Below are 72,089 nucleotides of genomic sequence, written 5' to 3' on the forward strand. Positions count from 1 at the left end.
GGAAGACGGCCTAACGGTGTGCGGGACCGTAGCCCAGCTTCATGGTCCTCGCCGATACCCCAGGAGCAACAGTGTCCCTAATTTGCTGGGAAGTGGCGGTGCGGTCCCCTACGGCACTGCGTAGGATCCTACGGTCTTGGCGTGCATCCGTGCGTCGCTGCGGTCCGGTCCCAGGTCGACGGGCACGTGCACCTTCCGCCGACCACTGGCGACAACATCGATGTACTGTGGAGACCTCACGCCCCACGTGTTGAGCAATTCGGCGGTACGTCCACCCGGCCTCCCGCATGCCCACTATACGCCCTCGCTCAAAGTCCGTCAACTGCACATACGGTTCACGTCCACGCTGTCGCGGCATGCTACCAGTGTTAAAGACTGCGATGGAGCTCCGTATGCCACGGCAAACTGGCTGACACTGACGGCGGCGGTGCACAAATGCTGCGTAGCTAGCGCCATTCGACGGCCAACACCACGGTTCCTGGTGTGTCCGCTGTGCCGTGCGTGTGATCATTGCTTGTACAGCCCTCTCGCAGTGTCCGGAGCAAGTATGGTGGGTCTGACACACCGGTGTCAATGTGTTCTTTTTCCCATTTCCAGGAGTGTATTTATTTAATAAAACCCCACTAGGCATCTGCTGTGCATTAATGTTTTTATGCCTGTACAAACCTGAATGTACTACACTCATGCGCTGGCAGTAATTTCAGTGTCATGTAATAGTGCTACATGTAACTGTATACTAAGACAGGCTGCTGCTTGTGGATGTTATGAAAGTAATTTCAACTATTTTCTGTGTGTTTCAGGGTAACCACGCAAGTGATCAGCAACTCCACGGTTGGATTAAGGACATGGAACGTGTGAAAGACATGCTGCGCACGAAATTAACCGGATGTGTACAGGACTTGCAATTAGCCAGCAAACAGGCGGAGCACTACGAGGTGGAAGAAGACAAGGACAGGCCAGGGCACGTGATAATCAGGTATAGACCAGTGTACACTCAAATGTCTGTCGTACTCACTTTTATCCATGGAAGTATTCATTAAAGTTATAGAAAACACAGGGGTCATTTATTTCAGAATCGAGTAAAGAACTAGCACTAAGAGACAGTAGTGAAGGACATGGTTAAAGATACTCGTGATTTACAAAGGTTTTCGACTTCCTTAAGCCCTCGATTTTTTGATTCGTATTGTGTCTTAAAATGTGCCACGTATTACGTAACAGACCAGCGGAGAAAACTGACACAATAAACGGTGTTACTGCATTTACTAGAGAAAGTATTGATGGTTACAGACACTTCCGAAGTTTTCATAATTTGTGCAAACAATGATATGGAACCTAACACGAAAAGTGAGCGTGTCCTCGTCTTATTCGGGACATAAAAAAAAAAAACACTTCGGGAGAAATTACGGTAATACCGTGTAGTAGCGACTCTAGTCCAGATACTGGCATCCAGTCGGTGAGGAAAAGAGGCCACAAGTCATGTTCATCTCAATACATGGAGGAAAAATCTAAGCAGCGATGAGGGAAGGAAGCGGATAGCCATCGTTCTTATATTTTGTCCTGTGGTTGGTGTGTTTAAATCAGTCCATAATATAGAGCGTAAATAGTGGAGGTTATGAGCGGGAGGAAAGCGGAATAGTCTCTCGAGTGGTTGACATATGGGGCCGTGGAATGGAGTGTTGTAGGAGATATGTTGGCACTATGGAGGGTGGCCAGGTGGCTTCCTGTGTGGGAATGGGCAAGCTCCCAGCAGGCACCCCAGGTCTTGTGGCGGTGTTGTTGGACTCTTTCAGGTGGCTTATTGTGGGATAGCATGGATTACGATGGACAATTAGACTCAGTCGTGATTGCTATCAATTGGATGAAAGACTTTTGCAGTTATATCTGAAGATGTCGGTAGGGGAGCTACATTGCGATGAGTGTGTCTGGGAAATGGACTAGGTCTTTTGGCACGAAGGTGATCATCTGACATCTACAGTTACGTTCATCATGGGAATTGATGTGGGTAAACAGCTGTGGAGAGGCAGTGGTCAGTGTGAGGAACGAAATTATGTGCTATAGGATTTCTCGGACAGAGACAGGCAGTAGGACAGATCACGGCCAGGGTGGTAAAATACACACTCAGGATAAAGTATTATGCAGGATGATTGAACATGACTTGTAGCCAACTGGAGCTGTTTTTGAGGAACGGTATTGTTACTCCACAATGTTTATTGTGTGGGGATTTTTGCTTTGCTACTCCACATCTGTCATCAGAACTGTGAGTGGGTTACCGGTTCACTGTGTACGGACACATGCAGATAGTGTGACAGGATAAAACTATCGACATTGTGTCAGGCAGTGGGAATGAAGGTAACAGTGGTTGGGAAGTGAACTGAAAATCGGAGATGGGTAGATTTGAAGACAGGGGTGCGCTACACAAAGGAAGCAGCTGATCGGATAGCAGAGTACTTGTGGAGTGCACGTGGGGGGTTTCAGGCTGGCCAGTAGTTTGAGGTACTCTCATGAACACTCGCCAGTTGGTACACATTTAGGGAAATCAGATAGCTTTCAGAGTAAAGTCAGTTCGACTCTGAAACTTTTATCAGTCAACTGTCGAAGTATTTGTAACATTGTTCCCAAATTTGCTCTCCTCCATGAACGCTCTCAGTCTCAAATTATTCTTGAATTGAGAGCTGGCTAAGACCCAAAGTAAAAAAACTCTGAGATATTTAGCGAGTCTTGGAATGTTTATCGGAAAGACATATTCGACGCCGTAGGAGGGGAAGTGTTTATTGCAGTTGACAAAAAATATTCTCTTTACTGAGGTTGAATTTGAGTGCAATAGTCAAGTTACGTGGTCGCACATAACAGGACTAGGTGAAACCATATCAGTTGTTGGATGTTTTTACCACCCACCCGACTCCGCTGGGACAAATGTGAAGCCATTCAATGAAGGTAAATAGTCAGCATTGCATAAATATCCAGATCACGCGACACTAGCTGGCGGTGACCTTAACCTACCGAGTATAGGCTGGGACGTCTATGGATTCACTGCAGGTCGTGCAGACAGACAGTCTTGTGAAGGACTTTTGAACACGTTTTCCGAAAATTGTGTTGAGCAGCTAGTTCGTCAGCCAGCACAAACAGGCAGGACCTTATCGATGGCGTCAGCATAGAGATGGGGATTAGTGATCATGATGTCATCATAGCGACTATGGTTACGAAAGTCAGTAAATCAGTCAAGAACGCTAGGAGAGTTGTTATGCAGTTGTCAGCGTCTCACTTAGACAGTAAAATACAATCATTTAATTCCAGAATTATGGTCATAGAGGAATTATGGCTAAAGTTTAAAGAGATTGTAAATCGTGATCCGGAAAAGTATGCACCTACTAAGTGGATCAAGGGCGGAAAAGACTCATCGTGCTTTAATAACAAAATTCGGAAAAGGCTGAGGAACGAAAGGCTGTTACATTCTCGGTTCAAAAGAGAACGCGCAAATGAGGACAGCAAGGTTTGTAGATATTCGTGCGTCTGTGAAAAGATCAGTGCGCGAATCATGCAACAGCTACCACCGGAGAACCGGAAAAAGTTTTGGTCCTCTGCAAAATCGTTAAGCGGATCTAACGCTTCTATTCAGTCACACATTGACCAGTCTGCTTTGGCCCTAGAATGTTCCAAAAGGAAGGCCGAAGTTAAAAATTCCTCGTTTAAGGAATCGTTCACGCAGGAGAATGGTACAAACGTGCCGTCGTTTGACCATCGCACAGAGTCCCGTATGGAAATCATAGTAATGAGTACCGCTGGCGTAGAGAAACAGCTGAAACAGCTGAAAATAAATAAGTGGCAATGCCTAGGTGGAATGCCAGTTTGGTTTTACAAAGAGTTGTGTACGGCACTGGCCCCTTACTTAGCTTGCATTTACCGCGAATCTTGCGATCAGCGCTAAGAACCAAGCGAATGGAAAAAAGTGCAAGTGAAGAAAGGTAAAAGAACGGACTCACAAAATTACAGACCAATATCCCTAACACATGTTTGCTGCAGAATCCTTGAACATATTCTCAGTTCGAACATAATCAACTTTCTTCAGACTAAGAAGCTTATGTGCACAAATCAACACGGTTTTGGTAAGCATCGCTTCTGTGAAACTCACCTTTTCCTTTTCTCGCATGATGCACTGAAAGCTATGGATGAAGGGCAACAGGCAGATTCCATATTTCTAGATTTCTCGAAAGCATTTGTCACGGTGTCCCATTGCGGGGTGATAACGGAAGAACGAGCACATGGAATAAGTTGAGAGACTGCAGGTTGACACAAGATGACAAAATTTCTAGTTGGTGTGATGAATGGCAGGTGGCTCTTGCTGTAGAAGAAAGCGGATGAGTAGAAAAAACGAACCCGTAATATCCGGATACGGCATTCCAAGTGTCCTGCTTACCACAGTCACTCCGTTTAAATATCTGGGCGTAATGTTGCGAAGCGAGATGAAATGGAATAAACATGTGAGGATTCTGGTAGGAAAGGCGAACGGTCGACTTGGGTTTATTGGGAGAGTTTTGTGAAAGTGTGGTTCGTATGTAAGGGAGACGCCGTGTAGGACGCCAGAGCGACTTCTTGTTCAGCATTGCTCGAGTGTTTGGGATCTGCTCCAGGTCGGATAGAGAGAAGACATCGAAACAATTCAGGGGGAGCAGGTAGATTTCTTACCGGAGTTTCGATCAGCATGCAAGTGTTACGTATATGTTTCAGGAGCTCAGCAGGGAATTGTTGGAGGGAAGAAGACACTCATTTCGAAGAAAACAACTGAGGAAGTGCAGAGAACCGGCACTTGAACCTGGCTGCAGAACGATCCTAATAATGCCAGCATACATTTCTGGTAGGGACCACGAAGACAAGATACGAGGAATTACGGCTCCTAAGGAGGCATATAGACAGGCGTCTGTCCCTCGCTCTGTCAGCGAGCGGAACAGGAAAGGAAACGACTAGTTGTGGAACAGGGTACCCTCCGCCACGCACCGCACGGTGGCTTGCGGATTATGTATGTAGATGTAGATACAAAGGACGATAGTTGAGAGGAATTATTGGTTTCATGTCCGTAAATTTAGTGAAATCATTTTTGGCTTGGTTTCATTTGGAATCGTGAGGTTTTATCTATTCTATTTCATCTGTTTGGTCTTGTGACTGAATGCATGAGGGTTGTGGTGTAATAGGTGGCCCCAGTTGTGTGTAGGTAAGGACATTGACAGGAGTTTATGACGGCGGTGACGAAGCTACGGTGGTGGTGGATGTGGTTGGAACTTCTGGCTCCGGCAGTGGTGGGGGCGATGGGGCGGGCCGCGGTTTGGGGCTGGCGACGGTGTTGGCGACAGAGCCAGCGGCAGAGGCTGCTGGAGAGGGAGTCGACGGTGGCGCAGGTGGCGGCGACGGTGGTGGAGCGTTTGACGGAGGCAGTGGCGATGGAGCTGCCGGACTACGGCTCTCTGTGAGTGGTGGAGCAATGAAGACGACGACGAAGGGTGGGAGATGATCGGCGAAGAACCACTGGGAGAGTCCAGGTGAGAGCTGAGGTGCTGGCGAAGTATAGTGGGGCGTGTCAGTAAAACGGAGGATATACTTCGTACTGGAAATTTTGGGAGGACATTTTGAGGTGTACATGAGTAAAGCGAGTCAGAGAATATACTCCAGCCGAGAATGTGTTCATCGCGAGTAAAAGGGTGAGGGATGTTGCTCAAAACAGAGAACGTTCTCCGATTTCGTGTTAACAAAACTAGAGGAGCTTCTCACAACCGGAAAATATTGAAGCGAGATCTGTAGCAGTCTTCGGGCTGAGGGGCCACAGCGGCAGTGGTGCAGCTTAGGTACCGCCCTCCTAGTCCAGGCAGCGCGCCATTTCGTGTCTCTTCTGTAGTTCACGTATCGCCATTTACAGTCCGTCATTTCTAAATTCCGTCAATCCACTTCGTTACTGGACTCGCATGGTACGTTCAGTAATGGCTCCAGCACTACAGGCCAAAGCCGCCTATATATAGCACACAGACCCCTGCCTCTGCACGCAAATTGTCGACGATTGACTTCCGTGGCAGCGGTCTGCCCCGCTTGTCGACACTCCAGCTCCATGTGGCGAGTATTTATTGCGACCTCTCCTGATTTTCCACTTTGTGTTGCAACGCACTTGCTCCTAAACTGAATATGGCAGTCAGTGTTGTATCATTATAGCTGTGTAGTACATTCCCAACTGTCCAGAAGTTTCGAGATTTTCTTTAGAGCTTGTTTCAGTGGATATTGTTTGTTCACTTCCTCGCTTCATTTAAATCCGTTCTTTCGTTGCCTTATGGAATGAACGGCTCCATTATGTTAAAAACAGCCCTTTCCCGAAATTCTTCCACAACCAAATCTCCGTATAATGTTTATTCAGATCATAGTTAGTGTGCACGTACATCCTCCATCTGGGGCGTAGAAATGATGATTTTCATCACGGCACGGGTTCTGAGTCCCAGCTTGTCAGTGGAGTAGGTGTGGTACTGTAACTCCAAGCAGAACAGCGTGCTGCTGTACGTGGCGTGATAATGATTTGCGAGCCTTAGCACCATGGCACCACATGTCTTATGGGAGGGGCAGCTTTCCGGTCAAACTGGGGACCCAGACATCACACGGAACTCATTATGATGCAGCTTCATGCTTTAATTGGCAACGTCGTTGTCAATTAAAAGTGATAACCAAGGACCATACTACAAGGAGTACAGGGAGTACTGATTGTTCTGCATTGTATCTGGCAGTATGGAAACTTTCCATCGTTGATGGGCTATAGGGAATGTAGTCGTAGATTAATCAGGAAAAAATTGTCTCATACCCGATTCTGAGGGCTCCATTCTCATCATAATATGTACCTGACACATATGCATCGAATCGATGTACCGAACACTGACCTTAGGACAGAGTTTTACGGCCAATATTTTCTATATGATAATTTTCACTGCCAAACGAGAGACCCGCACCAACCAATCACGAAGCGAGACGGAGCGAATGCTTCAGAGCCAAGTAAACAAACATTTTTATGCAATAGTGAAGCGTCATTTTGTCAAGTTTTACGTCAGCAGACATGTACTTCTGCACGTCAAGCATAGCAGTGTGAGATGGTGGGATGCACACTGCCGGATGTAAGCGGAAACATTGTAAAAATGCCACAGCTGATAAGGGTATAATGAGTAAAACGAAAGACCTATTGTGAAATAAAAACACATGTTTGGTATTTGCAAAGACGGATTTGAAATAGCTTAAGTCATCGTATGGCGCTGTCCTTAGCTGTTGGATTGGCTGAAAGGGACTGAGTAAGTGGACCTGCTTGACGGTACACTCACGATTGTCCATAGAGCTCTTCTTCCTGTGGGAGTTCCGCTTTCAGCTGTCATACAGTCTTTACGGAAAATTATCGCAGATGTCACATCACCTAAAGCAGGTAGGAAACTCCCTGGCCGGTTAGAGTCGTGTGTCGGATCCACGACGTTTCAAGTGACTGCACTCTCCACTGCAGAGTGAGGATTCGCCCAGGAAGCAACTCGCGAGGCCTCTGGTCACTGCAGTGCCCATCCTTCCGGGAGCGCTGGTCCCGCCAGCCGTGCAGGGGAGCTTCTGTGACGGCTGGAAGGCAGCGGCTGAGCTACTGGAGGAAGTAAGGCTGCGACGCCGGCTCTCGGTTCCTGCCTGCCCAGCTCTAAGTCTATTTTTTTAAGGACGTCCTATTCGCCATTGACTTTAGAAATTGTTTTACAATTGCAGTTTCGACCTTATGAGCAATTTTCAAGTGGTAATGTGGAAGATTTTGCTTCAGCTGATGACAGACATGTGTACATGTCAGCGTCTAAAATCATCTATAACAAATTCGAACAAGTCATTCATATCCTTAACATAAATATCACATGTTCACTCTCTTGCAATGCATACGAAATTCTTCTTTAAAGAAAAGAGGTATTCTGCAGGAAGCGCTGCAGTTCTGCTGTTTGATGTGCCTGAAACCAGTTAAAACGATATAGCAGCGCAGAACGGAGTGGATGATCTGCAAGAAATAGTTACAATCGGTGTCTCACTCAAGTGCTCCGAAATCTAAAGATGAAATCTCGATGCGCTAAAATGCTAAGAAAACCAACGGATTTGCGATTGTTTGCTGTGTTACTATGCATCCTTTAAAGAATGAAAAAGTTCCAGGTTTGTGTCCCAGTCTGGCACACAGTACTCATCTGCCAGGAAGTTTGTAATGCACTGCTGAGTCGAAATCCGTTCTGGATACTTTTAGCCGCGCGGGATTAGCCGATCGGTCTCAGGCGCTGCAGTCATGGGGTGCGCGGCTGGTCCCGGCGGAGGTTCGAGTCCTCCCTCGGCCATGGGTGTGTGTGTTTGTCCTTAGGATAATTTAGGTTAAGTAGTGTGCAAGCTTACGGACTGATGACCTTAGCAGTTAAGTCCCATAAAATTTCACACACATTTTTGGATACTTGTACGTTCTTGCATAAACTATACATGCTAGGTTTTCAACTTTTAACCTGGCAGCTTGTGTGCTACAGGCGGCCGCTGTTGAGTGAACGCCTGCTGCGCTATCAGCCGTGGAACCCCTCCTTTGACGACGACTTCAGTGCGCTGTGCAAGGAGCGGCAGCCAGAGGCGTTGCAAATGTTCAGCCTCGCTGACGGACTGTACGCCTTCCATCGTCTCTACTGGTACACTGCAGTTGACTACATCGATTCATTGTACGAAGATGTCTTCAAGATTGTAGGTAAGTTTAATACTGGGACCCGGCCACTTCATGGTTATGCGCTGACAAGTGTTCAAGTTGTTCGAGGAATGAAATTCAAATATCCTTCTGAATATGTAGTTTTAGCTCTTGCGTGATTTTGCATGCCACGCAAGGTAATCTCTGGTGCTCTTTCCAAAGTCAGTGTTCAGATTCCTCGGCAACTCTCCGTCTGGATCTATGACAAGTTTATGTGACACAAAGGTCAAAGGTGTACCCCCAGCTGCTCGTGGCCCGTGAAGGTTTCGATGCCGGCGATGTACAGAGGCTGTGTGATGTTCTGGAGACGTTACTCAAGTGCCAGCTGGCTGCTAATGATTGTGCAACACACTCGAAACAAGTGGGTGTCTCACAAATAATGTTTGCAGCCTCAGGCTAACAGGCGACCACGTCACCTGGGGTGTCCGCCAGTGTCTGGTACACTGAACAACTCGTCTCCCTCCCGTAGGAGGCACGCAACACCTCTAAAACAGGGCCCATCCCACAGCACTTTGAACTCCGTCTCTGAACGCCAGTGCAGATAAGACCTTCATACATGTGCGACACGTGCCTCATATAAAAAAGTGTTCCTTCTTATCTTCTATAAACGCTCTAAAATTCCGTACATGTAGTTTTTTTTTTCTTTTCAGACCTAGTCTAAGGCTTGTTTTGAAAATGGCGAATGGTTTCTACAACTTAACGGCTTCAGACAAGCTAATGTTTAGTCAATACTGTAACGTGTAGTGTTCTACATTTCTCGTCTATGATCCTGGCATGATACTGTTCGTATTTACTAATTTTCTTTGACGAACAATATTTCGATTTGTAACAGAACAGTTAATTGTATGAGGTACACTGTTAATATTATCCTTTGAAGTGTCAGTACTATGAACTGTAGTAGGACTGAGGAAACACTGTATTTTCAGCTATCAAACCTGTCTGGTAATCAACTCTATTTGTTCGAATCACTATATTCTTTAAATTTATTATTTTGCTCTCGTTGCTGGACTTTATCTCTTACTCGATCATCTATCTATCGTTGCACCAGACATGAAACGAGCTGTAATCGTCCATTCATTTCTTTCTTTGTAACTGTCTGATAGCTTCTTGTTCGGTAGGGGGTAACTCCACTTAAATGAGAGGAAGGGGGGACAGTGGGCTTGTGCTCCCTCAGCGGAATAATTATTTATGCCCGCCGTTGTCACTCTTGACCGCTTCAGGCAATCGAACTTGCAGGGTTCTAATTGGTAGTAAACCGACTAATTAAAAAACTAAGGTGGTCGAAAAGGGTTACAACACATAAAGAAGTAAGTTATCATAAGAATATGCGTATATTAGAACCAGGGACTGTAATACTGCGAAGAACGGTGTTTACAAAATTTCTGCTGCAGCCGATAATTTACTGCAGACACTCATAAGAATAATAGTGGCACATAAACGGAAATACGCATTGTTAGCAAGTTACTAAACAGGCAGACTTTTACCCCATCTGTTTCTAGACTCAGCTGCGCTCGGCAGCAAGTCTATAAGTATGACTGAAATTGTTATGGACACCGAGAACAAACGTGTGAGCTGTAGTTGATGTTTCTATTCCACGCGAGTAGCGACAAGATATTAAAGAATGAGCAGCGACAAGAGCTTACAGAGTTGTCGACAACTAGCCGTTTGTCTGGAAGCTAACTTTAAGCCCGACATTGAAGATATCTTCAGGGGAAAGTTGTCATGATAATCCCGAGAGATCGGAGAGGACGTGGCAGTTCGGTCGAGATAGGGATGGGGGGAGAGAGGGGGGGGGGGAGGGAGGGAAAGTAGAAACTGGTGCGAATCTCTTCTGAGCACGTGGCGATGTTGGAGATGGCTTGCGACATCCAGCAGGCTGCTACAACGGCCCTGTCTGAAAGAGTTGCCCTCGCCACTATTAAAACCGTGGTGCTTTACTGTCGGCTGTTTTACGCATCACTGTCCAGCAGAACTAGATGCTTGCCCACAACAGACCAACGTATCAGGAACTGAGCCCTGATTTGCTGTCGCTGCCATTGTGTAAAATCAACTAAATCGCAAATCCAAGCCTACAGATGTCAAAAATACTTCCTGTGTGACGACTATCTGACCCAGTATCGCAGAACCACCTGGCCTACCCCAATTACAAACAAGACCAGTCCAAGTTGCAAATTTTTATTTTTTATTCATCCGATGATTTGTTTCGGACCGAGATCCATTTTCAAATCACCATAACATAGTCGAAAATGGCATTTCCGAAGATGTCAAAAACGTGCAAAGAACATTTACAGTGCATGCAGATAACTCATCGAATGAACAAAACCTCGGAACGGTTTTTCGTTCACTGATTACGAGAAGTTGCTGACCCAAACTACAGCAGCATACTGGAAGTTCGTAAAACCACCCATGTTAACTGGGCCCAAATGTACAATCCTTGCACAACTACATCATCTACACAGCCTCAACTCGAATGATCTAATAAATATAAACGCATTATTCACGACACTAAACTTACATTCCGCATCCCAACAACTACATGCATTGCATCCTCACCATCAAATATATTGAGTTCAGATCCACAGTGTTCTACACCATCAGTCGAGCTCACCGTCATCATCTCAACAGTTTTTTGTGTCGCATCCCTAACATGAAAGACATCCAGTTTTTCCACAACACTCACTCGCCTTCTACTCTCGTCCAACAGATGACGACAACACCAACAGTCACCTTCCACTTTTAACATCCAAGTCACCTGTTCCAAAAAGCAATCCAACTTTATCTTCAGCCACACCAAAACATCAGCTTAAAACCTATACCTAACCTTGTTTCGCCACATAAAACATCAAGACAAAGCAGCAGCATAGCATTCCATCCACATGTCTGTTCCCTCAGCTCCAACGAGATCTTCATCACTCACATGTTATCTCAATGCTACAACTATACTTTAATGAAAATTGTTACAGTCTCGTAACACAGTCCCAGTCACTATACACTCTACAAAGCACAGATAATTTCTACAACACAGAATCAGATGGTACTGCCAATGGGTGCTTGTGAGATATCCTGATACCAGCACCTCATTCTGCAGATCAGAAACCCTGGGATTGGTGATACACATGAACAAAAACACTGCCACATTTTCCATAAACTGAACAATCTATTGAAAAAGGATTCATTCTCCTCTCATCCATAACAACCACACGTTACCAAACAACCTCAACAAGCCAGGCTCAGTGCTTCATATCTTATAGATATACTCACTGTATCTAATGACTGCTCGACAATTCGGTACATACAACTTCACACAAATACGACCACCATATCTCTTGGTCTCTGTTTAAAATTCCTGTATATAACACAACAAAACGAATTAAATATAGCATTTACAACACAAGACTATAAAGCCACACATTTTGTGAGCGTGTGGGTTGGTGCTATTCTGTCATTCTGCGCAACAGATTAATCTGAGATGTACCCTTTACCCTTTGGCCCCTGCAAGATGCAATTTCCACCCCCACACTACTACAGAAGTCAGACGGACACTCCTAACGTTCTAAAGAGAAATGCCTGAAAAACTTTCGGCAATAAATACCTTCTGGAGTCGTCCACTGTAAGGAAATGACACACAAATTCACAAAATGTCTTACGTAACTAGTGGGATACTTGGGTACTGGAGTAATGCTAGTTAGTGTAAGATAAACATGAAAGTAACGAAAATTATTATTTATTTTGCAAAAATTCTGATAAATCACAATAGCACTTTTAGTTATGAATTGAACACGTTATTTGCGGGTTCTTTTCAGAATGTGAAGTTACCTCTTAAGGATAGGATTCGGTAATGAAATTTCTATACAAAGTTTAAGATTGTTATTGACCTGGCAGAATGGCTGAGAGCTTCACCTACTAGACTTGAATATTTATCGGTTAGAATGTTGCTAGGTACAGTGGAGGCTGTCACGTGTGATATGGAGTGAAGGGTACTGTTGTGGAGGAAATGTGGGGGTCGCAAGAGCTGTAGCTGCGATGACTGCTGTCTGCGCCGCTCGCAGCCGACAAATAAGATAACTCTCGTCCTATCTGACCTTCGCCAATCAAACTCTCCCTACGCCTTGATGAAGTCAAGGACTCCTATTCGCCCCTAGTCTATTGGTGTGCGACAGAGGTTCTCTCCCAGTGAAGTACTGAGGAGAGACTTGTACCTCGCTCTTTGAGTACACGTACGAGCGCGCACGCTCTCGTTACGTGTTCTCGCTCCAAGAGCGACAACAGAACGGCCCCTCTGCACGCCAGACGTGAAGGGGTATATCTTTCGGTCTCTTCCATCACTCCTTCAGCTCAAGGCGTCAGAAATATCGTCTGCCAACCAGCATTGCTCTTCTAAAATGGGAGAATGACGTTTCGCTTAAGGTGACCAATCCGGAAATCTGTAGTATCGGTGTTTGGCGTTTGCTGTCTCCCTATGAAAATCTCTGAAACTGCATTCTATGTGTAAAGAATGTGTAGGCTAACCGCTCCCACACAATGTAGCGGAATTTGCTTTTAAGCCGAACACAGGGTCGTCCTTTGACTCGGGCTAACGCTGTCTGCTCTACAGGCGGTCACAGGCCGACGTAGATAGCTTGTGACCGGCCTCCTGGGGTGCAGTTGCCTCTCTCCAGCTAGAAGCTCCTGTGACCGTCGAGTCTGGAATGTGTGTGTGTACGCCAGCCTCGGGTATTTCAACCACGGTGCGCACTTGCGATTTATTAGTTATCTGCGTATCGTTTACATGAATTCATACAATACTGACTTTATCTTATCGAGTTTGGGCTCGAATGAAGCGTCTTGACGTGCAGAATATGATTGTGAGGGCGGAATATGTAAGCAGTGAAGGAGACCACGACGTCTTACAATTTCAGGAAATTCTTATGAAAGGCTGCTCATGACTCCATTACTTTCGACCTCAACAAAAAAAAATAAAATAAAATAAAATAAAAAACATCTTATTTCCTACTAGCTCTAGTCAAGTTGTGTGATATCATACTGTATGCAAGTTTATATCCCACGGCTCACCTATGATTTAAGGGTAGTGTCTTTGTATACTAATCAAAACGTCATGGGACCCAGGATCAAACCTCGCTACTGCTTAAATTTAGAATAAAAATCATCAGTAATGATGGATGGGCGGATAGAGCTTCAAGGCACTTTCTTCCCCTGCTCCTAAAACCCTGAAGAGTCAGCAGTGCTCAAAGGCATGAGAATGCAGAAGGTAATCGGAATCACTGGTATCTGTCCACAGGACATGTGGCCTATAATTGCAAAGTGGTATGATGACTGCTCCATCGGCGAAATATTCCGCAATAGTCGCACATTCGGATCTCTGGGAGCAAACTGCCAAGGGCCAGGTGTCCCAATGAATAATGTTCGCTGTATAGTTCCTTGTCTGACACATCACGCTTCTTTTGTCACTGTAAATATTACTCAACAGCATATCTTCATCTGCCTCGATAACTTCACCTCTTGGTGTAACCTCTACTACCTCAAAATCAATTATGTTGAAAACCCAAGGAATTATTACAATAAATACCACCAATCATTTCTCTCTCCCTAACTTCCACCATGGCACACATAAACATGACTGTGTGGTGGTACTCTCTTCAAAGGTAAGCTGGTTCGAATCCAGGTGATGGAAGAAATTTGCATTGCTGGTATTTCCCCAGTAATGGGAGGGGGAATTGAAGCATAAAGTTTCTCATCACCAGACCTCGTGTCAGTGTTCTACATTACATTACCTCTCCTCAGTGTATCATGATACACTGATGACGCTTGTGACACTGTTGAAGGTGACACATGTGATGTCGACGATAATCGCCTGCAGCAAATCGACAATCGACCGCCGGTGAGATGCTGTACACCTAAGCAGCGTCGCCACCGCCTATGAGAAAGAAGTAGTAAGCCACTCCTCCTGTAGCTTCGAGGCGCCACACACGACAAGTATTTCCAGCTCTGCCAGTGCCTGGTACGAGTTCTGCCAGAGTCCAGCCTGAGTTCTGTTCTGTCTACGAGGGTATCAACAGTTCCATGACGACTGCAGAGAAGCGACGAATTTCTGCCTTCAGAGTGCAGTGTCGGCGTAACGTCACTCAGTCAAGCCTAGGCCAAGCATGCACGTACAGAGAGTCGAGGGCCAACAACAGACACATATTTGGCACAGTTGTAGTAAACGTTCAGTGCTCATCATCTGCAGACCTGCACTGTAATGCCGCTCAGTGTTTTCAGCAGCTCCTGCGTATTTGAACCCCAATTAATACCACACGTGCTCCCGCAGTCACAGCCGCGAGGAGTTAAAAATAAGTTTATCGCTTTCAAAACAACAAGGCGTTCTTTTCATTGACTGTTTCATTTATGTACTTGTAAATTTATTAAAACCATGACACAACAACATGTGTGTCGGAAGTGGATGTTAAGCTCTTAACGCATCCATTATAGTCATGTACACTCAACAGATAACTCCGAGTCACAGTTCTCTCACAATGCAAGGACAGTGCCCAATTACGTGGAGGAAGATAAGCGCTTGCAGTAAGGCGGTGGGCTTGCTGCTCCATTCCTCTCTGCTCACATGGGCAGAGGACTCTCACTTTCTCATATCTTGGAATAATCACGCGTCCCCAGCTTACAACAAACTCAAATTAAGAAGACAGGAAACTCGACAATGTGGGGATTCCATCATTCAGCCATCCTCTGTACTTGGGTAAAACCCACTGAACGAGGCGATGCTGTGGTAAGCTGTTGGCTCCAAACTTGATTTTCGACCATATTTAGTTTCTCTGCGATGTCCCTACACAGCTTAAGGTGAATGACACGACGGTTCCTATTGATGGACGCAGCTGTCCTGCTTGCCCGTTCTTCCCAATTCTGGGTTATGCTCTAATAGCTGTTTCACCAACAGGACGTTAACCCCTGATCTTGTTTCTTCCTTCGTCTTTCCAAAAGCCTTAGTGGCCCCAGTGTTACTTTCGCCAATATAACTTGGATCTCAGCACTCTCAAAAATTTACCATTCCTTACAGTCTTAGAACACCTTGCATTCTGTATCATATTTGCCGTCTCAGACGCAACCTCTGCCAGCTGATTACATTGCTCTCTCTTCTGAAGTTCCTCAGACTTTGTCACAAATTGTAAACGTTCCATAAACGTGGGAAACAAAAGCAATTTTTCTCGCCTATCCTCTGGATACCTAGGCTCCTGGTGCTCCTATACCAACATGTCATACCCATCCTCCACTTGCCCGCCCCTTCTGTATCCTATTCCAGCGGAACTTCAGCTGGCTGGTTCTTCCTGTTCCAGAATAGTATGTAGACACTTACTCCTCCAACCAGCTATAATCCTAGCGTCTACGCCTCTTCAATATGTAGATGATCCCGCTTCCAGCCTCCTGACCACTGTCATCCCTCCCTCACACCTCTCTCTACCCACATCAACTTGTCAATCATACTTCCCAGCCCACTCCAACACCTTGAATACATACACCCTTTCTGGCCGGCACCTGCATCATACTGTATTACCCTCGTAGTAGATATTGGGAACTGACTGCCAGTGACTTGCCAGAAGCAAGAGCCTTATCTTCCCCATAGCACCATCATCAGCTTCAATGTACATGTTTTTATGTAGAGACGCTATGGCTTTTATTTTTTTGAAACCTATCATTTTATTCATTCTCCCCAAAAAGCAGCAAAGTGTCCGAACCTTGCGCACCACACGATAATGTGGTGGGAGTGGAATGAATAACAAAGAAAATGGAGTGTTTACGACAAAGTCGTGCATTCGGCTTTTCACAGACTGTGCCTGTGTATAAGAATCTTTCAGAACTTATTCGTCTTACTGGGTATACATTTGCGCTCAACACGCCAATGAGGTATACATTGGATGACGTGTAGCATATCAGTATCACTCTCCTTTGATTTGTACTCTGAACAGGAATAGTGCTCGAGGACAACGACCATCAGGACTTCTCAGAATGCAGTAGGTAAAGCCGTCATCAAGCTGAAGCCTGGTTTGGTCACCACAGTGCTTCGCGAGCCACTGTCCTACTGCAGGTTGTCGTCACTCGCCGTCTTCCTACTTCTGAACTAACTTACCCAGTTAATAATTGCGGGACACAGTTAATTATTGGGTCTCCGAACAATTCTACAGTTCCAACATTTTCGATTTCCATAAATCAATGTCAGAGGTGAGAGAAGAGATAAGTGACAGAAGGAATCTCGGGAGCAATGTCTGAATCCCAAAACTCTGGAGTTGTAATCCCACATTCATCCACTAAGCAGCTGAGGCATATATGTCCCAATTGCATTTATTGCTACATTATTATCATTACACTAGGTACGAGTGAGACGAAGTAATTACATTTTTCTGCGTGTTTTTGAATGTATGCAAACAGAGTATTAACAGTAAATCGTTCATTGTGGTAAAGGAACTCCCAAAATCGTCAGTTAATGTATTTTGTTGTGCTTTTTCTCGACAATCTCGTGCTAACGAAACAAACTGGTGACAAATATGCTCCATCACTTTTTTTTACGCTGCGTGATGGGGTCACTAAGTTCACGGAGGAAAGTGAAATATCACAAAGACGAGAATTCAGCCTGCATCCTATTTCTTTGTACAGGACGCCTATGGAGTTATGTCAAAAGAGTATATTCTATATGGACGTAGTTAGATATAAAAAAAAATACGTATCCAACGGATCAGTGTATGGACGATCACACCTTCCTCAGATATCTATGTGTCTCGCTGTCCCCCTTGCTTTATTGCGGATCGTTCTAGTAATTCTGCTTAGAAAGACTTCTTCAACACTTGTCTCAATTTTCCATTAATCTTTCAACGTTGAGCCACATGAGGCTTTATTATTCTTCATATTCAGTTATTTGCGTGGTAAGATCAAAAGTTTGTCATGACGATTTCAAAAGGTTGTTGAGGTGGTAATGTTGGGATTTCGTGGTAACCACTTTAATGTGGCTTTAAATGCTGCAGAACCAAATAATCCGAGAATAAGTTGTTCATTAAGAAACATACACATCTGAACAACAAAACGAGACTTCTACAACCACACAAGATCCGTGATTGCCTTGTCATGGAGCTGAGATACTGAAAACTTCTGTTGTACAGAGAAATGGAAGTTCCCATTCATGTAAGCTTCGAAAGAATGTGGTCCTAACAGGTATTCTGATCACACAATGGCCCACATAAGGTGCGGTAGGTTCCTTTCCAACTCTTGGTAATATCGGTACTTTCCTTAGACAAGAAAACAATTTTTTCCTGATCAAACTGTGGTATATGGCACATTTATTCGTAAACAACACTCTTGAGCGAGACATGGCAGAAGTCACCACAACAAAGTACGGTAGGTTACAAATCGTTGCTCCACACCATTGTCAGATAATTCAGTAACAAACATGGGCCTAAATCCTTTCGTATTCATATTTTTTCAGTGTGGTCGTGCATTGTTAAAGAAGATGCTTGAAGTCCAACTACTCTTTTGCAAATGATTTTCATTGGAGACTGCTCATCTGATTAAGAGTGGGTGACACACGTTTCCTGTCACTTTTTATTGCTTCCAATACGTGGCCTGTCTTTGAGACAGCCTGAAAATACAGGACATTTATCTCAATCAGGCATGGCTACTTTACGAGGGGGACTGAGGCAAATGGTCTCATCATGCGTTACATAGGTTTTCCTATCTGCGGACGTTCATGAACCCACGAATCCTCCACTAATCCCTCCTTTACAAGATGGATTCGGAACTCAAAGACTGCAGTGCTGAAACAAAAATATAATTCTGATAACGTTGTTTTTTTCCATGCAGGACTATCAATAAAACCTATTTACTTCCTTATTTTTACTATGTCAAGAGCGATGCAGGGACTTCTTGGGCACCCTGTAGATGAAATAGACGTGCATAGTAACAATGATACCTGTCTTTGTTAATACTCTTACTTTGTGTTGACATGCCGCCTTACATAGTTCTGGGTAACTGAACCAGGGTAATGCGGGTAAACGACGCCCAGGCTCGTCACCCAGAGAAGACTTTGGATTCAGCTGCCTGCAGTGTACGGCCACCACCTACTTGCTGTCGTTTTCTTGCAGACGAGGAGTGGCAGCTGGAGGACAGAAGCCACGCTACGCTCTCCGTGGACACTGACTGCGTGCAGCTGTTGGTGAACGCCCTGGACCACCCCACGTGTCCGCTGGAAGACCTGCCACTGGAAGCCGTGAAGCAGCGCGAGCGGTGCCGCGTGCAGCTGTGGGACGACGTGGTGCAGAGGTCGCCCCACATACCCGTCACCAGCTACCTGGCCTACACGCAGAGGATAAACGTCAACCTCTGTCTGCTGGCCTGGATGGCTGTCAACTCGTACGGCATTTGTCAGGACGTCCCGTTCAGTGTGATACAGTGCGTGCACGATGCTCGCTGCTATTTCGATAGTCCTGATGATCAATCATGTCTGCAGTCGAACGCTACAGAAGCAATCTGCTCTGTTTCCAGAGCTATTCTGTTGCTAAAGTGTCGCGACTTTTCCTCCATTAAGACTTCCCATAATTGTACGTACAGTACGTTGGGATCTCTATGGGTCTATAGTACGAGTAGTATACTGGATCAAAAGCTAACAGAACAAACACTGAACTACAAAAACAGTTTAACCAACGCCACCTTGAAATACAAGGATTTTAAAATCGACAGCTTGAAGCCTTTAGAAATCTCATTTATAATGATAAATATCATTTTCCGTTTTTCGACTGCCGGAGTATACATGTACCTTCCCCAGTTACGCAACTTGCCTGGAAAGATACTCTTGTCCTTTCAGATCACGTGCATAGTCCAGATCCTGTGTTCTGAGGTCGTGTATCGTATGGCAGGCGTCCCTGACTTACCTACAGCAGTGCTGATAGACAGCGCCCTCACACTTCTCAGTTGTTTCTGGCTGAACTCATTCTGCTACCACATGTATGCTTGTGTTCGCCATCTCAGGCTTCCTAACCAGCTACTACCTGCTGAAGTAAGCCAGTTATTCCGTCGTGAGGTGCTGTGTGTGCTTATACCGTGGAGTATAGTATGTGTGGCAGCTGTTGCTTTGGAAAAGACGAGTAAATATTACCTGATCTACAGTCGCATGGTAGTCCTTGCAGGGATTTCAGTGTCTGTGGCATTCAATTTGGTTTGTCTCGGACTGCTTGGATACATGTACCTACGTAATCGGTGCTCCATGCGGCGACTCGAAATTGTTGATAACAAGAAATTTGCCTCAAAGAAGGAATGTCTTTTTATGTCAGTTAAGGCCATTATATTAAGTGGAACAGGAATTATTATTAGAATTGGGTTCCACCAGGCTCAGGGAATAGCGCAGGTAGTGTACTATATGCATCTAGTTACGATGGTGCAAGGACCAGTGCTCTTCGTCTGTTTCGTTTGCAATGGAACGACGCTCCCCATACTGAAGAACAGGATACTTCTTTGGTGGAACCCAACCAACATCCCTGCAGGTCTAGAGCTGTGTTCGGCAGCCGAGAGGAATCTGGCCAGGAGAAACAATGAACAGTCTCCCTTTTCAGAATCCTCGCTGTAGCCTCCTTCAGTATTTTTCGCAAATAACTGTCTCCACACTACACTGCATTAAACCCAGCAATAAAATGGACTCTACCTGGTATGACAATATTAAATGTCATTAAATCTGATATCGTACAGCCAGTACTTCTCTTTCCTAACGTCTCCTTCATTTATAACTGTGTGCTTATTTGTGAGTGGTAGCCTCTGTCTACCTATTCCAATGCACTGAGACTACTCACTAAAATTGTTGGGAAATGCTTTGTGCATACAACAGGCTGCGTCAATCACACGGCCTGTTATATACAAGTAAAACGCAGCACGTTGTCGGAGGAATTCCTGTTCGTCAGTGTCATCTACCGTGGCGATGGTGCATTTCTGGACACATGTTCGTATGACGTCTTTTCTCCGTTTTCCGTCGAGGATCTGTCTTTGCAGTTTGTCGATTTTATTAATGTATAATGTATGATATTAGTATATATCATATTATGTCTGAAACAAAGAAATTTTCCATATGTGTGTGAAAGATGTACTTTTACATGATTTGTAATTCAAGTACCATGACAAGAGACATTCAGATACTTATAAAATCAAAAGAGAGGGGCCAATGAATGAAGTGGTGTGTGCATGAAAGTGTAAATGGGTTTGTTGAGCTTATTAGTGGTTTGATTACATAGAGTGGCTCAAACAGGTATAGTAAGAAAGTAACACATGACTTGTTGTGCGCAATGTGGCTTGAAGTGAACGCAAAATGTCGAATGGCAGAGTTATATGAGATTAGCATTATTGGGTTTGTGAGACAAGACGGTGATTTGTTAAGCTAGAGGTTTGTAAGGGTACTATGGCAGATGTTAAAAGTTAATGTTCCACGTGCCACTCTTGGGCAAGGAAGAACATTACTTAAAGGCGTATTTACAGAAACAGTACTGTGGAAGGATAAACTTGTGCTAGTACTGTGAGTCCTGGAAAACATGTGCCATAGTAGCTTCACTAGAAGCGCACAGTACGCCGAAATTGTTGTGATTCGTAATCAATAGACGATCTCCCATTTGTTCAAATAAAACCTGAGTGAGCAAAGTAAAGGAGTGTCTGTGTGAATTTAGTATCCAGCCCAACTGAAAATCCTGTGATAAATAGTACTACCTGGAGTGATTTTCGTGAATTTCGCACTTAGCAGGCACCCGCAGTGTTAACCGCGATTTCCGTTTGGACGCAGTGGAACCAGAGGGAGGCAGGTGCCGGGTGCAGCCCGGCTGGCCGCAGGGGGGCGCCGGCAGCTCAACACATTCTGTAAAACCGTTTGACGAAGATTTGCAGGCCGTGCGCCTCGATTCTGTCAGCGCAGCGCCAAGCCAACCCTGGCCCGCTCTGCGTGACGTCACAAGAGCGCGCCGCGGTCTTCTCTTTAGGTGGTGGCGGCCAGAGCCGACACGGGGCGCACTGGGGGCGCTTAGCGGCAGACAAGCGTCCTGCACCACCGGGACACGTGTAAAGTCGGTCCGACACAGTGGTCGCCAGCCGAGCCTCGACCCGCTGGAAAGTATCGAACCTCATCGCTCGAAAGCCAGTAGGTAACGGCCCTCGTGCTACCTACTTACCCCCAGGCAACATCCCGAGTTACGACCGCAGTACTGGGAACATTCACAGCCGAGTCCAGGAAATTACTTTGGACTGGCTGTACGAAATACACAGTTCAAACTCAACAGGAACACGGTCACTCAAAAAACATTACTCCCAGATTTGGATAACAAACTGAGATTATCGCTATCCAATTATTCCAGCCAAGTCAGTCATTTGAGTCGGAGCACCACTGCCACTTCGCTAACATCACCGAGTTTTCCCTGAGCTACAATTCGCCGTAAACGCCCACACTAATTACTATTTCAACATTCGCAGATAACAACTGCCGCCACAAACACGATACTACAATTACAAAAACTTTACACTCATCCAAATACATCTCACGAAGAACAAGGTTTACAACTGGTTGGATGCAGATTGAATTAAAGCACATCTAACACAACTTATGGCACTTTAGCAAACCCTGCAATAAACTATAAACTAAGAAGGTGGCAAAGAAACCGCCAAATCGTTGTAACCTGCACTAAAACAGTTGCCTGGGCCACCAAGTCGTTCACAAAAAAATCCGAAAAAATTTACCAACATCACAACACACCCATAAGATATCGAAACCCGAGAGAACAGTTTGAGTTACTTACCGATCTGAAGCAACAGTAACAGAAATCACATCGCACGCCAAACAGTAAGCAAAAGAGAAACCACACAGACTCACGCTCGCCTTTGTGATAACCAATTTTGACCGTGATACAACAAACGAAAAAACTGAAGGGGACCTAAAGGTACCGGGAAACTAAATCAAAATTCCCCGCTGTTGCTTCCAGTCATCTATAGTTACAAAGAACCAACTAACAAGCTACTTGTTCACCAGTTCAGAATGCACTGTGTACCTCACAAGGTTGGACTATTTAAACACTACCTCCTCAATAACAGCTACGTCCATATTGCAACGCTTTCCAATAAGCTGCGATGTAAAGAGAAATGTGAAGAACGGAGTTGAGCACATCGAATTTTTAATGGCAAAATAGACCCGAAACAAGAAGCACCAAAATACAGGAGCTGCAACACTGATAACGTTAATAGTGATGAGAGTCGCAAAGAAAGACCAAAACAGCCTGTCTCAGCAAACAAAACTGAAAACATTAAGCGCATTGATGAAACTATCACGGTCTTCGTCCAAGAATGTCACGAAAACAATCAAACGGAAAACATACTCTGAGTCCTCACTACAGCCCTTCACAACCTGATATTTGTAAGAAGGGAAATAATAACAGCAGCTTCTAAAAAGCTCCTACTACGTTCTTTGGCGAACACGGATCCACGTCTATATCGCCATATTGATAGACAAGGAGGCCAATGCCCAACCTGGCATGAGACACCAGGAAACAAGAGTTAACCTTCACATTCAAGCCTAAGACAGATATTGCCACTATCTGCATTGTCAACACACTGGGTTTCTGCTCTAAAAACAAACTCCCTAAAGGTATAGTAAGAGAAAAAGAAGTTGGTATTATAGTCGCAGCACGTACCCCATGAGCAGGTAGAGAAATCAATCTAGATAACTGTATCTGTCACGCAAACCAGACCGTAGTACAGGCTGAGATAGATGCTTCAGAGTCTTTCATATAAAACACCACAACGATGTATCCTGCCGCGGTACTGCCAACTGATCTCGTTAATTATATACCCTCATTGTGCCCAGCTAAAGGAACAGGAGACTCAGTACTAGATCTGCGATATCTGCTGAAAAATTGAACAAGAAAGATATTAAACTTGTTGTACCCATTTTGAATCACGCAAGACTCAGAAATGACTCGCCGCCTTTTATCAATCACTATGGCACTTCTATCTTAGAACATATACCACGTACAACATAGCTACCTAGATTCTGAAGCTATACTGAATTTGGCGACTGCATAGCTAAGGAATTCCTCACATTTATTATGCTGTGAACCACAAAAACTAGGAAAAAACTTAAAACGATCATAAACTCACGAAATCGGATAGTCGAAAAATTCAGATTGATAAGTTTTAACACAAAAACTAACGAATCAACTATTCAAACCACTCCTTATAACGTACTGTAATTACCAAATACAAGTGGAAGCAATACAACCTGCTATACAGAAAACTACCCTAAGAAGAAAATAACATAACAAAGAGGAAGACTCCTGACGTACATAAGAAACAAAATTAAACAGTAGGGAAATTCTGTAGACCATACGGCACTAACCAAATGGATATGCTACGATTGGCTTGAACGTTTTCAATGACCTAATAAGAAGAGAAACCCACCAAAGGATGCGCGAGGTAATCACAAGAATTAGGTCCCACAATAGCAGTAGTTTTTGGAAAAAAGTTCCAACAGGTCATAGCACACCATTTGCTAACAGCCATCCTTAATAGCAGATGAGAATGTCATTCATTACTGACGACCTCAAAAAAGTTCCTCAAAGTGCTACAAAAACATTCACGGTCATCCACGGTATCCAAAATTCGATGAAACCGACGAAGAAATAATACTCGAAAATCCGAACGCAACCGCTTAACATCCGCTACTTTATAAGATTGACGAATATGAAATGGAAAGAAAGCAGCTCAGAGACTGGACGCACTGGAAGATAACAAAATAAATCACTCCTTTCACAAGACACCTGCCTCAAACACATCAGACGTTTCTTCATCGCGGCCATGAAACTGAAAATAGTCTCTCTAAAATAGAAGCAAGCTAAAATCAAGATGATTTCCCAACCCGAAAGACCAAAAAACAACACCAAATCATATGTTACCGTGCTCACAGTGACAGGGAAAGCTTTCGAGACAGACTAAAATTAATCAAGGAATAGAGCAACATAATGGCACAAGAACAAGCCGGGTTCAGCGGCAACCACAGCACAGGTGACCCGGTCCCAGGACTGAGCAGCAGAGCGACGCAGGCTGAACGCAACACGGCAGGCGCGACGCCGGCACGCTTTCTCGTGGACGGCGAACGCGCCTTCCATTGGTTGTGGCATGCTGGGCTGCTCTTTGAAACGTTACTTTTGAACTTCGCATACCAAAGTGTGCAGTTTACTAAAAACGTTGCTGGAAACAGGTAAGTACAAGCGCTGCTTGGCGATCACCATTGGACAAGTATTATGCCAGCCGCAGAGTCGCCACGTGGGACAGTCACGTCTCCACTGCTACACACCAACAACACGGCTGACATCGCTAAAGGTCGAGGATCGAAACAACAGCCCTGTACACAGACGACACTGCGGACTGTTGTCAGGGCCCGACATGCGGCAGAATTAACGAGCAGGTCAGCCCCTTCACAAACAAGCAGGAATCATCGCTAAGCAAGTCGAGTAGATTAAAATACAGTGGATCCACGAAATCTATTCTTCAGCACCAACCTCTGATCTTCAAAAACCCCTACTTTTAATAAATACGTATTCCTCACGTCATCTTCAGAGGTACTCTGACAGTCAGTTATCAACAATGCAGAAATACACCAACTGGAAAATAAGATGTTATAACACAGAGAGATGTTGTTCCGCCCCTCAGTGTGAAGACTAGTTTTAAAAATAGCTCTCCATTCTAGTGTATAACTTGCAGGCCTCTTCATCTCCAAGTACATACTGCAGCCCACATCCATCCCAATCCCCTTGCTGTATTCACCACCTGGTCTTCCTCTACGATTTTTACCCTCCACACTTCACTTCAAAACTAAATTGGTTACCTGTCGACGTCTCAGAACGTGTCCTACCAACCGCCCCTCCATTTGGTCAAGTTGCGCCTCGCATGTTCCCACGTTTCTCGGTAATCCAAACTTATCTTCCCTGAGGTCAGCGTCTACCAGTTTTTTCATTCTTCTGTAAAGAATTTGTGTTAGTATTTTACAACGACGAGTTATTAAACCGATAGTTCAGTAATTTTCACACCTACCAGCAACCGCTTTCTTTGGAATTGATAACATTACATTCTTCGCCTGTCTCATACGCCTGGCACAATAGGTGGAAGAGCTCCGCCGTGGCCGAGGCTGCCTGTAATCCTGCCAGAAGACTGTTTACTCCCTGGGCCTCGTTTCGACTTAGATATTTCAGAACACTGTCAAATTTGATCTCGCACAGTTACATCTTCCACCTCATTTACATCCATGACCACTTCCCTATCTGTAATATTGCCTTCAGTAAGATATATATCTGACATAACTACATTTTACAGATACGAGTTAGGGGGAGCATTGTTTGCCGATGAAGCACACTGAGAAGTTGATGACAACAGACTACGATCCTTTTCAACTTCCTCTTCACATGAACATCTGTAGCAATAAGGCAACCATCATCGACCTGTACAAAAGTGTCGTGAAGTTGTATTGGTTATGCAGTGCGCTACGGATTGCAACAGACAATACGGTGGCAAGTATATGTGAAAGCGTTGCTAAACGATGTTGTATGTTACGTAAGTGAATGTTGCATACAAGATGATTTAGAACAATATGTAAACATATGTATGGTTGCAGCACCAAGGGCTGCTACTATAATCCTATAAACATTGAAACTGTACAGCCTGGTTTACAGACAGACGACGGAGATACGACGTTGCTCCTGTTGCATTGAACACAATGGAAGCAGAATTTATAGCATAAAAAAACCAGTTATTTAAAGAATAATACAGAGATATAAGACAGAGCGAATATTAAGAAATGAGTCAACAATTGTTTTTTTTTATTTTGTGAATGTAAAAAAGTTAATAAACGAAGTTATTTAAAATGTGTATTTGTCTTTCATTGAAAGAGCACCAGTGCAAAACAAATATTATGCAAGATATTTACAGATATGATAAACACGTCATACTATTCTGCAAACCCTCAATCATACATACAGCAAATATATTCACTCATTGAGTGAATAGGGGCAGTATGGTACAGTGTGAAAAAATTTTGACGATATAAACATACATTTAAAACAGCTTAAGAAGGGTTCAAGTTACTTGCAAATACCCACATACTTAAAACAGAGATATGAGCAATTGAAGACGGTATTGACTTTGTAAGTGGAGGTCCAATAGTACTACCTTCAGGCTTTCTGTTAGGACAATGCTTAGCATTTGATGCTAAAAAGGTTTGCAAATCCTATCTGCCTGTAGAAACACACATCAAAATGTATTACATCACATCGGTTCCGAGAGATCCAGAACCGGTACAGAAACCTGGAATAGAATCAAGGTAAACATCATTTCCGCTCTTTTTATTGGTCATGAAAACCACACATTGCATATTGTTCCACCATACAGCGAGACCTTCAGAGGTGGTGGTCTAGATTGCTGTGCACAACGGTATCTCTAATACGCAGTAGCACGTCCTCTTGCAATGATGCATACCTGTATTCATCGTGGCATGCTATCCACAAGTTCATCAAGGCGCTGTTGGTCCAGATTGTCCCACTCCTCAACAGCGATTCGGCGTAGATCCCTCAGAGTGGTTGGTGGGTCACGTCGCACATTAACAGCCCTTTTCAATCTGTCCCAGCCATGTTCGATAGGGCTTATGTCTGGAGAACATGCTGGCCGTGAGATACAGGAGGATTCCAGTTACATTACGTTATAGTCAGGCAGAGGTTCCGAAATCAGGTATTGGATTGTAACGCATACCCAGGAGCAGTTATAGACTCAGCTCACAATTTAATAGTGGTGAAGAGTAGACTGAGTTTGAAACATTAGTCAGGAAGAAACGATACGGAAAAAAGTGGAATACGTAAGTACTAAGTAATGGAGAGGCAAGCTTAAATGTCTCCGAAGCTACTGATACTGCAATATAGCGCATTATCCAGTTCAGTAGATTAAGAAGGACACTTCTATAAAGGGCGATCAGAGAGAAACGGTCCAGTAAACGAAGTTCTAAAATGCATACCTTATGAGCTATGAGCACTTTTTCACGTTCGATACTGTGGAACGAGCACTAAATAGTTTACCTCTCACTCTTTTTGACGTGTCAGTCCTTTTGTATTTCGTTCTTTGTATCTTACGAATATGTCTATAGTAGTGGAAAAGGCCAGTCACTTGTGTGCTGATAGCAAAATTTAATCATCCTCCACTCGACCGTCATTTCAGCCTCGTCAGAGTTCTGAGGTGCAGCGATCATGGTTCATTAAGTTACTTCCTCAGTTTGCACACATACCTGCAAATCCATCGCTATCCTCCGGTGGAAATGATGAAAGTAACTGTGACTGTTCACATGTATGAGCTACGTGTGGGCATTATCGAGGCATTTCGAGCCATGGAACAGAGAATAATTTTAGGAACTGGAAAATATATTTTAGAAAATGCTGCTTGTTCCAGATATAGGCACAGAAGCTCAGGACGACTCGCGAGAAATATGCACAGACAGTCCAGTTACGCTGGATTCCCTGAAAAATTACAGCAATCTTAGATAAATAAGGGCATAAATGAGAACTGCGCAAGGGGAAGTGGCACCTCATCTTGTGCAGTCCTGCGAATGAATGAGGATACAAGCCGGCCAAAGAGCGAGCCCGAGAAACTGCAACAGGAAACTAAAGCGGAAATTTTGCGTCAGTGAGGAAATGACACATGCAGCGCGAAAGAGAAGTGAGAAACGGTGGTCTGAAACCATGAAAGAGACTATGGCAAAAAAAAATTTTTCAGCTGTTCAACATCGCCATTCTCCCATTTACCACTGTCGCCTAGTCTTACAGCTGTGTCGGCTGTGCAGGGGAGATTAAAGGCTCTGTCCAGCCTGGAAACCGAGGCGTCACTCGACGAATTCTCCTCGGGTTATCAGCCGAGTGGCGGCGTCGTCTCGTCCCAACACTCTCTTATACAATGGCTAGCAACTCGCGATCGCGTAAAAGCAGTGGAACTTGGGGTTTCTTCGCCGATTTAGGTGATGGGGAAGCAAAGTGCAGCTGTCGTTCTAAGTGTGTTTCATATAAAGGAGGAAATACGTGTAATCTAGCGCGTCATGTTCGAGTGCTGCATCCGAGTGTCATTGTCAGTCAGGCGCTTAGCGCCCCCTGCTCCTGAATCTTCCGATATTTCTTGCACAAATAACGCGGACAATCCGGAACCAACACCAGCAATTGTCAGAAGCGAACAGCAGTCGGTGCCAGAAAATAACAGTATCACTTCATTATCAGACAGCAGGCATCAATAACACAGGACATTACCGACGTATTTTTCGAAACCTCTTTCGAACAGAAGAAATCAAGAGATAGATTTCACACTTCAGGAGATTGTTGCAAAGGATTATTTGCCCTTCAACATAGTGGAAAGCAAACATTTCCAAAGTTTTGTAGGCAAACTAAATGGTGCGTACAGAATGCCAGCTCGGAGGACAATTTCCAATACACTACTAAAACAACAGTACGCCATGATGAAAGAAATTGTAAGAGTCAAAATAAATTCTGCGGTAGCGGTTGTGCTGACAATGGATGGGTGGACCTCAACCACAAATGAGAGTTATTTGTTGGTGACAGCACTCTACGTTAAAGACCTGGAGCTGGCATCTACCCTCCTAGAGTGCTTTAAATACGACGAAAGGCACACGTCAGGAAAACTCTCCGAAGAACTGCGACATGTCACAAGGGAATGGGGCATTCCAGAAAAAGTCGTGTGTGTTGTTAGCGACAATGCTGCTAATATTGTGGCAGCTATAAGACTCACAGCCTGGAAACACATCCCCTGCTTTGCGCACACACTCAATTTAATTGTTCAGAATGGGCTTCTGCACATTCAACCCATTCTGAATAAAGTAAAAAAAAAAAAAAATGTTCAATTTTTTAAAAGAATTTCATAGGCCTGCACGAAACTGAAAATGATGCAGGAATTTTAAACATAAAACGTGTTATGCTATAGTTGCCCTCTTTTATGCTACCTTTTTGTATTTTAGATCTGAAGAAGTCTGGCCAATGATCTGAAACTAGTAATCAGTAGAGGAGCTTTAGCGATCTTGAAATACGACTTTTATCCACACATTTTAACATAACAGATCGCCCATCATCCCTTTTGAAAATGGGAAATAATAACGAAAAAAAACTTTAACTTTTGTGCCCAAGGGCATATTTTGCACTGGGTTGACGCCACCTGCGACCGCAATTCTAATTCGGTCTAAATTTATTTTGGCAACCCAGAATGCAAGTTTGATGGCGCATTGTTGAATGTCTAGTTGCTTAGTTTCATTTTCATGGTTGATTTATAGACTAACCATTACTATTAGCAGTTTGTCACAGTTGAGCAAACGTGTTTCTTTTGAGGAAGATTTTCTACAATGAGTCATAGAGACGTGAACGAGGCGGAAATTTTCGCTTAACATCTAATAGACGAACAAGTATCAGAGTTAAGGGATTTCGAGTCGAATTATATAGACATTGAAGAGAATAAAAATAAAGAAGATACGGGGAGGGGTGGGGGCAATGAAGAAACAATGCACACGACAACACTCCCAATATGCTACGAGTTCTGGTAGAGTGTATCCAGAAGCAGCTCCAAGAATACGTAAAAGTGGTTCTGCGAACTTGGCCCATAAACCTCAGAGAAGAAGTCCAGCTGGGAAAGAAGTATCTGAATCAATCAAAAAAATTTTCGCTCCTGAAATGGTTAGGAAAGTAACTGACGATACAATTGTGTCATGTGAATGCAAAAAATGGATCTCTTGTTAGCGATTCTGAACTACACGCTGTACAGTAACACATACTACAATATACTGCCCTATTTAACGTACTCTGTTATATTAGTTTGCTTTTAGCATCTAAGGTGTACGTACTCACTTTGCATTTGACGATGTATTCGTTGTGACGCCTGATTTGAAACCAACAATCTGCAGAAATCGAATGTTTGAAAATAAGAGTTACCTCCCCAAATAAGCGACAAAAAAAACTAACATTGGATCTTACATCCGATACAATTGCCCGAAAATGGAATAAAAATACGTAGTTTTTATGGGTAAGTCGCAAGAAGAGACGTCGTAAGGGACTTAATAAATACAGCGTTCATATAGGGTTTAGATGGGACCATTAGATTCCTGTGTTATAGCCTAAATGCAGCATTGATGTAAGGTTTAGATAGAACCATTAGATTTCGATGTTGTAGCCAATAAGTCGTTAAAAGTGATGTCGCTACGAACGGTCTCGACTGAATGTATCCACAGGACGTGTGGCGTGTAATTGAAAAAGTGGCGTGCCAACGCGTCTCCTCGAGGCTTTCAGGCTTGCAGCGAAATGGCCACGACGAGAAAAAATGAGGAATTGCAGCCAATATAAGAGGCCCTGCCGACGATCGCCCCAGCCACGCGACATTCGCGAGCGGAACAGGAGTAGGCGGCTGACAGTGTGAGGAGAAATGTTGCTGAGAATAGGTTCTGGGTTCGACCCCAGTCCAACACAAAGCTTCACGTCACGGCATTTCAAATAAGTTACATGTGAAGAAGCAATATTTAACATCTCTCGTAGTTCCTTAACAAGGACAACAGATGCTGGGTAGGAATCCGCGTCCGTTAAAAATGTTTACGTTATGTAATTTATAGTTGATATTTGCTAACTGATACTGTCTAAAATCGAGGTATATCACTCTCTGTACGCCTAGTCAGGAATGACTGTAGGTTTCCGTCAGTCACGAAATCTTTGCTTAGTCTAGATGAGCTGGGTTTGAATCCATATGCAGAACGAGACAGTTCGTCGTGTCATTTGAAGTCCATAGATATTCTCAACTAGCTGCTCGTGAATAACTTAAATTTTTAATGGCATTTTGCGTTAAATAATAAGTACGGTATGTTACTTTCAAGAAAAAATCATGAATATGACGAACTTACTACGTGCATTACCTATCCGACGTAACAATGAGAGTGGTAACATTTGAGGTATGTCATTTATTGTAATAAATGTGAGCTTACAAGCGTTAAGGACAGTTTATATGTGATAAGGGGTTTCCTGATATTTGTAGTGTCGTGGTATTACTTTACATCTTGAGTTACTGCGATACAGAGCAGTGTTTCCTAGTGATGACTTGTTGGAACCATTTTAAATAGTCAAAGGACTGTACTGAGGGGCGATTAGAGGACCTGCTAAACAGCTGCGTTATGTGGGTTGCATGCGATTCAGGCAAAATGCAATTCGATTCGTTCGGATACTTTTGAGCATGACTGTACGTACATAAGTTGTGTACCAAAAAGGAGTATTGTGGGTCCGATACAAGTAGACTATTCTCACCATTTACGTACGTAATCGTTCATTGCTTACGGAAAGATTCCGGACAGTAACGTACACAGTGTAAGTACTGGCATCAGAGGCGGTACCTTCAGTGTCGGCGCTGTGTGGTCAGGAAGGGGCAAAGTGCCAGCACGTTCTGTGAAAGAAATATTAGGCGCTGCAGTCATTAATAGTAAGGGCACAGAAGTATTTTGTTTGTAAACATTTTCGGGGGTGTTGTTGGAGGCAGATTATCTGTAAAAATATTCCTACGTTACTAAAAGAATTCGTAAATACAATATTGTCAACCGATCTGACTAAAAATTGAACTAACTTTGGGCATAACATAAAACCAGCAAGCGGATCGAAAGCATGAGTTGAGTCGCTCATTGACCATACTGTTACAGAAACGGAAGATGACAGACAGAACGCGAAATACAGAGCTGCCATGAATCATTCACTCGTTTCCAGAATTCTAAATTTTCGGAAATATTGCTTGTACAAATATGATTGGAGCATGAATATAACAGCAACCTCAGCGAGTTTAAACTGTGCTGACCACCTCACATTAACAATGCAGCGCCTTGCCAAAATGCCGACAAAGCGAGATAACACTTTTCTCGTGTTGTAATATGCGGCATATTTGAACAAATGTGGCAGCTGCAACCGTGTAGGGGGGTGAACGAGATTTCTGTACGCGGTCCACAGAAGTCAACAGCAGATACCGGAGCAAAGTGTGTGGAACACCGTGCGTCGGTGCTCACACTTCGAACCGCGCCGTCTGCATTTCTCACAACTATTAAAAGCAGAAGGTTGCGGCCGGCTCCTTCAGATTCGCGCCACAATGCACGGACCGGTTGATGGACATTTTGTGCCCATGCTCATACTTAGCAACGAAGCAACTTTGCATTTATCCGAAAATGTTTATCTCCGCCATGTGAGAGTGTGGCGTACTGAGGATCGTCCTAGTTCCTTCACAGAGTAACAACGGCCCATTCAAGCTTTGTCTGTGACACTGGACAGAAAACATTAACCATCTGCGAATCTGGTTCGTGCGCCGCAATTTCATGAGGAGTTTCAGTAGCCCACACTCATATTGCGGAGATTAAGTTTTTCAGATAAATTCTAGGTTGCTTCGTCGCTGAAGATCAGGATGGAGGTTCAGCATGGAGGTTCACCCTCCAGTGATCCCTCCGTTGTGGCGCGAATCTGAAGGCGCCGGCCGAAACCTTCCGGGCTGCAGACGGCACGGTTCGAAGTGTAACAGCCGACGCACAGTCTTCCACACACCTTGCTGCGGTATTCAGAGTTCGCGGCTTGTCGCCGCTGTTGACTTCTTTGTACAAAAATCTCGCTCACCCTCCTCCACGGCCGCAGCTGCCACATTTGGTCAAACATCCCGCACATTCCAACACACGAAAACTCTTCTCTCGCCTTGTCGGCATTTTCGCAAGGCGCTACATTGTTAATATGAGGTGGTCGGCACAGTCTAAACTCGCCGAGGTGAAAAATATTTCGAAAAATGTAGAATTCTGGAAACCAGTGAATGATTTATTGGTAGCCCTGTATTTCGCCTCCTGTGTCGTCTTGCGTTGCTGTGACGGTATGGTCACTGAGCGACTCAACTCATGATTTCGATCCCATTGTTATTTTCACGTGAGGCCAAAAGTTCTCTTAATTATTAGTCGGAAAGGTTGACAATGTTGTATTTACAAATTCTTTTAATAATATAGATAATATTTGCACACAAAACCTGCCTCCAAGGATTCTCCTGATAATGTTAGGAATCAAAGTACTTCTGTGCATCTCCAATTAATCACCGCAGCGCCTAATACTTCATTCACAGAATGTACTAGCACTTCTGTACTAACTAATCACATACTGCCAAAACTATGTAGTGACTTCAATGCTACTATTTATACTGCGTACATTAGTATCTGCCATCTTGCCGTAAGCAGTCAACGATGAGGTACGTAAATGGTGAGTATATGCCTACTTGTACCCGAGTTTAATTACTCCTTTCCAGTACACTATTCATTAAGTACGATCATGCAACCCAACGCAATTTCGCACCTGACTGACGAACTCATAGACCAAGACACAGGTATCGTTAATAGGTATCGTGTGTTTGAATTCCGTAATTAAGTCTAGACCTTCTTTCTGTGCAGTCTCAAGAATGAAAAATTAATACCCCAATGGCTTTATTCTTCCCGCAAAACAATGATGAGAAATTTATGTATGATAGTGTTTTCTAACAGGTATGGTGAGCTATCAGTGCTGCTATTCATTAACTTTTAATTCACGTCTTGCTGACAATTTACTTATAGAATCAGTGACGAGTGGCTGCTTTCCTTACCTGAAATAGCGATTACAAGATACGAAGTGCCACAGTACCTGACCTAACGTTCTTTAAAGGGCAGATAGACCTGTACTGTATCACTGGCTTGTACAGATAATGTACATCATTTTCGTTACCACTCACGAATGATCCTGCTTCCTGTTTATTTTTCATTTAAGGCATACTGAATTTGTAGCTGGGTTCACTGTTGCCTTTCATCTAGTAATGTAGTGTCCGAACACAAAGCTCCGACGTCATTTGCATGGGAAAATTTAGTCAATAATTTCACATCTCCAGACAAAAACCGATCGTGAAGGTTTGATATTTTGCACAGAAACGAATATTCTTTTAAATGGCGGTTAAAGGAAGTACTGATCAGCTTTTGAAAGCCACCTAACAACTTTTTTTTGAAAATCGGCAACCGGCAATGGTTTTGTGTAAATAAACTTTGCTTATCATATTCGTCGTTGACTGCTCTAATAAAGTTGTAACCTTTATAATTTTACTACAGCCTAGTTTCTCATGCTGTTTTCGAGAATGCAGCGATAGATAGCAGGCACGATATAGTGTGTCTCAAATCAACATGAATATTATTCAAAAGGCCATTAGTAAACGATACGCGTTACCACTGCATTGGAAAGCACGTTTCCTCATAACATTATCACTAAAAAGTTCAACTCGGTTATCCATTATACCATTCAGAAGACACACCATATGTTACCGATAACTCGCGCCATAAGTATGCACGATAATATTCTTCAGATCCGTTTCTTCCTTTTTAGGCCACTCGGCCAATGGGTTAACAAAAATTTGAAAGCACACGAAAGACTGGAACTTAATAGTGCGACGCAGCAAAACGGAGCAAACGAAACAAAACCGTGGACGGGACAGCAAGGCCTGTATTCGCCTGGGACGTGTTGACTGCCCGCGCCCACGAGTCAACAGGCGTACGAGGCTGGCTGCACCGATGCCTCTTTGTGCGAAGGCTGCGTCCGTCTTGTGCACACACAAATTTACACAGGTGTAAACGTACGTTTGTTTACACTAGCTACGAACTGTGCCCAATGCTGAAAAATACTGAACCTGCCGTTCCAACTGTGTTTCGATCCATGACGACATCAAAACGGACAAAAAACACTCGTCGAAATCTAACATGCATAAAATATCTGACACAGCAATAATTATCGTTACTGTAACACTCCATTTCTTTGGCTCCGCTAACTGAACCGTACTGTAACCTGTCAACCCAGCCTGGACCTCGGGCTAAGCAACACATCACTTTTCCACCACAACCTATATTAGAAAAAACACGTAATATAGCAGCCATGTAAACATCACCGCGTTCTGTTGTATCCGTAAGTATATATGACGTCACAGAGTACGTGATTACGCCACGGGGCAATGTCGACGCCCCCTATTGGTAGCTGCGACCTGCTCCAGTTTAGACAGTCGCCTGTACTGGGAAGACGGGTATTTGCAGAAGGAGTGTTGATGCTTCAAAAAGGTGAAACAAGAGGGAAGTCCGACAACTGCAGACTTTTTTTAACTGGCTAACTACTAAATGGTTTATGAACAAATGGGCCAGAAATGCGACAGCGAAATCTTCGCGAATCGCTTTTTTCTTCAGCAGAGCCATAGAAGTACCGGGTGGTCGTAAGTAAAATGTAGCCACTCACCGAGGTCCATTGTGATCTGTAATTACCGTATGGCAACGAAACTTGGCACGTATGCTAAGGGGTTAATGCGAAATCAGTTTGCGCCGGAGGAAATCAGTTCCGATTTTAGTTAGCAGGTGCGAATCTGTCGCTGTGCAACGTCTCGCCGAAGTCTTCGGTGCTCATACTGAACAAATTGTTCAACTAACAAGATCTACATTCTGCCTTTCTCACTTGTTTGACCCTTCCTGTCCACGTTCCGTTGCCAATCCATTACATATGGAAACATTTCTATACGTCTTTCTTCCGTTGATAGAGCCATTTGGTGGCCAAAATCGAAAATAATTCCTTTCCAGTGTAAATCGGTTCCGCAAGGGGGCTTTAGTATACCAAGTTTCGCTGCCATACAATAGTTGCAGTCCACACTGGACCCCTGTGAGTGGCTCAACTTCAGATTATGAGCACCCAGTGGACCAGTACCGTTACTGCCAGCCCAAGTATCGTGTGAGACACCACACTGTCAAAGATTCTGCTGGTGGACAGAACACGTGAAGAATTAAAAGCACCCAGAAACATTGTACACATTCGTAAGTCACCAGCGATCTTACTCCGTTATTATGGGCAATCGATGTGTGCCTCAGAGAGCGAATTCCACACATTCTCGATTAAATGGCGGCCTTCTTCTGAAACTGTTTTGGCTCCGGCCACTCTTCATCCGTCAACGTCACATTTCCCGACAATTCAGCCAACTGATCTCGCTACCCACGAGACGTTTTGGACAGGTCTTCATTACGGTGCTCCAATTGCGTTGCATATTTTGTCATAGACGAGTATAAAAACGGTAACCACCACACAGACACACACTTCAGTGTCACGAAAGTAAGAGCCATTTGGAGCTCAGATTTCGGGTTACGCATTATTCATAAAATTCGTGGAACTTTTATTTAATCATCCCGTCCCTCACGTGTGAAGACAGTCACTTTTATGTGACATCACGCGTCCTGTGCTGCGATTGGATGCGGGGAGCAAACTGGACAGTTGCCGTGCTGATCTACCTGTTTGCGAAGTTAAAGTTAGCAATTTCATAGTTTTGGTACTCAAATTTGCGTTTTATGACGATATGTAGTCTAAATGATACACGACATTTCAGAAGTCTTCAAGATTTTCAGTACTTTATCATGCTAAAATGTCGGTAAATCTGACGTCAGTGGCTACCGATAATTCCCAAACAGTGACTTACCATCAGTAAAGGGTAAGGCTTCTGTAGCAGTATTTGCCTAAACGAAATAATATTTGCTACAGGTTTCAGTCAAATATAATTAGCAAATGCCGCCACAAATGTAATTCCGACGTGATTCAGTGCTCTGACGGAAACTAATAGCAAATCTACCTCGATTCTCGCAAATATTGCACTGGAAATGGCACAAATTAAATCTAGATGCTGCCGTCGTTATAGGCCGCATATAAAAATTTACACTGCACTTTAATTGTGTCATTTGAACGTCAGATAAAGAAGTTGGCAAGTGACAGTCAATCAGCATCATTCATTCTTTGGTCACGTAAGATACGACTAATGCGCAAGCACGATTGCGACATCTTTTCTGCACAACAAGCCGCAGAGAACACGACGCGTCTCAAAGACCTCTCATGCGTTGCTTTGTCTCTTATCAGGCAAATAATAACACGTGACAGCCAGACAAAGCACTGCAGAGTTGGATTCAAATGGCTCTGAGCACTATGGGATTTAACTTCTGTGGTCTTCAGTCCCCTGGAACTTAGAACTACTCAAACCTAGCTAACCTAAGGACATCACACACATCCATGGCCGAGGGAGGATTCGAACCTGCGACCGCAGCGGTCGCGCGGTTCCAGACTGTAGCACCTAGAACCGCTCGGCCACTCCGGCCGGCGCTGCAGACTTGTACAGAGCAAAAAAATTGTGGTGTGTGATCGCTTCTCTTTGATCAGCAAATCATAAACGAAAGGTGACGTCACAGAACGATAAAAAAGAATAAGGAAGTTTTGTTTCATGAAACGCAAACATTACGATAAATTTTCAAGAATTCGCCAACAAGCAACCAAATCTTCGCCTCAGTCTAACGTAGGTTGGGGAAAGCAACAGATCGCTCGTGCATCACAACCTAAATTCCAGAAAACTGTAAAAATACTGAAATAAACACAAGTGCTGCGTTTCATCGTCAGAAACATGTCGGCATGACGCCACGAGTTCTGATTCGCGAGTGCAGTACAGGATTCGGAATGCATATGCACTAAACAACTTCGGAAGTCTGATTACTTTGCAGATGAGTTAACGCCTGTAATATCTGACGTTAAGCATGTAAGCGAGCAAAAGTTTAGGACCTGTTTGAAATTATTCTTAGAGTGTGTTCGAAGTTACCAAGTGCTCAAATGGTGGGTGAATAACGTTCGCGTATTTCAGCGCCGTGCGTTACGTTCCCTCACGACACGCCAAGTTTACAACTGTGATACTTTTGTTACTGTGTGAAAGCCGTAACGTCTGGTTATATCTCTGAATGAGTAGCTTACAACATTTTGGATGTTTAAATCCGGCCAAATTAAGCGAAATATTAAGAAATAAACTTCTGTCAGCCCTGCAAGCCGCTAGATAGGCAACCTGCAGTCCTTCTCGGCTGGCGGTTCAGAATTACAGACAGCCACGGCTGCTGGAATCAGTGGCAGAAGACGTCGTGTCGCCATAAAACTCACTCAGCCCGAAGTGCTGACTGTTTGGTGGTTTTCGCATACTTGCGTCCTCTACGAACAATGGTTATTTCGTTGCAGTGACGTAACCAGGAAGGCGTGGTTTACGTTTCCAACAACTGTGGTGCGAGAAATCTGCAGGAATCGACACTGATACATCGAAACACCGCCCGACTGCATGTGGCACTATTTTCCGTTCGTTGCACGCTATTGTCGCTCAAGGTATCAGCGGTTAAACCACTGTAACAAGGTGATAAATAACGAGTAATAAATTATTAAACACTCGACGCGCTAATTTAACAAACTATTCGCCATCCCTTTGTTCGTATCGATCCTAATTTTTAAAGTAAGACAATGTATTAAACAAGAGCAGTTCCGTCGTGAGTTACGCGACAAGCCACACAAAAGCGAGCAAAACGACAGCCGCAGCTTCCAAGTACCCCAGTGGAGGCCGGCTGCCCGCCTCACCTGTCTCTGGTGTTCTCGCCGAGAGGCGGGACTGCGCCGCACACCGCCACACGCCTGGCCCCTCCGCCACAGCTGGGCCGCACAGACAGCCGGGGCGCGCGGCTGCCCCATTCCTCCCCCCCTCCCCCCCCCCCCCCCAAACAACTCGCTGACGTCATGGGGCTGAGTTGCTAGCTCGGCCCGCGGCATGCGAGGGAACGGCTGCAGCAGAGAGAGCGAGGCGTCTACGTCCGTGTCGGCACTGCCGGACCGCCTGCGTCCACCCACGCCACAGTCCGTTCATCTCGTTCCGTGCTATGCAGCTAGTAACAAAGGCCCCGCCCCCCCTCCTACATGCGGCTCCCAAAACCGGATTTCGTAAACCGATTTCCCAGTACCACTTCTGGTGAACGCAACGATGGAACTAAGACGCTGTATTTTGGTCACGGGACCAGGAGAGGTGTGAACAGAAGATTGTATCCGTACTTACGCAGTAGCTATTCACTATCGTATGACCGATTTGTAGTAGATGCAACCGAGGTGGTGGTGTTAAGTCCCAAACTGCTGAGGTCATCAGTCCCTAGGCTTACACACAACTGAATCTAACTGAAACTAAATTACGCCAAGGACAACAGACACACCCATGCCTGAGGGAGGACTCGAAACTCAGACGGCGTGGGGGGGGGGGGGGGGGGGGGGGGAGCAGCGCAGATGCAACCGACGCGATGTCTTCGGACTGGGCAGATGCCACACAGGTTTCGGCGAGCTCGCTTTAGCGCGCCCCATTGTCTGTTGGCTGCTCTGTGTAAAACTAACTCGTGCCCCTTAATACGAGGAGGAGAAAGTGTTATTCCTCCAAAACGATGAGACAAGAGTTCCCTTTCTCGAAGTAAACCACAATCATACACTGTGTCGTTCGGTGTTTTTCATTGAACATGCCGTACATGTCGAAAAAAACACAACTCACAAAGAAAAACAAGCACCTGTTGACAGTTTTTGCATTAATTTCTAGCAGCGTGTATGTATCAATAAACTACTAAAAGAAAAACAGAGGAAGACTTTGGCGTATCAGGTTGAAAAGTATGTCACATTCTAGCTTCGATGGCGCGATGGCAGCGGAAACGTTTTGTGCTTGTAGCTGAAGCCAGGGAAAAGTTACGGCCACGTATGTGACACGCTTGAACAGTCGAAACGACAAGCGGTCAAGAACGTCTTTTAGATCTGACGACCAACATGTATCCATACTTTCAACGCATGCAAGGATTTTTAAACAGGTTTGTACAGTCGTTTGGGTTAAAATTGTTTCTTTTGAAACAGAGTGTTCAAGCATTCCTCATTGCTTCCTGACTGGGCAAACTATAACGACTTTTGTTCCACGTGTCAGTCTGCAATCACTTGCATATTAAGCACTGCCGATAATTCACTGCCGTCCATCCAGCCCAGGAAACGCATAATGTGGAGATGTACACATATTCTGTACTGATCGCGGCCGGCCACGTTCCATGATACACAGCTGTGACGTCACAACATGGACACACTCGTGTCGGACTCTGCAGCACCACGTATACAGCCCCTACCATCGACAGAGCTCGGCCTTACAGTCTTCTTACTCACGATGATACGCTTAGTATTGCAAAAGATTTGTCCTATTATTAAGTTTTAGCATTTGAATCGTGTAATTTTTGTCCTGCTACAGCTTTAATATACTCTCAGTACATGCAAATGGCGTACATCTTATCGATCGTTACGAAAACGATGATCACAAGTGCCAAACGCACAAATTTACATTTTCTTTTCTGCATCGACAATAGAATCGTACAACCTTTGTTGTCAGAGGGTTTTTGTTGGAGTTTGCTTCCTCCTCCGCCAAGTAGTGCTGTGATTTCTTACACATTCCAGCCACGTATCAAATCAGCATGAAAGTTGCCTGATGAGAATAGAGAAGAAATTTATCATTACTAGGTGCTCGTACGAAGTTTGCTGTCCGCTCTCCGACGTGTCCGAAAAGTCCATGGCGGGAAACTGCACTACAAAATGGCACTCATCGTACATGTACCTAATCTTTGAAAACCATGTCCCAATTACGGCAAACACAGTTGCTAAGCTAAAACCACTGTGTACTACTAGAATCTTTAATTAGTTTTTAATACACTGACTTTGCATAAGCAAGCGTGTCAGGTGCTCAGCACATTTCTGAGAATGACGCATACTGCTTTTGTTTCGTTCAACCCGATGCTTCGAAGTAAATGTCGAAACTAGCAGTTACTGTTTTGGAGTTTATCCACATATGGTTCAAGAGGCAATATTAGCAGCTTTCAGTCTAATCAAGATTTCTAACAACTGAAGCTATGTTGTCTTCTCATCTTAAGAAACTGATAGCACCTCTTAGTTCCGACAGATTATGTTTAACCGTTCCTCTACGTGGACCACAACGTCACACACGCTATGAAAGTGTTGTGCCGCAGGTATATATTGAGACCAGAAAGAAAAAAATACGATGAAATCATTATAAATAAGTTCCTCCCATTGATTACTGTGTATGTTATTCAGCTTTCTGTGTATGCAATGCTTTATTTGAGAAGTAAGGATGCGTCTCTAGTTAGTAACGGTAGCAAACTTTTACCCACAGCTGAAACTCCGGTTGCAAACCAGAGACGCCATGAAATGACGACGCCCTTACTAACGAGGCGATGAGGCGAGTTGATAAATTCTGGGTTAATTTTCTGTTTTTCAGTTTCATCGCTTGCGGGAATAGACTGAAAGAGCATAGTGTTCTCTCCCTTAACCCACAGAAAACGCGATAAGAAATTTTACGCTCTCCCGATTAAACTACAACTAAGAAAAGCCTTCACCTCATCTTCGTAATCGCATTTCTTTCCAGTTCGCCGCTCGGTAGTTCCTCAGTTCATATAAACGAACGTTTAAAACGGCACGGCGTTTATAATAAACTGCCCCGACACCTGCTGTGGCCAGAAAATTCCGTCACAGCTGGGAACGGAGTTGCTCGCTACGGCATTCTTGCGTCAGACGCCGTCCGTGTTCTTACCGAGTTAAAACTTTAGTAGCAGTTCGACAATATTTTAAAATATTTTGCCCCACGTAGGGACGTAAATGATTCGACGAACTGTTCTGGAGAAACGCCGCTGTCTCGATTCAAATTACTGTTGCGAAATGAGGCACTGAGAGCACAAGCGGACTAACCCCGGAGAAGTCAATATGGAGGAAACAGGTCTCATAATACGGGCCCACAAATAATGTATGTTTGTGATACATTGCAGCCTTGTAACATGCATATGATGTAACTGTGGTTTTATTGAACAATATTTTGACATAGATAAATTACAAAAGTACTATATAGTAGAATATTAGCAGTTTTGTTGTGGCTTAGTCCATTTTCGCTCCAAGTAGTTGAACATTCTCAATGACAGGTCCGTTAGTACGCTTATGCATGTGACAATAGTATTCATTACTAGTATACATTGTACACATTACATGTACCATTTTACATTGGTTTCTGTAATGTTACGCATTGTGTTACATTTCAAAATCATCCACAGGCAATGTTTCTACAGCATTTGATGACGTTTGTAAAGTTTTGTAGAAATCATGATGAAGTGGAGGTACATACGGAAGCAAACTTAGCAGATCCTTCTTTTTTGCCTCTGTAATTACATTTCCATTAGGATAAAGCAGTTCGAGATTGCTGATGCATGTGGATGTTCGTTTGGCCACATCAATTTCCTGAAATGGCTCTTGGTTTTGGTTCGAGTATTTATACAATATTTTGAATCTGTTGGTTGCTTCATACCGCAGCCACTGTATGTTCAACCATTGTACTTTACAATTGCCAGAAGACATTTTTCGATTCGTGATGTTTCTTTCGAGTTGTTTTGTTGAAAAGAAACATTCCGCATTCATATTAATTACCTTGAATGGATTCCTTTTTCTGGCACTCACTACCACATCATTCCAGTGTTTAGGACGGTAAATATTAGGAAAATACTTTTTTCGTTTCTGAACTAAGCCAAAATCCTGATCACAGGGCAGGTACGAGTGTCCGCTAACTAAAAATTTATGGTCTATTTCCTTCACAGAGAACTCTGAGCTGTTGACAATGTATTGGCACAGTACAGCAACCTTTATGTTTCTATTCTGGCCTCCGCACTGATCAGAGTACAGTCCTGACAAAATTGCGTATGAAGTACAGCAAACAAGAACCAATTTCTTGTGGCCCTCTCGACGCAATGGATTCATGCCACAGAAACATGTATACATCATCATTGTGCATATTGTGGATGCCAAAGCAATATGTCCACAACTGACGTTTGTAATAGCAAACTCCAGTTGAGATGATCGGTGTAGGCAAAGTTTTCATCAAATCAAATGTTATCACTGTAACGTTACCATCTGATTTGCTAAGCAATGTATCACTATGTAAACCTGCCCGTGCATACTCAGCTTTTTGCTGATGGAATTCACGTTCTGCAATTAACTCCGTCCTCTCCTTATCATTATCGGCAGCTGTTATTTTTACCTGCAAAGCATCACATGTTCGACAAGAGTCGGACAATGGTGGATGAAATGACAAATTGAAGTTTTCGTAAAAAATTTTGCGGAAAATAAAATGAGAAACGGGCATTTGCTCCTCTGCACAGTACAGTGAATACATGACTGATAAATTTAAATCTGGTCCTAAATACTTTCAACCGTTATTTTTATGATACGCATAATGGCTTTCATACGCCGGGAATTTTTCTATGAAACGTTTTACTACATCAACTTTGTGGCGAGGTGTTTTATTACCAGGTTCACCTTTACCTCTACCATCACGAGGAGGGGTGGCTTTTTCCCCTTTATTCTTGAGTACCCTATCGATTCTTCCAGCAGATACGGCTAAAGTATTCTGAAAGAATCTTTTGCACACCCTCGTTTCAGACCCATTTGAATTGAGCAAGTAATACAATCTCGTCTTCTCCCTACGTGAATGTTGCTGACCTACGTAAGACCGTGCTTTATCAACGACTTTAATCATGGTAAACAGGAAAGCCGACTGCAGATCGTGGCTGCCTAAATTATAAAACTCATTGAACACTTGTTCCTGCTGTTCTTCGTTGATGTGTTTGTGGCACTCATACCGGCACGTACACTCGCTGATTTTCCGCAATTCCTTTCGAGGTACAAGGTTACCCTTACGGTTTACATACTCTTGACCTAGAGCTCTCCGTTCTTTCCTAACGTTACGAAGCCATTTATCTTCGTTTCTAAGGCGCTTCTTTCCTCGGCTCCGTACCACGGCATCGTCGTTCGTCTCTGGCACGTCCTCTGGAACAGTTGTTGCTGCAGCCGTGCTCGCTCTCGCGTCTCCCGGCACTTCCCCATCGGACGCAAACATCTCTGTAATAACAATATCCATCCCTCAATGTAATATTAACTACACTACAGTAATGGTCAACGTGTGCATTGGTATCCACAGGCGAAGCAATTGCTCAACACAACTCGGCGGGCGGTAAAACATTGTTGTACACATAACATTACAAGTGATCGTTACTTGATTACACAAAATAGCAATACATAAAGTATTGTTTGTATGTCATTCTGTTTTCGTATGGAAAACAACCTGCATTTTCTGAACAAAGTCACCATTCGAGATACGGTACATCTAGACGTGTTTGCAAATGAACGCGTTAGTGTACAATCGACAATGTTATCCGCAAAAAAGGAATGGAACACAATACAAACTAACCTTCCAATTGCTCCTCCACGCTTTTCGCAGGGGCTGCCATGCTGATCAACTGAAATACACGTCCACGTGGTCACTGGTCCAATACGTTGTTCCACACTAAATACACAAGTCTTTCGTTCGCCGGCGTCACGCGCAATGGCAGTGGACGGAGAGCATAGAGCACAAATGGACTATGACGCATAGTCCACTCCTGCTCTCAACGGTATCTATCGGCGGTTGAGTGCAACAGCAATGTTTACGTTGCTACATTAGACAAACCTTCAGATAAACAAACAGATCAACATGCATTGCATAATACTCGTATACTGTTATCACAACATGTCAATACCTCAAATTCACAAAAAGTGTGGGTTAGTCCGCTTGTGCTCTCAGTGCCTCAAATCTGATCTATGTGGCCTTTCTGATAACAGATAACGTTAAGCAATGTTATGATTTAAAAAAGTTTGTACCTCCGGTTTTGCGTTGATAACAGTACTGCAAATATTTTGGTCTGAAACGAAAGTGCGAAACATTATACACAGATAAATGGAATTTATTTTTTCGTTAATTTTCCGTCTCTTGCAACCGAAAGAGCTTTGCCACTGCCTCAGCGACTGATTGTTGCTGTTAGCATCGCGGACTGTTGCCACTTCTAACTCTCCCGCGAGTAATGGCTGTTATATGAAGTAAACGAGAACGACAAAGAAATTTGCATGCATGAGTTTATCACTGAAATGAGAGTGAATCTATATTTGACGCAGAGACTACAGTTTTAAAATGTACCCACAGCACAACCAAGCGTGTCCCTCCAGTTGCGAGACGCGTGTCCACTCCCACATATGAGCCACACTGACAGCCGCTGGCCAGTTTCACCATCTTAACGCATCCGCACAGTTCCTGTTTCGCACTCGACACGTTCATGGATGGCCTTGTGTCTCAGCTGCCTGCAGCTGATGTTACTCTACATTCCTGGGAAGGAGGCGATTGTGTGAGAAAATCTTCCGGAAAACGTGTAAAAATCGTCAAAAAATACCTTCTAAACGTTTTTATCCAAAGCAATTAGCGCATGTGATACGTTTATTATACTCAACTGGATGACATGCGTAGTGAGGAATAGGAATAGCAGTAAGGGGTGGAACGCATTTACAGTCCATGGTTTTGAAGACGTGTAACTGCCTAGCAAAATTCCTCTAGAGTCAAGGCGAATTCAACTGCACAGCAGCAAGGAGAGCTCCATCTACCAACCCAAGGGAGCCAATGGGTCTGATGATGGTTTTATAGAAAAAACCGAAACCGGTTACTCATTAAAACAGACATAACGTGATCAAGACTGAACTTTAATTTAAATATAACAATTAATTGATCACTGTATTCCAAAAATGTTTACCAAAATTGTGTCAAGTGTGAGAACTTGTTTTACTTCGTGGCAATGTATCCAGCTGTTCACCTTCTGTTTGTGCAAATTGCATTCGTTAATCGGTAACAGATAAAAAAAGATAAAAAACGATTCGTCGAGGGTCTTTACACACTCCACATGAGAGGAGGATGGGCCACATTCGAGCCAACAATTAATTTCTCTGAAAAGGCGATGAACAGCGAAAAACTTGTTTCAGTGGCATTATTTTGTCGTGTCGCAGGGCTGCGCCGATCGATAGAACGAAGATCACCATAGGTTTATTTTACGGCCCCTGATTGAGTTATAGGCCGCTCGTTGGCGCATGTGGACTCACACCAAGTTTCATGCGTTCGGCCACAGAGGTACACATACACACGGCGGGTGCATCTATCCTTGCTGTGAGGTTCGGAACCAAATGGATTAGACAGTTATATTATCTACACCTGGAATCAATTACTGATTTCAAAACTGATCTTGTTGTGTTAGTGTCACACATGTAGTAAGTCAATTAACCTACTTTCTCCAACAGTCGCAATGTTAATGCGACAACTGTCCTTGTTACGTTTGGCCAGGTAGAGCGACAGCAAACCTTTCAAACACTGTCCTGACAATTCTTTATTTACACAAACGACAGAATTGCAGTAATTTGAGAATTCCTGTTCTTGTTGGACTGTGGCTCATTTAGCTGGCCGCTTCCACGGAAGACTAAATGTCAGTTTCACGGGAAGCACATATTTTTCTGGCCCCCTTCCTTCCTCAGGACTGCGTGTCGTTATGCTTTAAGAAGAAACATCCGTAGTGTCCTGTTTTTATAGCGAATGAAACGCTATGGCTTCTGCTTAATCCAGTACAGATGCCGACACAGTATCGAGATAACGTTACTTGAAGAGTAAATTCATAATAGTGGGTTAGAGAGAAACATTCTGTCGTGTCAAAAATTTTCGCCATTCGTAGAGTTTTCGATGTGACGACCGACATAGCCGGCATCCCTACTTTCATCCAACGCAAGGATTTTGGAAAGTGTTTGCTGCGTAGCTTGTGCTGCCATATGGCTTGAGATTCCTCCTTTTGAAAGAGAGTGTCCAGACATCTCCCAGTGTTACGTCAATCAGCAAACTGTAACGACCTTCGTTTCACGTGTGTTTGTGACGGTCTGCAAGCACATGTATGATAAGCCATAGCGGGAACTCACCGCTGTCAGCCCAGCCCTTGAAACGCATATGCAGATGTATAGACGTACTTTGGAAAGTTTACCTATGTTCTACACACATCGCGTTCCGTGGTACATAACAGTCACCTTATAACACCTGCACTCGTGTCCTGTTATTACGACCGTCTTTCAAACGCTACATACGCACCCCCTAACTTATGCTCTGTTCACTAAGATGATACATTTAGTGTTCCAAATGATTCCTCCTATTATCAAGTTTGAGCATTTAAAATGGTCACTCTTTGTTCAGTTAAGATTTTATTTACTCTTTCAAGATATAAATGGCGTATAGTTAAAAGTTGTTTGGAACATTGCGGGTTACAAGGGCCAAACGCACGAATTTCCATCGCTTTGATTTTTGCCTCGACAATCGACTCGAGCAAATTCTGTTGCCAAAGTGTTAACGTTGTAGTTGCATCTTCCTCCACAAAGTATTTCTGTGACATCTTATACATTCCGGGTACATATCAAATTATATGATAGTTGCCTAGATGGCGACACAGAAGAAATTTATTATTAATATCTGCTTCTAACAAATGTATTGTGCACTCTCCATCGTGTTTAAATAGTCTTTACTACGAAACTGTAGTAGAAATTGGTGTCAGTCGTACATGTGTGTAATCTTGGTGATGTGTTGGCAAATGTGCCAACATCTTGTAGATAGAGGAGGCCGAAATGCACGCTATCCAACGCAGACGGGCGTGAATTCTGGAACAGGATAAGTAGTGAATGGTAGCAAGAAAAGTACGTTGCTTTGGGAATACTTAACTTTTATATAGTCCTTTGGTTTACAACGTTCTTGATGAGACATTTCATACGATAACTATCAAACTATGTAAGGCTAATGGCGCCTTGCTAGGTCGTAGCCATGGACTTAGCTGAAGGCTATTCTAACTGTCTCTCGGCAAATGAGAGAAAGGCTTCGTCAGTGTAGTCGCTAGCAAAGTCGTCGTACAACTGGGGCGAGTGCTATTCCGTATCTCGAGACCTGCCTTGTGGTGGCGCTCGGTCTGCGATCACACAGTGGCGACACGCGGGTCCGACATGTACTTAATGGACCGCGGCCGATTTAAGCTACCACCTAGCAAGTGTGGTGTCTGGCGGTGACACCATACTTGCAACACCGTCACCCAATTACAGGAAGCACGGATGCTGTACTACAATCACTGTGTACTACTAGAATTTTTAATTTGTAGTTGATACACTGATTTTTACGTAACAAAGCGTCTCTAGCACTCAGATTTCCATGAATAATGCATACTACGACTCTTTTGTTTTTATGAAATCTGATCTGTGCGGCCTCTCTGATGACAGACACATGTAAAGCCCTTTTATTATGTAAATGAATGTCTATATTCCTCGAATTTTCGTTGATAGCTGCACTCTAAATATTCTTGCGTTAAGCGGTCGGCGAAGTGTTGCACTTAGATGAGGGAAGTAGAAGACGGCGGAAAATATTTGAAATATTGCTCACTTCCCAGAATTAGCTATTCCCTTCGCTTCAGTTGTTACATATATTCAAGTCTCGGGAGGGTGTCTATTGGTGACACACTACGGCGACGTCGCAACATCGACACGCGCGACTCATACATTACGAACGATCTTGCACTGCCTAACATGCTACCCCTGTAGTCGAATGACCCTGGCCTCATATTCTTCTTATTAAAGTACTGAAGAAATAATTTTTTTTTTCATTTTAATGTGTCTCATTGTTGCTCTAGTATACGTCTGATACACCTTGAAATCGCGAACACCTTGAATACATACACCCTTTCTGGCCGGCACCTGCATCATACTGTATTACCCTCGTAGTAGTTATTGGGAACTGACTGCCAGTGACTTGCCAGAACCACGAGTGTTATCTTCACCATAGCACCATCATCAACTTCAATGTACATGTGTTTATGTAGAGACGCTATGGCTTTTATTTTTTTGAAACCTATCATTTTATTCTTTCTCCCAAAAAGCTAAACTGGCCTAACTTCGATAGGCTGAAGAGCAGCAAAGTGTCCGAAGCTTGCGCACCACACGATAATGTGGTGGGAGTGGAATGAATAACAAAGAAAGTGGAGTGTTTACGACAAAGTCGTGCATTCGGCCTTCCACAGGATGTGCCTGTGTATAAGAATCTTTCGGAACTTATTCTTCTTACTGGGTATACATTTGCGCTCAACACGCCAATGAACCTTACAGGGTGAGTCACCTAACATTACCGCTGGATATATTTCGTAAACCACATCAAATACTGACGAATCGATTCCACAGACCGAACGTGAGGAGAGGGGCTAGTGTAATTGGTTAATACAAACCATAAAAAAATGCACGGAAGTATGTTTTTAACACAAACCTACGTTTTTTTAAATGGAACCCCGTTAGTTTTGTTAGCACATCTGAACATATAAACAAATACGTAATCAGTGCCGTTTGTTGCATTGTAAAATGATAATTGCATCCGGAGATATTGTAACCTAAAGTTGACGCTTGAGTACCACTCCTCCGCTGTTCGATCGTGTGTATCGGAGAGCACCGAATTACGTAGGGATCCAAAGGCAACGGTGATGGACCTTAGGTACAAAAGAGACTGGAACAGCACATTACGTCCACATGCTAACACCTTTTTATTGGTCTTTTTCACTGACGCACATGTACATTACCATGAGGGGTGAGGTACACGTACATATATGGTTTCCGTTTTCAATTACGGAGTGGAATAGAGTGTCCCACATGTCAGGCCAATAGATGTTCAATGTGGTGGCCATCATTTGCTGCACACAATTACAATCTCTGGTGTAACGAACGTCGTATACGCCGCAGTACATCGGGTGTAATGTCGCCGCAAGCTTCCACAATACGTTGTTTCATATCCACTGGGGTTGCAGGCACATCACGGTACACATTCTCCTTTAACGTACCCCACAGAAAGTAGTCCAGAGGTGTAAGATCAGGAGAACGGGCTGGCCAATTTATGCGTCCACCAAGTCCTATGAAACGCCCGTCGGAAATCCTGTCAAGGGTCAGCTTAGTGTTAATTGCGGAATGTGCAGGTGCACCATCATGCTGATACCACATACGTCGACGCGTTTCCAGTGGGACATTTTCGAACAACGTTGGCAGATCATTCTGTAGAAACGCGATGTATGTTGCAGCTGTTTGGGCCCCTGCAATGAAGTGAGGGCCAATAAGGTGGTCGCCAATGATTCCGCACCATACATTTACAGTCCACAGTCGCTGTCGCTCTACCTGTCTGAGCCAGCGAGGGTTGTCCACGGACCAGTAATGCATGTTCCGTAGATTCACTGCCCCGTGGTTTGTGAAACCCGCTTCATCGGTAAACAGGTAGAACTGCAACGCATTCTCTGTTAATGCCCATTGACAGAATTACACTCGATGATTACAGTCATCACCATGTAATTGCTGATGTAGCGACACATGAAACGGGTGAAAGCGGTGACGATGCAGTATGCGCATGACACTACTTTGACTCAGTCCACCGGCTCTCGCAATGTCCCATGTACTCATGTGTGGGTTCATGGCAACAGCAGCTAACACACCAACTTCGCCCGCTTCTCCTGTGATGGGCCTGTTACGGACCCGTTTGCGTGCTACGACCATACCTGTTGCATACAGTTGGCGGTAGATGTTTTGCAATGTACGGCACGTTGGATGCTCTCTGTCCGGGTACCGTTCTGCATACACCCTGCAGGCTTCAGCTGCATTTCGTCGACACTCGCCATAGATGAGTATCATCTCCGCCTTTTCAGAGTTCGAATACACCACGGTCACAGTTCCTACAACACTACACTATCACAGACGTCTCGTAACACGGTGTACTACAGTTGGTCTGCGTGCGGAGACGAATGCAGAATAAGAATAGCAACAAGCGCTACATGCGGACACTGCGACAGCTTGACCAAACCGCAACAGTGCACTACAGCCACACTCGTAAACACGGTCGTCATCGTAAACATGTCCCTGCAGATGCTGCTCGCCGACCGTGGCCCGTGTTCGTTACAACACGCAACTGAACGTCGGAGGTTTCAAGCGTCAACTTTAGGTTACTATATCTCCGGATGTAATTAACATTTTACAATGCAACCAACGGCACTGATTACGTGTTTGTTTATATGTTCAGATGTGCTAACAAAACTAACGTGGTTCCATTTAAAAAAACGTAGATTTGTGTTAAGAAACATACTTCTGTGCATTTTTGTATGGTTTGTATTAAACAATTACACTAGCCCCTCTCCTCACGTTCGGTCTGTGGAATCGATTCGTCAGTATTTGATGTGGTTTACGAAATATATCCAGCGGTAACGTTAGGTGACTCACCCTGTATATCTACACCTAATTGACAACCGTGTACCAGTAATCGTAGCTTTGGCCACTCAATATAGGACCTCGGAACGCGTTAACGGACGTGGATAACACTTTTGAACGTCCCTTTACGTACAGTCTCCTCCTCCTCCTCCTCCTCCCCCTCCTACTCATGATTTCATTTGTTAATGTCTCCTTTCGATATTAGGAAAACACCGGTAAATTCGCTGTACGAAGGACAGTCGCATTGCAGAGACGATGCGCGTTTAAATTATGGAACTGGCAACATGCACGTTTCTTCGGACTATAGTGCGCGTCATTTACGACGGTGGCCACGTTTAGGTTCGTTCTGCGCATCTGATGCCACAAAACACAGTCAGCCAATGAACAGAGAATGACGTTGCCAGAGCTCGACTGCAGTGCAGAGCACGGACGAGTGTCTTCAGGTTTAGAAATGGTCAGTCGTAGATAAAGTAATTGAACAAAAGCAATATCTTGATAGCAGACTTTCTTCTATAGAAAGTTTGGAAAAAGCATTCTTTATGCCAATTGCTTCATATTCCATTAATTAATTAAACCAAACAAGCAATAAGCCTCCTAATTCAGGTGATAGCAAGGAAAGGTGTTTGTATCATTCTCACGAACTGCTTTATCGCAATAAAGAACAGCGGTAATAGTTTATTTCCTATTGTACTTCGGTGAAACGTGATAAATTCAAAGTCATACCAACAGTGTTTGTCGGTATTTTGCGTGACATTTTAGAGTCCTCCAGGAGCTCTGTTGAATGACGAGCTGCTTTAGCACAATGGTTAAGGTATTAAACTTTCAAGTGAAAGTTTCTGAGTGCAAACTTTGATGAGTGCTGAATATTGTTTTATTTAAGAACAATATCGAAGTGTCTTACTTGATGAGTTTTATTCGTTTGAATGTAATTTTTTGAAATTTATAGTGCTTTGTGTCTTCATTATAATCACAATAAGCTTTTATAATTTTGTCCTCCAATATTCCTTTTCACAGCAATCAAAAACAATGGAAAGGCACACATACAATATTCATGTTATCTGTTTAATTTGTATACCTTCTCTTCCGCAGTCGCTGTTTTACTATTCATATTGAGATATATTCTTTTTCGACAGTATTAAAAGTATTATTTAGAGCAGAATTTTGGCTTGTACGTTGCCGAGCTGCTTGACTGTCTGACGCAATTCTTTGCTTCGCTGCTTTGGCAACATCATATTCAATGTTTTCGTCGACTGATCTATGTTTTGGCAAGTACACCTAGAAAAAGTGTTCGACATTATATAACTCTTCAAGATCTTCGAAAGTCTTATATAAATATGATTAAGTTACAGGGAAGGACAGGTAGGTTACAACATGTACAAGAACCAAGAGGGAACAGTAAGACTGGAAGATAAAGAACAAAGTGCTCAGATTAAGTGTGTAAGACAGGAGCAGTCTTTTGCCCCTGCTATTCCATCTACGCATTCAAGAAGCCGTGATGGAAATACACTCCTGGAAATGGAAAAAAGAACACATTGACACCGGTGTGTCAGACCCACCATACTTGCTCCGGACACTGCGAGAGGGCTGTACAAGCAATGATCACACGCACGGCACAGCGGACACACCAGGAACCGCGGTGTTGGCCGTCGAATGGCGCTAGCTGCGCAGCATTTGTGCACCGCCGCCGTCAGTGTCAGCCAGTTTGCCGTGGCATACGGAGCTCCATCGCAGTCTTTAACACTGGTAGCATGCCGCGACAGCGTGGACGTGAACCGTATGTGCAGTTGACGGACTTTGAGCGAGGGCGTATAGTGGGCATGCCGGAGGCCGGGTGGACGTACCGCCGAATTGCTCAACACGTGGGGCGTGAGGTCTCCACAGTACATCGATGTTGTCGCCAGTGGTCGGCGGAAGGTGCACGTGCCCGTCGACCTGGGACCGGACCGCAGCGACGCACGGATGAATTCAGTGTTCCGAAACTGTTTCACTGCGGAAAATCGTAACACGGTCCCTGACTTCAGCCGTCTCACGGACGCCAAAATGGAAAATATTGAAATAAACGATATCGGAATTGAAAAACAACTGCTATCACTTAGTAGCGGAAAAGCATCCGGACCAGACGAGATACCCTTAAGATTCTACAGTGATTATGCTAAAGAACTTGCCCCCTTTCTATCAGCAATTTATCGTAGATCGCTGGAAGAACGTAAAGTACCTAGCGACTGGAAGAAAGCGCAGGTCGTTCCCATTTTCAAGAAGGGTCATAAATCAGATGCGAATAATTATAGGCCTATTTCGCTTACGTCAATCTGTTGTAGAATAATGGAACATGTTTTGTGTTCTCGTATTATGACGTTCTTAGATAATACAAATCTCCTTCATCATAACCAACATGGATTCCGCAAACAGAGATCATGTGAAACTCAGCTCGCCCTATTTGCCCAAGAAATTCACAGTGCCGTAGACACTGGCGAGCAGATTGATGCCGTATTCCTGGACTTCAGGAAGGCATTTGATACGGTTCCGCACTTACGTTTACTGAAAAAAATACGAGCTTACGGAATATTGGACCAGGTTTGTGATTGGATTCAGGATTTCCTAGAAGAAAGAACACAACATGTCATTCTTAACGGTTCAAAATCTGCAGATGTAGAGGTAATTTCGGGAGTACCGCAGGGAAGCGTGATAGGACCTTTATTGTTTACAATATATATAAATGACTTAGTTGACAACATCGGTAGCTCCGTGAGGCTATTTGCAGATGACACGGTTATCTACAAGAAAGTAGCAACATCAGAAGACTCGTACGTACTCCAGGAGGACCTGCAGAGGATTAATGCATGGTGCGACAGCTGGCAGCTTTCCCTAAACGTAGATAAATGTAATATAATGCGCATACATAGGGGCAGAAATCCATTCCAGTACGATTATGCCATAGGTGGTAAATCATTGGAAGCGGTAACGACCGTAAAATACTTAGGAGTTACTATCCGGAGCGATCTGAAGTGGAATGATCACATAAAACAAATAGTGGGAAAAGCAGGCGCCAGGTTGAGATTCATAGGAAGAATTCTAAGAAAATGTGACTCATCGACGAAAGAAGTAGCTTACAAAACGCTTGTTCGTCCGATTCTTGAGTATTGCTCATCAGTATGGGACCCTTACCAGGTTGGATTAATAGAAGAGATAGACATGATCCAGCGAAAAGCAGCGCGATTCGTCATGGGGACATTTAGTCAGCGCGAGAGCGTTACGGAGATGCTGAACACGCTCCAGTGGCGGACACTTCAAGAAAGGCGTTACGCAATACGGAGAGGTTTATTATCGAAATTACGAGAGGGCACATTCCGGGAAGAGATGGGCAACATATTACTACCGCCCACATATATCTCGCGTAATGATCACAACGAAAAGATCCGAGAAATTAGAGCAAATACGGAGACTTACAAGCAGTCGTTCTTCCCACGCACAATTCGTGAATGGAACAGGGAAGGGGGGATCAGATAGTGGTACAATAAGTACCCTCCGCCACACACCGTAAGGTGGCTCGCGGAATATAGATGTAGATGTAGATGCACGCCAAGACCGTAGGATCCTACGCAGTGCCGTAGGGGACCGCACCGCCACTTCCCAGCAAATTAGGGACACTGTTGCTCCTGGGGTATCGGCGAGGACCATTCGCAACCGTCTCCATGAAGCTGGGCTACGGTCCCGCACACCGTTAGGCCGTCTTCCGCTCACGCCCCAACATCGTGCAGCCCGCCTCCAGTGGTGTCGCGACAGGCGTGAATGGAGGGACGAATGGAGACGTGTCGTCTTCAGCGATGAGAGTCGCTTCTGCCTTGGTGCCAATGATGGCCGTATGCGTGTTTGGTGCCGTGCAGGTGAGCGCCACAATCAGGACTGCATACGACCGAGGCACACAGGGCCAACACCCGGCATCATGGTGTGGGGAGCGATCTCCTACACTGGCCGTACACCACTGGTGATCGTCGAGGGGACACTGAATAGTGCACGGTACATCCAAACCGTCATCGAACCCATCGTTCTACCATTCCTAGACCGGCAAGGGAACTTGCTGTTCCAACAGGACAATGCACGTCCGCATGTATCCCGTGCCACCCAACGTGCTCTAGAAGGTGTAAGTCAACTACCCTGGCCAGCAAGATCTCCGGATCTGTCCCCCATTGAGCATGTTTGGGACTGGATGAAGCGTCGTCTGACGCGGTCTGCACGTCCAGCACGAACGCTGGTCCAACTGAGGCGCCAGGTGGAAATGGCATGGCAAGCCGTTCCACATGACTACATCCAGAATCTCTACGATCGTCTCCATGGGAGAATAGCAGCCTGCATTGCTGCGAAAGGTGGATGTACACTGTACTAGTGCCGACATTGTGCATGCTCTGTTGCCTGTGTCTATGTGCCTGTGGTTCTGTCAGTGTGATCATGTGATGTATCTGACCCCAGGAATGTGTTAATAAAGTTTCCCCTTCCTGGGACAATGAATTCACGGTGTTCTTATTTCAATTTCCAGGAGTGTATTTGCTGTCCATTGTGACAAACACAAATTGTTTGCACACAGCGCCTCACTAACAATATATTTTAATTTCAATGTTTTATTACGTCCACAATTCAGTTTTGTGTACTTCACCAACTTTGTTTTAATCAGAAGGTTTTAGAAAAAAGCGAAATTCTGGTATAAATAAAAGTTTTATTACAGTCGCTAAAGATGGAATATTTCTCAATTTAGAAACACTGTTTATGTTATAAAGGGCCGGCCGGTGTGGCCGAGCAGTTCAAGGCTTCAAGGATTAAGAACATTTTTTTTCTTGGACGAAATATGGGTAAACCAAAATCACACAAGGACAGCGTTTTGGAAAATAAGTGATGGTTCCGGTGGGTGTAAAGTACCAGTTGGTAAAGGTGGACGAATAATTGAGCTTCACGCTGGTTCTGCTTTCGGATTCATTCCTGAAAGCAAATTAGTGTTCCAGGCAAAAAAGAGCAATTCGGGGGATTATCAGTTCGAAATGAACTCAGAGACATTTAAATTGTGGTTTAGGAATCAGTTTCTCCCTTACTTGCCTGCAAACTCGGTGATTGTAATGGACAATGCGAGTTGTCACTCCGCTGTTGTTGACGAGACACCCACAACGAGTACAAAAAAAGCTGATATCATGTTGTGGCTTGCACGTAAAAATATACCACATACTGCCAACCAAACTCGCGCCTAAATGTTGAATCTTCTAGCGCTCCATAAGCCTCGCACAAAAGCTTATGAAATCGATTGTATTGCACAGAAACATGGACACATAGTTTTGCGTTTGCCACCGTACCATTGTCAATACAATCCGATAGAGTTACTTTGTGCACAACTGAAAGGGTATGTCGCAGAACGAAACGTGACATTTAAAATTGCGGATACACAAAGGCTTTTGCACGAAGCACATGACAGAATTACTCCTTCAGCGTGGGCTGAATGTGTTCGGCATGCACAAAGGCTGCAGGAGGAGGAAATGGACAGGGAAACTGTAACTGAGAATCTGCTTGAACGCATCGCCATCACTCTTAAGACCTGATGATTCGGAACGCGACACTGACTACAGCGATGCAGACGACAATCGCAGCGATTCACAACAACGAAATGTAAGGCATTTACATAATAATACTCATGTTCTCTTTCTTGTTTTTGCTCCACAGTCGCAGTTTTACCAATGGTATTGAAATATATTCCTCTTCTGCAACTGTAATAAGCGTCTTATTTAGATGAGACACGTTTTTCTCTTTCGAAGAATCTTCAGTGAACAGTATTTTGTCTCCTCCATTGCCAACTCACCTTTCGTAGTTTGGTGCTGCGGTAACACAATATTCAACGTTTGTGTCGGCTGATCAGTGTTTTAGCAAATAAATGCTGTTTGTGTAAGCCACACACAAAAATTATATTTTACGCAGCTCAGAGCACTTCACTGATACACAGTATATTCAAGTCCTAATGTTTTTGTAAGTCCACAGTTCTGTTTAACGTATTTTGTCTACTTCCTTTTGTTTGATTGAAATGCTTAAAAATAAAGCCAAACACGTCCGGTGTGGATAAAACTTTTATTACAGTTGCGGAAGATGGAATATTTCTCAGTATTACATACGACACCTATCTGGTACTTAAATTAAATGAGATAATGTTATATAGTATATTTTGTATGAAATTTAGGTATCTTGTCCACATTTCATTCCCAACATTGTGGCAACTAAAATCGACCATACGGAAAATATACGCTATGGATTTTTATCCATGCAAACTAAAAAAATGGTTCAAATGGCTCTGAACACTATGCGTCTTAACTTCTGAGGTCATCAGTCGCCTAGAACTTAGAACTAATTAAGCGTAACAAACCTAAGGACATCACACACATCCATGCCCGAGGCAGGATTCGAACCTGCGACTATAGCGGTCGCTCGGTTCCAGACTGTAGCGCCTAGAACCGCACGGCCACTCCTATGCAAACTCTTCAAAGTTTCGTGCAATGGTTTACTACATTTAATGCTGCTCAATAACTGAGTTGAGCATCGAAACAAAATTAAGTCATTTATGGGGGGAAGGTATCAATCAAGAAAATGTGTAAAAATCAATTTTTGGGCCAAATAGTTTTTGTGAAATCGAATGATAAGTGTGTCAAAGCAGTCGGAACAGCATGTGTCTGCACAGGCGAGCAGTGCAGTGACAAAATCGCGCACAGCGCGGAATGCGGGGAGCACGTCTCTGTAGCAGCGAAAGGGTTAATGCGGCCGTGGTTGCTTTACTTCATAAACTGCGCGCTCCCCCATAACGTAAGTTTGCGAACTATACTATACTGTGGCGCTGCTTCTCTTGGCGCGTGCGGCGTTTGCAACTGGCAACGCAGCAATCTCCGATGTCTGGGCGGGTGTGCGCGAGCCGCCAAGATAAAAGAACTGAACTATAGTAGCAACAGCATGATCAGCAAAGGTGTTGTTGCTGTCTGAGTCATTTTGCAAATCGCATTCTTGCGAATTCATCAAGGTGCGTGATTTGTTGGCAAACGTACTACGCGGCATGATAATAGAGAAATATAAAAACAAAGCACAAAATCACAGATGTATAGACAAGGTCGAGAACAATAATATCAAAGCTGAAAGGCAAATTGCAATATTAGTAAAATACGCGTTGCGCTGAAGTACACTAATAATTAAGACGAAGCAGTACACAATTGCTGACTGTTTCTCAAAATATTCCAATGTACTGTACAAGGATGTCGCCAAGTGAAAGTTATCTAAATAAATAAAAATTGATCTGAAGTACTCTACTGCTGGTTGTAATCCTCAGCTGTGGCAGTAAATTAACTGTCGTAAACTGAGGTCAAAACTGGACAATAATACTAGTTAATTGTCACAATGAAACGAGAAGCGTTTCATATTGTAGAAGTTAGCAACCTGCCTGCAAGAATTTTCAAAACTATAAACTGCCTGAATAATTATCTTGCACATGAGACCTAGAGACATTGGCTTTGCAAAATTTTGTCACAACAACTGAAGTTGGCCCTGATTGAATTAATAAAACAATCAAAATATTTCCTCCTTACGTCTAATCTGCGCAAATCTGGATACCGCGTTGCAGTACGGCTCTGTCTTGCGCACCGCTATGTTACAGCTGCAAATTACTATCTGCAGAGACACTCTAGAGGTGCAATGAGTTCTCTGTTAATTGCAAATCGAACATACTTGGTTGCATCATCCATGAAAAGGAATTGTAAGGGAAAGGTTGATAATAAAATGAAATATGCGCATAAATGACAACACTCTCTTTACTTTCGTGTACTGAGAAAAAACGCTGAAAGCAGATTTTAAATGTAATGAGCGTCTCAACATCCAAACAATACGCTTTCCTAACTCTCAAATCTAACAACTTCCAGTACAATAACCAAGTTCGTTCAATGGCTCAGCTATATTAAAAAAATAAAATCATCATTATTGTATTTACCTTACATTCCATCAGATTTCTTCATTCACAAATCTGTTTCATAGTCACGTTGTTTAAACAAAGACTAAGTTGCGAGTCTGCACTTTGAGTCCAGACGACTTCCCTTTGTGTGGCCTTACAAAAGACGCCATTGCCACCCGCAGGGCAGCCGATGGCCAGTCCCGAACACCAACTCCTATCTACATCTACATCTACATCTACGTTATTACTCTGCTATTCATAATAAAGTGCCTCGCAGAGGGTTCAATGAACCACCTTCATGCTGTCTCTCTACTGTTACACTCTCGAACGGCGCGCGGGAAAAACGAGCACTTAAATTTTTCCGTGCGAGCCCTGATTTCTCTTATTTTATCGTGATGATCATTTCTCCCTATGTAGATGGGTGCCTACAGAATGCTTTCGCTATCGGAGGAAAAAACTGGTGATTGACGTTTCATGAGAAGATCCCGTCGCAACGAAAAACGCCTTTGTTTTAATGATTGCCGCTCCAATTCACGAATCACGTCTGTGGCACTACCTCCCCTATTCCGCGATAATACAAAACGAGCTGCCCTTCTTTGTACTTTTTCGATGGCATCCGCAAGTCCCAAATGATGCGGATCCCACACCGCACAGCAGTACTCCAGAATAGGGTGGACAAGCGTAGTGTAAGCAGTCTATTTGGTAGACCTGTTGCACCTTCTAAGTGTTCTGCCAATGAATCACAGTCTTTGGTTTGCTCTACGCACGATATTATCTATGTGATCGTTCCAAATTAGGTTACTTGTAATTGTAATACCTAAGTATTTAGTTGAATTTACAGCCCTCAGATTTGTGAGACTTCTCGCGTAATCGAAATTTAGCTGATTTCTTTTAGTACTCATGTCAATAACTTCACACTTTACTTTATTCAAGATCAATTGTCACTCTTTGCACCATGCAGATATGTTATCTAAATCATTTTGCAAGTCGTTTTGGTCATCTGATGACTTTACAAGACGGTAAATGACAGCATCATCTGCAAACACTTTTTTTTCACTAGCTGCTTATATTTTATGACCCACCGTCTAATTTCTTATGGTGGGTCGTGTGTTGCCACTTAGCCGCTGTGACTGGGTCCGGAGTCCGGAGTGACTGAAAGTAACACCACCCCGGCTCCCGTCCCGCCACGTGGAGGCGGGCTCTATTTGTTTAGATCCATTTGATATCTTTTTTTTGTGTGCAGCATTAGAAAAACTTATAACTAATACAAAATCAAGTAAGATATTAATAAACAAAACGAAATTAAATATTTAGAATGAAGGAAGGAAGAGAACTGAATAGAGAAGGGATAGGTATAATATTGCCCGTCACCTGGTTGTGGGCGGCGGCCCGGGTCTTGGAATGACCCTCAGGACACTGGCCATCGCTCACCATGCCTTTAACATCTACCATCCTAAAAACTAACTTAACTAGAAGAGATTAGGGTACGTTAAAGCTACAAACTAAGACTAAGACCTCCATGTCCAGCCAGCTAAACTGTTTACGATATACAATAGAGAGGTAACTGATTTTGTGCTTGGCTCAAAGTTGCTAATGAAAGGGTACTTGTGGTAAAAGTAATAAGGTAATGACGCTAACGGTTTGTGTTGAGCCTACAAGGCTCCTGGTAGAGTACATCAGGCGCAAGCACCTCCCGGCCCCGCCGACAACATGACCCGAACGGTGGTTTTCCCCGATCTACCATAGGTATCCGTCGGGTTGGGCTCAAAAGAGAGGAACCACAATTAAGATCCTTCCATCCAGGACGTGCGCCGCCTCTTACCAGGGGGCGTAGGTCCCTTGAAGAGGTGCCTAATTTTAAGCTTCAGATAAGAAGTCATTTGTGTAGTGGAGGTTGAGGTATAGCCTGTGTAGGTTGGTTGTACAAACAGTTCACGCTCAGCCAATGAGACTTACAATGATACGTGGTGTGGCAGTTAGCACCTTCCGGCCCCGCCAGCAACACAGCCTGAACGGTGGTTTTTCCCGATCTGCCATAGGTATCCGTCGCGTTGGGCTCAAAAGAGAGGGACCACAATTAAGATCCTTTCATCCAGACTGTGCGCTGCCTCTTAACGGAAGCCGTAGGTCCCTTGAAGAGGTACCCAGCTTTAAGCTCTTGTTAGACATGGAGATGCTGTTAACTATTTACATATAAGGTGAAATCTGTTTTTAGGATTGTGTGTGACTTGCGCACCTCTTGTCGGTTGTTCCACTCTGTTATTTGAATTTGACTTGGTTGACACTATGGATCATCCGCGCTGGACGCTGTGTTGGTGCCCTGGTCTGTATCTGTTTCTTCTTCATCACTCGTGGTGCTAATCATATCTGTATCCCCCTGGGCATCGTGACGTCTGTTTGGACCGACTTGCCTTCGGTAGGGTCTGTTGCGCAAGTATTCTATTTGTTGGATCTTCGAGATTTCGTCCGTTAGTTTGTTGAGTTCAGTCCACCTTTCCGGGTCGCGTATTATGGCATATAGTTCGTTCTGTGTGTTCAGGCGAATTATGTGTACTGTGTGTCTTATGTTCGTGCGTTGTCCGCAGAAGAAGACAGTATGTTCAGGGGAACCTTCTTCCCCGCATGTGCATCTATTAGTATGCTGCAGACTCACGCGGTACAGGTGCGTGGGATAAGGGCCATGTCCTGTGATGAAGTGTACCACACCGCGGCTGGGATCAATATGTTTTAGTTTTAGTCTTTCCCGTATGTCAGGGAAGAAGTTGTATACACGGCGGCCCTTATCGCTGTTGGCCCACTCGCTCTGCCAGGTATCCACTCGCCATGCTCTGAGTTGGCGTGTTGTCTCAATCGGTACACCAGTGATCTGCCGAACCTGGTCTATTCTCCCCATCCTAAGCCAGTACATTGCTGCGCAGTACCTGATGGTGATATCTATGGGGAATATTCCCATGACGACACACAGTGCGTCATTTGATGTTGTGTTGAATGCCCCTGTTAGTCGAAGTAGAACACTACTTTGGCCTCGACGTACAATGGTTCTGCTGGTTGAGAGATTTAACTTGTGGACCAACGTACTGGCAGCAAAGCATAGTACTGACTCGAAGAGAGTGCAATGGTATGTTCGTTTCACTGACAGGGGTAGTCTGAATTGTTCCGAATTTAGCCTAGCCAGTTTGTGTAGTATCTTTTCTGCTTTGTTTGTGCATATTCGCATGTGTTCGTGGAAGTTCAATCGTTCATCAATGTATACTAGATAGTGTGTGACTGCTAGTCTTTTTTATGTTTGTGTCCCCGATTTTGACTATTGGGTTCCTGCGCAGGATACTCTTTAGCAATGTATAAGTTGTTTTGTTTCCTGCTATCTTTAATTTATTATCTGTGCACCATTGGGTTATTGTCCTAACTGTTCCATTGGCTCTAAGACAATCTAAGACGGCTACTCAGATTGTCTCCTATGTCGTTAATATAGATCAGGAACAGTAGAGGACCTATAACACTTCCTTGGGGAAAGGTGGATATTACTTCTGTTTTACTCGATGACTTTCCGTCTATTACTACTAACTGTGACCTTTCTGACAGGAAATCACGAATCCAGTCGCACAACTGAGGCGATACTCCGTAGGCACGCAGTTTGGTTAGAAGACGCTTGTGAGGAACGGTGTCGCTAGCCTTCTGGAAATCTAAAAATATGGAATCAATTTGACATTCCCTGTCGATAGCACTTATTACTTCATGAGTATAAAGAGCTAGTTGTGTTTCACAAGAATGACGTTTTCTGAATCGGTGCTGACTATATGTCAATAAATCGTTTTCTTCGAGTTACTTCATAATGTTTGAATACAGTATATGTTCTAAAACCCTACTGAAAATCGGAGTTAGTGATTAGGCCTGTAATTCTGCGGATTACTACTACATCTCTTTTTGGGTATTGGTGTCACTTGAGCAGTTTTCCAGTCTTTAGGTACGCATCTTTCTGTGAGCGAGTGGTTGTATATAAATGCTAAATATGGAGCTATTTTATCAGCAAACTCTGAAAGGAACCTGACTGGTATACAATCTGGACCGGAGGCCTTGCCTTTGTTAAGTGATTTAAGCTGCTTTGTTACACTACTTCTTGGCAGTTGTTGTTGATTGACGCAGTTTCGGTAAACCGTGTTTAATAACTCTGTTTTATTGGCACTGTCATCAGTGACTTCAACGTTGTTATCGCGCATGTGTCTTGCCACTGGTGTGCTTTATGTATGACCAGAGTCTCTTTGGGTTTTCTGCCAGATTTCGAGACAGAATTTCGTTGGGGAATTTATTAAAAGCATCTCGCATTGAAGTTCGCGCCACCGGCCGCGGTGGCCGAGCGGTTCTAGGCGCTTCAGTCTTGAACCGCGTGACTGCGACGGTCGCAGGTTGGAATCCTGCCTCGGACGTGTGATGTCCTTAGGTTAGTAAAGTTTAAGTAGTTCTAAGTTCTAGGGGACTGATGACCTCAGATGTTAAGTCCCATAGTGCTCAGAGCCATTTGAACGATTGTGAAGTACGTGCCATATTTCAAACTTCTGTAAAACGTTGCCAATCTTGGGGATTTTGCGTTCTTTTAAATTTGGCATGCTTTTATCGTTGCTTCTGCAACAACGATCTGACCCGTTTTGTGTACCGTGGGGGATCAGTACCATCACTTATTAATTTATCTGGACGTAAGCTGCGAACGCATCCCCATACAGGACATACAGGGTTCACGTTAATACGGGAGGTGGAGAACGTCAATCCAAATAGATTTCATTAAGGATCATATGGTCTCTGAGGTCAACTTGTAATGCTATGGAACACGTTGAAAGCGGTGCAAGTGTAAGCTGTTGTGCCATTGTCACTGACGGGGAATGTGTACTGACTTTCAAAACTGCTCTCTGTACAGAACATGTTTTGCGAGATTTGCTGGACGATGTACCCCTGAACGTTAGGTAAATGACGTACTTCCAAGAAGACACGGCGCGTGCTCGTTTCAGCATTACTGTGGCGACTCACCCGGGAGTCCGCTCGCGGAATCGATGGATCGGCCGAGGTGACGCTATGGCCTGGTCAAGCACGTTGCCTCACCTCACGTGCCTCCATTTCTTCCTCCGCGGCAGCTGGAGTGTCAAACCACTGTGCAATCACAAGAAGACCCCGTCGCTACAAATACCGTCGCTCCTGGTACCATTGTGGAGAGGCCAGGAATCTTCGAACGGACGTGGCAGTCAGTGGTCCAGTGATGTACTGCGTGCATACAGGCCAACGGCTGCACAATCGAACAGTTCCTGTAAGTGTCACTACTGCAGTTAGCATGCTGAACTACCTTCTGTGTAAAAATTGCCATATTTATTTTGTAAGTCCTCTGCCTTCTGTGTTAATTTGAACGACTAGCTCCGGAACTCGCAGTATGAAAATTTGACCATGCAGTGTCTCTACCATGAGAGTCAGCCTCACAGTGACATAAAGGATATTAAAGAGGGGTAGATATGTTAAATTGGAACAATTGACTGTATTACACTTCGAATATCATTTCCAGTCCACATTTTCGTTCCTTTTGCCAGATTCGCGGAAATTGGTATCGTATAAAGAGACTATGAAAGGAAGCAGCCAGAGAACTGGGTGACACATTTCAATCTGTACAGCACTTTCTAAGAAACCATTCATCACATCAGTTATCCTGTTTGCCTGTTGTATGAGCTTTTTCACACATTCTGTCAATTTCATATCTCTTTTTAGTAGTACAGCCGAGTGTTTACACTTTGGGAGATGATCCATATATATACCACAAGACTTGCAAACACATACCCTTCAGAGGTGATAGAAGAAATTTAAATAAAGTTTGGAATGTAGGAAACGAGATACTGGCAGAAGTAAAGCTGTGAGTACCGGACGTGAGTCGTGCTTCGGTAGCTCAGATGGTAAACCACTTGCCCGCGAAAGGTAAAGGTCCCGAGTTCGAGTCTCGGTCGGGCACACAGTTGTAATCTGCCAGGAAGTTTCAATTTAAATAAAGCTGTCAGTCAGAGTAATCAAGTGGAAATAGCAGCGAAGTCCTCCCATGTAACCTCTTAAACATCCAACATCGACTGTCTCACATCGATATCAGCATCTTCTGACAATTTAGGTGATCCAGTCTTCCAAAACCTGTGTGAAAGTCGAGATAACTAGATTCCTTCCGTGTCACACAAAAATGATGGGACTTTGGTTTCCATTTAGCTTTCGCTTTCTATTATAATACGACGGTCAATCAATAATTAAAGAGACAAATACGTCTAGAGAAAAAACAGTTTCCCTTTGCTAAACAATAGTTTTTCTGGACTTCAAAATAATCCTCTTGAATATTTATTCACTTGTTCCAACGAGCTACAAACTTTTTTTTTATTTTGGCTGCAAGGAACTCTTTATCTTGATGTTTGAACCAATTCCGCACAAACTTTTCCACGTCTTTATTGTCCTGGAATCTCTGCCCACGTAATGCCTCCTTCAGTATACCAAACAAATGGAGATCACTAGGTGCTAAATCAGGAGTGTAAGGGGTATGAGGCAGCCCTTCCCAGCCCATTTTTTCGATGGTCAGACGCTGTGGACGAGCGGTTCTAAGCGCTTCAGCCCGGAACCGCGCTGCTGCCACGGTCGCAGGTTTGAATCCTGCTTCAGGCATGGATGTGTGTGATGTCCTTAGGTTAGTTAGGTTTAAGTAGTTCTAAGTTCTAGGGAACTGATGACCTCTGATGTAGAGTCCCATAGTACTCAGAGCCATTTGAACCATTTTTTTGTCTATGGTTTCACGGGTTGGTTGAGCAATATGAGGACATGGGTTGTCTTGCTGGAGAATCACATCTCTTCTCTGACGTCCACGACATCTCTCTCTCATGGCTGGCTTCACCTTCTTTAAAAGCAAATCGAGTAGTATTGACTGCTCATTGTACGCGGCTTTTCGAGATAATAATAAAAAAACTGAGTCTTCAGCATCCCAAAACACTGTCAAGATGACTTTTCCTGCTGATGCTTTGGTTTTGAATTTTTTCTTGGCTGGTGAGTTGGTGTGCTCCATTATTTGTCTTTTTGTTTCGGGCTGAAGTATACCTCACACAGAATACTTCCACAAGATCACGGGTAGATGGAGCTAAACTTTGTTTATTTCAACAAGTACAGTTCGAACACAAATAGTCTGCTGTTTTTGATGCAGTACAACAAAACAAAGTAAACTTTCTCAAGAAATTCTTGTTCAAAAATGTTCAAATGTGTGTGAAATCTTATGGGACTTAACTGCTAAGGTCATCAGTCCCTAAGCATACACACTACTTAACCTAAATTATCCTAAGGACAAACTCACACACACCCATGCCAAAGGGAGGGCTCGGACCTTCGCCAGGACAAGCCGCATAGCCTGAGACCGCTCGGCTAATCCCGCGCGGCAGAAATTCTTCTCAAGAGGGAAACTTCCTACCGCACCCCCCTCAGATTTATTGGTAAGTTAACCCAGTGGACACCCCGTCAAAAACTGAACACAGATCAAACATGAAAACGGGAAGAAGGTGTACTGAACTGTGAGAAAAGAAGCAAAATAGAGGCAGTGAACGGTCCAACCTTAATAAGTTGAACTTCGAGAGAAGTAGAAGAGCCACAGCATCGTGGTTAAGTGATCAGGGAGTTCGACTGCAGAGCAGATGAGCCATATTGAACACTCCCTCCTACCATTTATTTTAATTCTTTTTTACCACATTAAGAACTCTCCGTCCGATCATTCAGTTGTCTGTTCTCTGTCTGTAGTCTTGGCAGGTGTTGTACTGTGCACTGGTTGTAGAATATAAATCATGTGATAAGAATACATTACCGTCGCAAGTAAATGTGATGAATAGTGAGAGCAGGCGAGTTAGCACATAGACGTCTCACAGAAATGAAAACAACAATTAAGCGGGTGTGAACTATGTCACAACAAACGAATTCAAAAGACCAAATTTCCGAATCGGAACGCAACTTCAAAATCGTTAAGAAAGTATTTTCTCACAGAGCACAGAGAAACTGCGTGATTGTGAAGCTGTTGCGTTCGCTTGTTGAAGCTTATGTGACAAACTATTATGTTTTCATCATTTCCTTGGCAACGATCACACTCACATTCATACGAACAACTATATCGGGCAAGGAAGCATATCTTGCTCGCTTTACCAGGCGTACAAGTTAGGTGTGTCGGTAAGAGATTCCTGTCATATGACTCACGTCCTGTCACTAATGCCGTGTATGACACGCTACATGTGTTTTCCGGTGGAGAATACGGTTGACTTGTCGGTTTGTTATCAAAAGTTTTCCGTTCCCATTCGAAATCCACTTCCTTTCGACTGCTAAGAGACGTTACAGCACGACACGCACAGAAATTTGTATACAGCAAGCAGAAGAAAAAGAAATTGGCGCGTAGGAGCTCTGAACACAGCTCACCCGCTTTTCATCCCAACGCCGTGACCACTTATTTCTCTTTTTAATCTCATTGTGTTCGTCATTGTTCGTTGCACCAACGGCGTTGCCGCGGTGGAACACCGGTTCCCGTCAAATCACCGAAGTTAAGCGCTATCGGGGTCGGCTAGAACTTGCATGGGTGACCATTCGGTCTGCCAAGCGCTGCTGGCAAGCGGGGTGCACTCAGCCCTTGTGAGGCAAACTGAGGAGCTACTTGATTGACAATTAGCGGCTACGGTCTTGTAAACTGACATACGGCCGGGAGAGCGAAGTGCTGACCACATGACCCTCCATGTCTGCATCCAGTGACGCCTGTGTGATGAGGATGACACGGCGGCCGCTCGATCGCTACCGTTGGGCCTTCCAAAGCCTGTTCCGACGGAGTTTAGTTTAGTTCATTATTCGTTGCATATGTTCGGGCCCGTCCCATGACACCCGTTCAATTTCACCATTGATCTATTCAGTCACTTTTTTTTTTTTATCACCCGAGGGCAACTATCCCTCTGAACGAACACGCTGAGCCTCCCTGCCTGCGCTAACCGCGGCGCCTCGATTGTCTCAGACTGCTCTGTATTGCAGTGCTTGTGCTTGGACCGGCCAGTGTTTCCATTTTGCTTTCATTTGCACAGTTCAGTACACCACCTTGGTTCATATGGCTCTTAGCACTATGGAACATAGCATCTGAGGTCATCAGTCCCCTAGAACTTAGAAATACTTAAACCTAACCAACCTAAGGACATCACACACATCCATGCCCGAGGCAGGATTCGAACCTGCGACCGTAATTATCGCACGGTTCCAGACTGTAGGGCCTAAAACCGCTCGGCCACCCTGGCCGGCTACACCGCCTTCCTATTTTCATGCTTGATCTGTGTTTAGATTTTGACGGGCTGTCTACTGGGACCTCTAACCACTGAATGTCAGGGGGATGGGATGGGGAGTATCCCTTGATAGCAATGTGGAGCTACAGTCTGGATTCGCGCGACCGCTACGGTCGCAGGTTCGAATCCTGCTTCAGGCATGGATGTGTGTGATGTCCTTAGGTTCGTTAGGTTTCAGTAGTTCTAAGTTCTAGGGGACTCATGACCCCCAGATGTTGTCCCATAGTTCTCAGAGCCATTTGAACCATTTAATAATGTGAAGGCCGGCCGGGGTGGCCGAGTGGTTCTAGGCGCTACAGTCTGGAACCGCGCGACCGCTACCGTCGCAGGTTCGAATCCTGCCTCGGGCACGCATGTGCGTGATGTCCTTAGGATAGTTAGGTTTAAGTAGTTCTAAGTTCTAGGGGACTGATGACCTCAGAAGTTAAGTCCCATAGTGCTCAGATCCATTTGAACCAATAATGTGAAGGAAAAGTTCGTCACAAACTTTGTTCTTCAACGAAACGAAAATAGATTTTTGAGAGCCCAGATTACATTCTCTTGGTCAATGATAAAACTACTTCTTCAGAACGAAGTATGCGAACTGTCGGTGACGCAAACACTTTTGAAATCCCTGGGCAAGCAGGACAGAGAGGATGTGGTTATATTTGAGGAGAGGGGTCAAAGTAAGTTACTGTCAGTTGCACTCAACATGTAAAGTTTATTCCTTAAAGCACACAATCAGACAAACAAGAATCAAAACTCTCAAGCTTTTAACGAATGACCTCTTTTGATTTAATTTGGATCGGCTGAAGGCCACATCGAAAATCCAAGGCACAAGGCCTAAAAGCAAGAAACTGATCTACAGGATTTCTTCTGGAGGTTTCACTTCTTTACAAAGAAATTGTTTTATCTTCATTGTAAATAGGCTGAAAGCCTTAGCTTAAATTTTTTCATAGAACTCGGCTGAAGGCCTCACATTAATCAAGAACAGTGTTACGGCTTGAGGCCAAGACTAATATTTCCAATGTTTAGTCGAAATAGGCTGAAACTCGGCTGAAGGCCGCATATCCACAAAACAATGTAATGGCTTAAGGCCTAGATAGAAGAGCTTTCAATTTGGAAAGGCTGAAGGCCTTATCTTAAAATATTTCGTGTAAAGCTCGGCTAAATGCCTCATACTAAAGAATAACAATCTTATGAGTTAAGGGGAAGACAAGGATTTTTAATTTTTAATTTAAGAGAACTAAAACTCTCCTGAAGGCCGCACACCAAGCAGAAAACAAATTTATGGCTAAAGACCTAAAGGGAAGAGGTTCTAAATTTGAGCTATAATAGGCTAAAGGCTTTATCCTAAAACTCGGCCACATACGAAACGCAAACAATCTCACCTCTTAAAGCCGCTACAAAGAAATATCCAATTTTTAGTTTAAACTGAAAAACTCGGCTGAAGGCCACATACAAACTAAAAATTATTTCCTATGGCTTAAGGCCTAGAACAAATTTTTCAACTTTTGCAAAGGGTGAAAACTCGGCTGAAGGGCACATACCAACCTGAAACAAATTTATGGCGTAAGGCCTACACACAAGGAATTTTCAATGTTAAATCTGAAAGGGTGAAACTCGGCTAAAGGCAACATACCCAACAAGAAATATTTTTTTACGGCTCAAGGCCTAAAAAAAGGTCTTGCAATTTTAATAAGCTAAAACTCGGCTCAAGACCACACAGGGTACTAAAGAGGAAATCACAAGCAGCGGTGCTCAGAAGGTTCCAAGGGTCGGCCTGGGAAGTAATAGTAACGCATGTTTAGGTGAGACAGGCAGCCGCACCGTCAACCTCTTAATCGGAAGGCAACCCAACCGCAAGCCAGCCGACGAACCAAGCAACAAGATCAGTTCCGATCCACCTGCCTCGGAAAACGACAACAAGATGTCAATAGCGCAACTGGTGCCCAATCCATCCAAGTCAGAATAAACGCCAAAAACTACCAAAAACACCTCAGCTGTCGAACTACACGCCATGCGGGACAGCATCAACACGACGAGGAAAATACACTGCCAAAAATTACGTCAACGTCCAAGGCAGGTAACCGGAATGTCAACGGCCACAAGACAGAAAATACCGCTGGTACACTTAATTAATGAAGGAATGAACTAAATTAAGTTAAACACCACACAGGAAAATGCCTGCAACTCTAGCCGACTTCAATGCACACACGTTGTTGCTCGCGGGAATCTCCAAGAAAGCGAGAACCAGGATCAAACGAAAAGATGTGATTGCAGTTCTACATCTACATCTACATCTACAACCATACTCCGCAAGCCACTTGACGGTGTGTGGCGGAGGGTACTCTGAGTACCTCTATCGGTTCTCTCTTCTATTCCAGTCTCGTATTGTCCGTGGAAAGGAGGATTGTTGGTATGCCTCTGTGTGGGCTCTAATCTCTCTGATTTTGTCCTCATGCTCTCTTCGCGAGATATACATAGGAGGGAGCAATATACTGCTTGACTCTTCGGTGAAGGTATGTTCTCGAAACTTTAACGAAAGCCCGTACCGAGCTACTGAGCGTCTCTCCTGCAGAGTCTTCCACTGGAGTTTATCTATCATCTCCGTAACGCTTTCGCAATTACTGAATGATCCTGTAACGAAGCGCGCTGCTCTCCGTCGGATCTTCTCTGTCTCTTCTATCAACCCTATCTGGTACGGATCCCACACTGCTGAGCGCTATTCAAGCAGTGGGCGAACAAGCGTACTGTAACCTACTTCCTTTGTTTTCGAATTGAATTTCCTTAGGATTCTTCCAATGAATCTCATTCTGGCATCTGCTTTACCGACGATCAACTTTATATGATCATTCCATTTTAAATCACTCCTAATGCGTACTCCCAGATAATTTATGGAATTAACTCCTTCCAGTTGCTGACCTGCTATTTTG

The sequence above is a fragment of the Schistocerca americana genome, chromosome 11 (assembly GCF_021461395.2).
Source record: "Schistocerca americana isolate TAMUIC-IGC-003095 chromosome 11, iqSchAmer2.1, whole genome shotgun sequence".
Lineage (NCBI taxonomy): Eukaryota > Metazoa > Arthropoda > Insecta > Orthoptera > Acrididae > Schistocerca > Schistocerca americana.